The 72,089-nt window shown below is 43.5% G+C and overlaps 2 protein-coding genes and 1 long non-coding RNA gene across 3 annotated transcripts; 2 read left to right on the forward strand and 1 right to left on the reverse strand.

Moving 5' to 3' along the window:
• The first annotated feature begins 5,157 nt into the window (after nucleotides 1-5,157).
• LOC120670413 (polygalacturonase At1g48100-like) lies at nucleotides 5,158-6,979 on the forward strand. The gene is made up of 6 exons (XM_039950498.1): nucleotides 5,158-5,298; nucleotides 5,537-5,713; nucleotides 5,791-5,835; nucleotides 5,928-6,135; nucleotides 6,216-6,406; nucleotides 6,479-6,979. Exons 1-6 carry the CDS (start codon nucleotides 5,158-5,160, stop codon nucleotides 6,836-6,838), a joined length of 1,122 nt encoding a protein of 373 aa, XP_039806432.1. The 3' UTR covers nucleotides 6,839-6,979.
• A 20,043-nt stretch (nucleotides 6,980-27,022) lies between these two features.
• Nucleotides 27,023-55,184, forward strand: LOC120669159 (achilleol B synthase-like). Its single transcript, XM_039948957.1, has 18 exons — nucleotides 27,023-27,220; nucleotides 27,345-27,530; nucleotides 28,258-28,347; nucleotides 28,448-28,636; nucleotides 28,904-28,988; nucleotides 29,353-29,519; nucleotides 36,493-36,681; nucleotides 37,537-37,650; nucleotides 39,928-40,050; nucleotides 40,131-40,250; nucleotides 43,441-43,539; nucleotides 44,237-44,293; nucleotides 45,687-45,733; nucleotides 45,826-45,969; nucleotides 46,044-46,221; nucleotides 54,253-54,327; nucleotides 54,416-54,499; nucleotides 55,056-55,184. Exons 1-18 carry the CDS (start codon nucleotides 27,023-27,025, stop codon nucleotides 55,182-55,184), a joined length of 2,274 nt encoding a protein of 757 aa, XP_039804891.1.
• A 7,595-nt stretch (nucleotides 55,185-62,779) lies between these two features.
• On the reverse strand, nucleotides 62,780-63,814 carry LOC120670712. The gene is made up of 2 exons (XR_005673337.1): nucleotides 63,601-63,814; nucleotides 62,780-63,107 (listed from the first exon to the last, which is right to left on the reverse strand). It is a non-coding gene; the product is annotated as an uncharacterized LOC120670712 (long non-coding RNA).
• Nucleotides 63,815-72,089: the final 8,275 nt, after the last annotated feature.

Below are 72,089 nucleotides of genomic sequence, written 5' to 3' on the forward strand. Positions count from 1 at the left end.
ATACCTCTTTATCTTCATCGTCCGATGAATCGGAATCATATTCAACAATATGCGTGTTTGAACGATGGGACTTGTAGGTATCTTTTTCTTTTTAAATTTTATCTCTTGGCCTAAAGCTCTTACCTAAAGCTGATTTATTGAATAAAAACTCGAACCATCAATTTTTTTCTCTCTATAACTAGAACGTAAACCCGCAAGAGCCAAATCGATCAAATCCTTTTCAGAAAGCGACAAATTAAAGCATCGGTTTTTGATATCTTTAAGTCTCTTAAAGTACTCATGGATAGATTCATCTCTACCCTGTCTAACTGATGTCAAATCCATTAATTTAGTTTCGTTATCCCCGCTATAAAAGTGATCATGAAATCTCTGTTCTAATTCATCCCAAGAACGAATCGAGTTAGGGGCTAACAAAGAAAACCAAGAGAAAACCGTTCCAGTCAAAGAAAAAAAACATGCGAACGCGCAAAGACTTGCTAGAACCAGCTTCCCCAAGTTGAGCGATATATTGGCTGATATGCTCCCAAGTGGATCGGTTATCATCACCGCTAAACTTGATAAAATCGAAAACACGCCAACCAGCAGGATAGAGAATCAAATCAAAAGCATCAGCATATGGCCTACGATATAGCAAACTCCTATGCATAACAAAACAAGTTTATCTTTAAGCATATCGGCCAGATCTTCCTTCATCTTAGCAAAATCGGCCTCATAGTTGCCTGTAGATGTTTGGCCAAAACGATGTGTCGCAGGATCAGTAGTGGACATCGTTTGTGCGGCATATTGTGGATTGGCCTTAAGCCAATCATCCCAAACATCCTTGGGTAATGGTGGAGGAAACGGAGGTTCGCCATATCATTTCGTAGTATACAGCAGCACAAACTCCGCCAATTCTTCTTCCAGGCTAGGGCTAGCCGAAGTAGGAAGAGGCGCGAGCTGTGGCTGTGACGTAGAACCGAGCACCATGGCACTGGTTTGACTGGTCTGAGCGACCGATCTGACCGGTCGGCTGGACCGGTCTGACCGGTTCGGCTCTGGATGGCCGAACTGCGTGGGGGTGTCTGTCCCACGAAGAAATTCGGCAGCATACCATACTGATAATTCTCTGTTGGTGCGGCCGAAAGACTAGGACTAGGGGTAAAATTAGAATAATCATTAATAGGTTTCTTACCCTTATTTTGTAGACTCAAATCCATAAGTAAATCTTGTTTAAGCTTTTGCGACTGTTTGAATCTACCCAAAAAGCTCTCAGCAAACTGCTTAATGGAATCGAATGTAAAACTTACATCGCTTGGAGTGGAAGTAGATGAAGCAGCAGCTGTAGCCGTAGTAGATGGGTTCGGCGGTGGTGGTGCGAATGTGGGCATGACGAACTTATCCTTCTCGAACACGCCTTGCCGAGTCTTCCCAAAACATGCAAGCAGTCTCTTCTTGGCTTCCTCCTGCTCCTGTTGGAGCGCAGCCTCGAATTGCTTGCGGCTCTCCTCAGGTATGTCTTCATAGTTGATGTCAACGGGAGTGGAATCTACCTTGGTAGGGTTAATCTTTTCACCGGTCATTGCGTTCGATGAATTCAGATCTGTCCCCAGCGGAGTCACCAAAAAGTATGTTGACGCTGAATTGGCCAACACACAAGTGTTAGAACGCGCAGGATCGCAACGATCGCAACCGGACGAAGCACACCGGCGACCGGTCAGACCAGTCGCGCCAACCGGTCAGACCGGTTGAGCGCAGAGAGCTCTGCGAAGACCTAGGGCCACGAGCTCGGGAGGGACCCCGTCGGAGCTCACAGATCTAGGGTTGTCTTGGAGTCGGCAGGACACCCAAGACGCCCTTGAACGCCGTCGAGACGAGCAAAGAATAGCACGAGATTGGAAAAGCTAGGGTTTGGAGAAAAATAGGATAATTGTAATTTGTTTGATTCGATTGGGTAGAAGTACCATCAATCGGCCATGGCCTTTATATTTATAGACCGGGGAGGACGTACCCCTTCCAAATCGGGTTACAAACGGACTCTACAAAGCAATTCCAACCAGATTCGGATTACACAAAACCAGACCGGTCTGACCAGTCAGCCCGGGTCGGCTGCACACTTGGCCAATTTTGGCTGCCAAACAATTCTTACAACATTCTCAGTTCAAGGGTTCAATATAAATAAAAGGAAAATGAGCACACATGTTCCAGGGATAAAATAAAAAGCCAAATCTATTATTCTTCTCCATAAATTTTTAGTGAATAACTCAAAACGAAGACCTCGAATGCTTTGCTTTCCAAACGGACGGTCTTCCTTGTGCTTTCAGTAGAGGTCAAAACCATGGCTGATATGCTCCCTTGAAAACAGACTAGATTGTTACATGTATACCAAACAGCCCACATATATAGGACCTGCCACTCCCACGAAGATTAAATTTTTATCTTTCTTTTCTATGCCCAACAACCAATTTCCAATCATAATTGTTAGTCTATATCACCCCCTCACCTATGGGAGGTGGACTACATAACCCCCCAACCTATAAAACAGTCTATATCACCCCCTGAACTTTTCAAAACCGGTCAAATTATCCCCCTAAAGCAGTTTTAAAAAATCATAGTAAATCACAAAAAAATTATAAAATGAAAAATCTAATTGTGTTGGACTCCAAATGAGTAGATCTACACAGTCAACATATAATATGGTATCCTTTAGTATATTTTTTGTTTTGCTGTATCTTTAGATCTATGCTTTTTCTTTTAAAACTGCTTTAGGGGGTGATATACTAATATTATATGTTCAGGGGTATTATAAAACTGCTTTAGAATCTAAAACTGCTATTATATGTTCAGGGGGTATTGTACTAATATTATATGTTCAGGGGTGATATACTAATATTATAAAACTGCTTTAAAAAATATACTATAGCATACCATATTATATGTTCACTGTGTAGAACTACTCATTTAGAGTCTAACACAATTGGATTTTCTATTTTATAATTTTTCTGTGATTTACTATGATTTTTCGAAACTACTTTATGGGGGTAATTTGACCGATTTTGGAAAGTTCAGGGGGTGATATAAACCGTTTCATAGGTTGGGGGATTATGTAGTCCACCCCCCATAGGTGAGGGGGTGATATAGACTTTTTCCTAATTGTTATTGATCTAGACTGGGTTAATCCGGTAGCTATCTCAGCAATTCTCCAATGTCTCTGCAATGTTGACAGTTGGATAAGAGATGCTTGATTGCTTCCGATCCTTTCCATCATAAAAACAACATTATTTTTGGCTGCCAATCAATTTCCTCTTAGCTAAATTATGCTTTTGTTAAAATTTCATCCCGTTGAAAGGACTAAAGGAAAGTCTTTATTCTACTGTTTAGAGATGCTTAACTTCCAAATGAATTTATTGTTCCCAAATAAATGGTACATAGACCGAACTGAGAATCGTCCATGTCGATGCAGATCCCAGGTAAAATTATTATATTCTTCCCATTTCGAAGCTAGTGATTGACAATAAATATTAGCTATATATTAGGTTGTGCCATGCATTCAATCCCTGAAATTACCGGAGTCTAATTAGATCTATCTCGAATTTTTGAGATCCTCCAATGTCATAGTTACATGGTAATAGCACGGCTGGACTTTTTACACTATCAGTATGACATTGTATACGGTCTACTCCCTCCGCCCCTAAAGTCATCCTGGCATTTAAAATTTGTACCACAAAACAAATCACCCCACCTTTTGGACAATGCTATGGGCCCACAAACAATGCAAAATCCATCTACACAGCCCCATGATTTCCGTCGCACCCCTTCCCCTTTCCAACTACCATAATGGCGGCAACTAACATCCTACATGCAGCCATGCAGATATCCTTAACTGATTGATTATGGTGATTAGGGCGTGTGAGATCTGCTTCTACATTCTACACGTAGGGACTGCATGTTCATTACATTCCCTCGCTAATCTTTTTGAAATTTTTCAGGATAACTTATTTTTTTTGAGACGGAGTGAGCATGTATTTATCCCAGCTAATGCCCCCAATCCTCTCATACTCACCAGAGTCTGTTAGGTGTCCTAGTTTCCACATTGTTTATTTTGGCCCACATTTAACTGCACACAAGTGATTTTGGCCCATTCACTACACACAAGTGAGGCTAAGCGAAAATCCAACAGTGTGATCAGAGAATTAAGTGTTAGATGGCCAGGCAGGTCACGTAGTTACAATTAAGAAACAAAAAAAAGGCCTGCCTCGTTTTAGGTCCTGCTAAGCTCGATTGGTCTTGATCACACGCACTTCTTTCCTAATCTTCTATCAATCAAGCAAGGTCACGAGCCAGACCATGGATCCCATCAGATGCAAGCACAGAGAGCTTTCAGCTGAATTCCAGGGACACAATGAAACTAATCGATCCACTGACATACATGGCTCGGAAACTTCTATACCATTCCATTTTTTGCTCTGAGAAGAACTAGTTTCGAAAGATAGTAAGATACTATCAAATCTTTGTCGGGAAAATAAAAACGCCATCAAATCTAAGCAAATGGAAATCATTCGAGGACGAGACGCAAGGTCAGATGATCGATCAGGTCGGTGCAACGCCCCTGTTCGACAAAGGAATTCCTTGCAATCAACGCCCATTTCCTGTGACGACGACATGATCCATCCAGCGTGTAGTAGATCAGTACATATACACTACCATTCAGAACCACCACCAACATGCATTTGCGTCCGTGCGTGGTGGTAACCTAAGTGATCGAAGTGCCGCCTTTACCACGCGCACGATCAGGGAGATGAAGCGGCGGAGCATCCCAAACGCCTCCTGTGCCAATGCCACCATCCACCTCGCCGCCCTGCTTCTTCTCGTTACTGCCTCCCCGTCGTCCTTCCTCCAACATGGCCTCGCGAGGAGAGAATCCCATCATCGGCCACCGCCCGGCGGCCGGTCACACCACCCGCCACCGCCAGCTCCGGTCATGCCGCCGCTGCCGCCGCTACCGTCGGCGGCGACCTTCAGCGTGCTGGACCACGGCGCCGTGGGCGATGGCGCCACGGACGACAGCAAGGCAAGCGCCGACAAAGCTGCCAATGATTGATCTCTGAATCTCGTTTGGTTGTCTAGAATGAGAAATGTTTGTTTTGATCTGTATGTGCTGATGCCCCTGCTTCTTTTCGTATGCAGGCGTTCGCCGACGCCTGGTCGGCGGCGTGCGCCGCCGGTGGGGCGTCGACGGTGCTGGTGCCGGCGAGCTACGTGTTCCTCGTCGGCCCCATCACGTTCACGGGCGATTCTTGCGAGCCCAACATGGACTTTCAGGTGATTGCTTGATGATCGGTCATCACGTACAGGCGACCACCGGTGGTTAGCATAACACCGACAATTTGCCAAAAGTTTGGATGTTATTTAATCTACACAAGAGCCAAACATTCCCTTAATACCAGTGATGTCATTGTCATCGCCCGCCCGTGGTTACCGGAGAGTTCCATAGACTGAAGCTATCAGGCAAGTTAGTATCTGACGATCATGGCGTGGATGTTTGCATTTTTTTTTCCAGGTGGATGGCACGATTCTCGCCCACACAGGGTCACCTGCATGGCGCTCCGGGGTTTTGACGCAGTGGCTAGAGTTCAAGAACGTCCGGGGGCTCGCCATCCAAGGAAGCGGCACCGTCGACGGCCAGGGCAGCCACTGGTGGAGCGGCGGCGGTTCTGCCGCCGGCGACGCCGAGATGGTAACCGAAGAAAAATCGTTTGGTCATCCATCGCACGCCACGCATGCTGAACTTCCTGTCGTCGTTAGCTTCTGCAGGAGCTGGACTCCGATCGTGCCGGAACAAGCAACAACAGACCAACAGTAAGATGGTTCAAATAGTTTGTTGTTAGTAATCGTGGCGTGTAATTGGCGACTAATGACTCGTTTAATTGTTGCAAACTTGCTGCTGGTAGGCTGTGAGGGTGTTCCAGGGCGCCAACGTAACCGTGTCGGGGATAACGATCCGGAACAGCCCCAGGTTCCACCTCACCGTCGACACCTGCCGTGCCGTCCAGGTGCACGACGTCACCGTGTCCTCGCCCGGTGACAGCCCCAACACCGACGGCATCCACCTCGCCGGCTCCGTCGGCGTCTCCATCCACCGCTCCACCATCGCCTGTGGTAAGTCTGGTTCTGCGAACACCTCCCTTCAGATCGATGAAACAAATTAAGTACCTCTAACTCTTGGGATTCGCATGCAGGTGATGACTGCATCTCCATTCAGGACGGCTGCTCCGACGTGTTCATCCGTGGCGTGCACTGCGGCCCGGGCCACGGCATCAGCATCGGCGGGCTCGGCAAGGGCGGCGCGTCGGCGGCCGTCTCCGACGTCACCGTGCAGGACGTCACGCTGAACCAGACGATGACCGGCGTCCGGATCAAGACCTGGCAGGTAAAAACGAAACAGCAGTTGCATTATATTTGCAGCAAAAGCTGTAACCTCAATGCGTTCGGCGCGGAGCAGGGCGGGTCGGGGTCGGTGAAGAACGTGCGGTTCTCCGGCGTGACGGTGTCGGCGGTGAAGACGCCGGTGGTGATCGACCAGTACTACTGCGACCACGCGACGTGCAGCAACCAGACGGCGGCGGTGGCCGTGGCGGGCGTGGCGTACCAGGGCGTCGCGGGCACGTACACGGAGCGGCCGGTGTACCTGGCGTGCAGCGACGCCGCGCCGTGCTCGGGGATCCACCTCGCTGACATCCAGCTCACGCCGGTGAGGGACGGCGGCCACCACCTCGACGGGCCCTTCTGCTGGAAGGCGTACGGCGACCAAGTGGAGCCCGTCGAGCCGCCGGTCGACTGCCTACTGGCCGAAGCTCCATGACCACGCCGGCTGGCATGCGTCACCGTTTGACATATAGAAATGGACAGCTTTGTATAGAAAATGAGTTTTGGTTGTGTTGAAAAGTGCGGTCGCCGCGAGTACGCCGGCCCGCTTTTGTAACGTGGCTACAGTAGTTTTCTACGCAAGCTCTTATATTTAAAGTATTTGGGTCGTGGACAAAGACGGCCAGCGGGTGGTGACATCCTAGAGGCTCGCGGTGGCGGCGGCCTCCGGCTCTCCGTTGCAGCGTGCGTGGAGGAGGCTGGGACGGCGGTTGCTGTTGGGCCTTGGGGCCGGTAGTAGCTTGCTTTTTGATTTGCTGGCATGGGGCTGGTTGTAGCTCGTTTAGCTCACCGAGCGGTTCGAGTTGGCTCGTTAATTCCAATACGCTAAAATGTTAGCTTGGCTTGTCAGGAAATTATAACGAGCAGAGCCAAGCCAATTCGAGCTAACATCGAGCCGAGCAAGCTACTAAGCCACCAATTTTTTTAGGTAGCTTTATATCCGATAGAATACCGATGTGAGGAAGGATAAATAAGAATAAGGTAACGCCTTGATTCCAGCTTACCGTGTGTTTGCGTGATCGTCCGGCCGCTGCATCTACTGTGCTATTCCCTCTCCTTGTCACTCTGACTCATCTCCCTCTCAACTTATCTTTTCTCCATCGAACCCCCCCTTCCCTCCTCTCCCTAAGCATCCCCTTTCCTCATCCCCTCCCGCCGCCAGTTCCCCTCCCTCTCCCCACCACTGCTTACACCTTCTATCTTGTCCGGGTGCCGCGACCTCCCTTCATCCCCAACCCCATGGCCATCTTCCCTGCACGGGCAAAGCAGCTTGGCTCGCGCGGCTCGGCGTGGAGCAGGAGCAGCGCGGGCAGAATGTCGCAGTGCCAGTGGCGTAGGCGGAGCAGCGCGGGGCAAAGCGACTCAGGCAGAGCGGCGCGACACAACAGGGGCGAAGCAACGCGGCACGACTAGAGCAGTACAGGCGGGGTGGGGTGGAGCGGGGTGCAGGCGGAGCACGGCGCGCAGTGGCGCGGAGCAGCCGCACCGCGTATCTAGAATCAAGGCGAGGCATTTCAGTACTTCCCAGTAGGCAATTTAGTGCATTTATTCAGGTAATAATGTGTTAAGAATATGGCAAAACTCAGCATATTTATCTAGGCAATTCTTCTAACTTTTTAGATATGTAACTCAATATATGTATATATTTAGGTAACAATATGTGATAACAATTAGGTAGAATACATGCGACACTGCTTTTTCTACTGATACAAGTTATCTAATCAACTCATTATTTTGTCGGTATCTAGCAGGAAAGGAAGAAGGGCGGGTTGGGGGGGGGGTGCGATGTGCAGATTTGAAGCAGATCACGTAGATAAAGTAGGCAAAGTAAATACTCATGTGCAGTTATATTATGTGGTGAATTTTATATGTACATACATACTTTGTGAATTGCATTGATCTATTTTTGTTCTTGCTGAAGAATTTTGCATATGCAATTTTGTTTTGTGTTTGCCTCTGGTGTTAAATCTGTGCAGCTAGTGGAGGGGGTGGGGGATTTTTTATTTTGGTTTTCACCCTGTCTAGGCAATTTGGCGGAGATGAGTCCTGGAGGGGAGTGGTGGGTCCGCCTAGGCCAGCGAGCCAGAAACAGGAGGGGCGGTGGGCCGTACTGAAGATGTGAGATGTGCTGGTTGCTACTACTTGTTAGATTTATTAGGACCTCCTAGGATTATATCGATGGGTTCAAACTTTACATAGGGTAAAAACCTCGTCGACTTCCATGCCGCCGCCGTGAAGGTAGTAGTTCACCGGAGTAGTGGAAGCAGTGATTGCAGCGATAATCGGTGAGTGATTGCCGCATGGTGCCAGAGTCATAGAGGATGACGGCGCCAGCGTGATGTAGGGGTGGCAGAGGCGCGGTGCAGTGACAGCCAGGTGGTGGAAATGGTGGAGCTTCCCGCCACTGCGCCCACCCTCTATGATCGAACTAGGGTTTGAGGTGGGGACTGAAATGGCAGTTGTGGCTAACCTCATCTTTTGTGGCAGTAGTCCCCACCTCCTTTTTATATGCTGCACGACAGGGGCCCACCGGCCTCATCTTGGGGTAGGTGTTCCTGATCAGAACGCGAGAAAGGGTCCGGCCCAGTCATTGGACTGGACCAGATGAAGATCAACACTAACGTTCTCTCCCTTAATCTCATCTTATACTTTTAACTTTATACCTTTTGCTTCTTTTCTTATTTTGTCACAAATTAATGCATAGAGCAGCTTCATCGCCACTGTCAGTTGCCGATAAATTCAACAGCTGACGGGGGTGAAAGTAACAGATACCCTCTAAACCATCGTTAAGCAATAAAGCCTCGAGAGGTTTAAGTTAGGCACAATCTAAGACAAGCCAGGGATGACCCACCAGCAGCCGCCTCTGCTTCACCTGACCCCTAAGGGGACATCCCCCGCAGGGAGGTTTCTGCCTCGCCTGACCCCCTACGGGCGGGTTCCGCCTCACCCGTCCCCCGCTGGAAAATATCGCCCCGCCTGACCCATGCGGAGGGGAAGGGACGAAACAAGTGGCGGCCCGACTGCTTCACAGTACAACGACCATCATTAGTCAAAGGGAGGCCCACGTGGGCCAACATGACAACTCGCCCATACCTCAGCACGAGCCCGGGCAGTCGCGACAGGACCTCGATGCGACAGCACCTCACCGATGGGATGGCACACAACCACTCCTCCCTGAAGTCAGCTCTAAGGATGGGAAGACTGTCCTCGGGGATAGGGGGAAGGACGACCATCTCCGCAGACGTCAGCACAATAAGTGAAGCGCTTGTTGACACCTGTCCTGGTGATGGGACGACAGCTACGGCACACCAAGACTTCTCCCATCCGCCATGATCGCCCGGGGCAGAAAACGGGGAAGGATAACTAACACCGAAGAAATTAGAGGACAAGGAGTTGTACCCAGATTGAAGGGATAAGGGAAAAGGGGGCCAGATTACATCCGACCCCCTCGGCCCTCTCATTTTTACTTTTCCATCCTTTTTGTATCTGACCCCCCGGTTCACCCTAGACGATAAAGGGACGGGGGTACCCCATGCAAAGGGGATCTGATCGACCACACACACACACACACACACACACACACACACACACACACACACACACACACACACACACACACAAGCTCACAGAGGCTTGGGAAGCCCTCTCCCTTTCTTGCCCGTTTGTAACCCCTACTGCAAACTTGAGTGCACCAGTATAAACCCTCGTGTCGAATCCTTGCATTACCATCCGGAGTAGTAACGCGCACACAAATTTACTAGCTGGTGATACGGAACACCGACAACAGCTATAATACACGCCTCTGTTCTGAAATAGATTCTTTAGCTTTGGGTCCTATATTGCTTGAAAAACATAGGCTATACCATAAACCCATGTTGATTGTGTGTTTTCTGTACACACTGGGCGGTAAGCTTTTAATAAGTGGATCCGCAAACACTTGTTTATTATTTATATTCACAATGCATTTCAATCATGATTCCGGACTTTCTCCTTTACAACATATAACTTTGTGTCAATGTGTTTGGCACCATACTTGACTCGTTGTCATAGAAGCAAACTACTTAAATGGTTATCACTGTTGTCAACCATTATCAACTCCTGGTACAGGTTCCCTTAACTATTTTGCCTGTCCCTCGGCCTCGTATCATGCTATACCATGTCTTTGCATCATATTGATGATAATTGTTTCATTTTGGAGCTTTTCCACACAAAAACTCTAAGTGTGAAAGTTAGCGACAATTGTGGATTTTACTACATATTTCACAAGTTCTACCTTTGTAATCACAACCTTTTGAGAGCACTGATTATTTCCTTCTTAGCATGAGGCCGATATTCTCAAGTTCATTCTAGTGATCCATATCTGGATTGAGCTTTTGCCAAAATAACCCGGATACATGAACTATGTCAAGGTAAATTCTTTACTTGCGCGCTTATAAAGCTTCCAACAGTTGAGGCAGAACTATTTCCATCTCATATTGGTTCCTGGAACACTAAGGTTCCCAAAACTGTTACCCTTGATGATAGGTGTAGGCGTAGGTTTACTCGTATGCATACTTCATTTCTTTAGAATCTTTTCTCAGTATGACTTTGTGGTAACCATAATACCCTTTTTTTATCTCGACGAGTCTCAATTATTAGAATGAAAACCCATCACTGAGATCAAAACTTGAGGACAAAAATTCTTTATAAAAAATAGCATATTAACACCACCACTAGTAAGTAGGGTGTTATCTTCATTTAGTTGTGGAAATCAAATTTCCCATTCTTTGACTCTGCATAAAAGCTATTGTTCTGCTCAATCTCTTTTAAACCCAAGCTTTCTTACTATTTCAATAAGCTTTAGATACCACCATCTCGAGGCTCACTTCAATCCATAAATGGATTTGTTGTTGTGGTATCCCACATGTTCTTTCTTCTCTTTGACTAAAACTTTTGTCACAAGTTTTGCTTTATATCTTTCAACATTCCCTCTGGAGTCACATTTCGTTTTGTAGGTCCATCATAACCTATTGTGATGTCTCTTTCAGAAATTACTTATTCTTCCATGGACTTAATCCATGGAATTCTCGTGACTTCTTCAAATGGGGTGGAATCAACATCTATTTGATTTTCTTTACTTTGTATAGGGTTGTTGTTGCTCCTTTTGCCAAATGGCAATGGACTAACAAGATCCTGCATAACAAGATCCTTCTTCACATCATTCATTTTCTTTGAGAGCTAACAACAGGTGTTGTATACAATATCGACAGGTATGAGAAACTTGTTGCTCTTGAATCATCGAACTGGACACACATTCCTACTTCTCTTCAAGTCTTGGGTCTCTACATACCATGCTCCCCTAGATTTTGCCATCTTTTGTAAAGATGGCATATCAGTAAATCTCTTTGTTTGGGTTCCATCTGTTAAAGACTTTATTTGTGCTTTGTAAGCACCATCTTACTATCTTTGACGGCCGTCCATCATAAATACTAGAATTTAGATATTTCTTTACATAGGGGTATCAATATAGTGACCGTTGTACTCCCCCAGATGGCCACATTCATCTTTAATAGATCATCTCTTGCTTTCAATGCACATTACATGGGAGTATCTTTCTTAACTATCTCACATTTCTCCAATCCCCCTCGAAATGTGGCATGAACTATTCTGTCACAATTTGGAAAACTATTCATAACTTTTGTGAATGAGGAAACTTTGATTACTTACTTTATCCACATGATTACGTCATGCAGGACAAAGTAATTTCTTAATTCGTATGGGAGTACCTTTTACTCATTTCACTTTGAGAATTCAACAGAGTCCTTTGTTTCATATGGCTGTATTTTTTCCTCATTTCACTTCAAGAACTCAACATAGTCCTTTATTTTTAGTACTTTTGCAAGTCACGCTCACATATCATTCTTATTATCAGTACTTTTGTAAGTTACGCTCGCATATCATTCTTATCTTGAGGTTCGTATGTAACTTTTCATTCTTCTTAAACTCATTGAGTGCTTAATCACTATGACACAATAGAAATACCTAGTGTAAGAGCTATTCAAAAGTTCTCTCCCAGTATGGGATGCACCAAAAGCACATGAGACATCACAACTTTCTCCCGCCATGCAGGATAAGCACTATGCCAACTTTATCCCGCCATGTGGGTATTATCTCATACTTTTTCCCGGACATGAATGCCAGGATTGGCTCACAAACAGTCATCAAATTCGGAAATGAATCCGAATATTTCATGACACACATGCTTAATCCGACATTGGTCAAATTAAACATACATTACTTATCACAACTTTGACTGAACTCAAAATTAATTCTACATGATAGAGAGTACATAAGAGACGTTTCTCAAACTGAGCTCTTATTGCTCTATCTTCTTTTCTTGGATCAATATCCGTAAGTACTTTTCTTTTCAAACCATTCTTAACAGAGAATACATTCTCTCATGCAGTGGCATTCTTTCTTTTTGAGTCACAAGTACCCAGTTCATTTTCTTTTATGCTTTCAAGAATCAAGGCATGGAAAACTATGTCTGAAAAACAATAATCAACACTTTAAGTGCTATTCTATATCATCATTGGGCAAAAATAGAATAAAAACATCTTAATTCCACTTCACCGTTTGGCAGAAATGGAACTAATGTATGGAAAACTCAATTAACTTTAAAACTATATATCTGCTTCTCAAAATTAAATCCTCTCGTTGGTTCAAATTTAATTAGGGATAATCAACTTTATTGCAGTGGAAACAGGAAAAATACATTTCTCTAGTTTAAGAGCATTTCTTTATCTATTCTCTAAAAATTGGTCACTTTGACAAAATTTACCAGAGACTTAAACTTTAATCAATGATTCATTAAATTATAATATTGTTATCATTAATGTTTGTCAGAAAATAACAACACCATAATTAACTTTAAATTTCTCTTCTTTGAGAATTTTCTTTTATGGTTCCAGTTGTATGGATAAAACAATGCTCAACTTTGAGACTTCAAATGGCCGAATAATGTCAAAACTTAACTTTGATTTGAAATAGCGAAAGCTTTTCTGAAGCTTAGACTTTAAACGTGGCTTTTACCCTTAGGAAAAAACTCATTTAAAACTATTAAACTATTCTTCCAATTAAATCTTTTCATTGGTTCCGACTTAATTGAATGATAACATCATTATAGTAGCGGAAAAATTTTCTTCCTTTTCACAAACAGTACTTCGTACTTATTTTCTCTCTAAACAATTTATCCCGTTGGTTCAAAATTGACTAGAGATAAAACTTTACAAAAGCTTACTCAAAATAAGCTTTTAAATCATGGTCTTAAAATTAATTTTCCCGTTGGTTTGAATTAAAAATAATTCTATTTTTCAGAAGCATTATTGTTCTCATTTTTCTCTCTAAACAAAATACACGTTGGTGCAAACTTGAATAGAGATCAAATTCATCAAAACTAGTATTCAAAATTGCTTTTGAAAAATAAAAAACAATTAAAAACTCTCACTATTCATTGGACCGGTCCAGCAGCACCACAGCGGCCCAAAGAAGCACTTTGGCTCGACCTGCTCGCGGCTTGGCACGCTAGTGGCTCGGCCGCCTCCTTTTGGGCCTGGAGCCCAACAGCCAACGGCCGGGCCGTTGAAACGGCCCGCCACAGCTTCCCCCTTCCCCCGCCTACCTGGGTCTCCAGTGGGCCCGAAAAACGCGGCGAGAGCTTGGCCGTTGATCTCCACAGATCGGCATCTAACGGTCGTCTGGTTCTTTCAACGGTTCAAAATCGCACCCCGGCGACCAACTCCCTAAAAACCCTAGCTTCATTCAACTTTTCTCCTCCCGAGCTCTTGTCCGGTTCGGCCACCACGCCGTGGCAGGCCGGCCGCCACGCCATGGCCCTTGCCATGGCCGCGCGCAAGGCCGGACCTTCCTGTCTTCTTTCTTTGGACCTCCATCCCCTTTCTTTCTCCCAAAATGGAGCATCAGCGGCCGGAGCGGCTCGCTAGAGGTGTCTTGCGCCACCGTCAACCCCTTCACTATCGCGCGCGCGCACCCTTGCGACAGCGCGCCTCCGTCGAATGGCCTGGCGGCGGTGCCCTTTGCCCCGAGTGTGCCCGCACAGAGGCGGTGTTCCATCGGCGAACTGGTGACTCGGGGTGACAAATCTACCGGCCGACGGCCCATGGTGGTGGCACAGCAGGTGAGACCCACGGCCTTTTCTTTCTAGGGTTAGGGTTTCATGAGTGTGTGAGTTCGATCTTCCTTTGCATCTCTCGATACGCATCGAAATGATGTTCTCTGTCGAATCCTCCATGCCAACTAGGGTTTGGAGTTTGTTTGCTTTGTTGATCCGAGATTGATTTTGGTTTCTTTCTTTCGATTTGCATCGAAACTTTCTTTCCCAATCTCGATCTACTCTCTAGAGTAGGCTAACTAATACCATTGTTAGATCTATTAGGACCTCCTAGAAGTAGATCGATGGGTTCAAACTTTATAGAGGGAAAAAACCTCATCGACTTCCATGACGCTGCCGTGGAGGTAGTAGTCCGCCGAAGTAGTGGAAGCAGTGGCTGCGGCGATGATCGGTGTAGTGATTGCCGCATGGCGCTGGAGTCATAGAGGATGATGGTGCCAGCATGACGCAGGGGCGGTGGAGGCGTGGTGCAGTGATGGCCAGGTGGTGGCAATGGTGGAGCTTCCTGCCGCGGTGCATTCTGTATTCTTACTTATGGAGTTCCAGCTGATGCCACGGATGAGTATGTTCGGATTGGAGAAAGTATGGTACTTGAGAGCCCATAGAGGTTTGTTGGTGCAGTAGTTGATATCTTTGAAGATGAATATCTGATGTCGCCTAATGAGGCTGACACAGCTCGCTTACTTGCGCTCGGGGAGCAAAGAGGATTTCCAGGTATGCTAGGGTCCATTGACTGTATGCATTGGGCATGGAAGAATTGTCCAGTGGCATTGCAGGGTCAGTACAAAGGGCATGTGGAGAAGCTCACTATTATTTTAGAGGCTGTTGCTTCTCAAGATATATGGATATGGCATGCCTTTTTTGGTATGCCTGGTACGCATAATGATATCAATGTCCTCCATCGATCTCATCTATTTGCAAAGCTCGCAGAATGTACAACTCCTGAGGTGAACTATAGTATTAATGGGCACGATTAAACAATGGGATATTACCTAGCTGATGGTATATACCCATCATGGGTTACTTTCATCAAGTCTATCTCACAGCCTATGGGGATCAAGAACAAATATTTTGCAAAAGCACAGGAAGTTGCAAGGAAGGATGTAGAAAGAGCTTTTGGAGTGCTTCAATCAAGGTTCGCCATTGTCCGAGGGCCAAGTCGTGTGTGGGACACAGAGACTCTAGAAAATATCATGAAGATTTGTGTCATTATGCACAATATGATTATCGAGGATGAGGAGCCATTGATCCCAATGAGCGCTTCGAGTATGGTGGACAAAATGTGGAGCCTTCACATGAGAATAATCGAACCATTGATGAACTTATTGATGCACATAAAAGGATAAGAGACAACGAAACACATCACCAATTAAAAGAATACCTCATCAAGCACCTATGGTAGCATTTTCCGGAAACATATTAGTATCATACATGCAACTTAACTATTTTATTTGGTTGGTTTGTAATGAGTGATCAAGCACTATTTTATTTGGTTGGTTTGTAATTAGTGATCAAGCACTATTTTATTTGGTTTGTTTGTAATTAGTGATCAAGCACTATTTTATTTGGTGGATTTGTAATCAGTGATCAAGCACTATTTTGTTTGGTTGATTAAGTCAGTTATCACATACACAGAGTGGCAACAATGTTCGGATAGGATAGATATATAGATAGGGGAGCAAGAGTACATTAACACACTAAATGGTTCTACCAAATGCAACTACACTTTTGTGTTCAAATAAATATGACATTAAGCTATTTCTAATTGGATAGGCGATGAGCAACGATCTTCGCTTGCATAATCTGATAGTATTGCAGTTGCATTGTGGTCAAAGAGTATAAGATTATGTCAGTTGACATGATCTTGTCTTCCTTCTCCATGAGGTCTGCCTCCACCTTTTTCTCCTCTACTGTTAGACGTTTGTTCTCTAGCTCTAGTGCAGCCAAGTATCTTTGCTCTTTATTATTTTTATTTTCCCTATCAAAAGCCTCCTTTTTTGCCCACATCTTGTCAAAAGCCTCCATACAAGCCTCGCCACTTCCTTGCTTAAGAGATTCTTTTGCCTTCTTCTGATTGGGGGGCCTCTTTTCTCCTTCTTTTACATTTCCTATCTCATTGACAGAGTCATTTGATTGTGCGTCCACCTATTGCCTCGGAGTTGATTGTGCATGCAACTTCTGTTTCTTGTTTTTGTCCCTGTTGTCTTGCTCGGCCATCTGCCTCCTCTTTGCCTTCCACTTGTCTTCATCCTTGAGCTTGTTCCAACTGTGGATTAGAGTGCAAGCTTTGTTCTCTTGGTCTAATCCCTTGTACATCTCTGCTGCATCAGATATTTGAAAAAGTATTTAAATACTTGTCAATGTTGTTGTCTTAACATATGAAGGAAATGGGAAAAATAATATAAATACAATTACTTTGTCCTGAATGGTTGCACCACTTTGATGTCTACGCTCTATTGCTTCATAGCATCCACAGAACATGTTGACTTGACTCAAGATAGTCATCCACTGATGCATAATGGAACTCTCTGATCTTGAAAAAGGAGTGGTCTTGTTCTTCCCAAAGTAAGCGTGAATCCTACTCCAAAAGATTCCTTTAGATTGATTAGCTCCATGCACAGAATCTTTGTTCACATTAAGCCAAGCTGAGACCACTACTAAATCCTCCTTTGGGTCAAGATTTTTTGACCTCTTCGAGTTTGGCCTTGAACTGCGAGGGCGTGGAGCAACAACACTGCCTTCCACATCAATTCATTGAATTTCAGTAGCCGTCTCATCAATTTGCTAGGTCTCATTTGTCAAAGGAAAATTTAGATCTTCCAAACCAGAAACTGAATTATCTCCCTGAACCATGCTTGTCCAAAACATTTCATTGGACATTTGATCCTTCCTACAAATAATCCTGAAATTAGCAATGTCCAAAACATCATCATGTATTGTAAAAAAAAAGAACAGGGGCGGCCAGTGAAATGAACCGGGTTTCCGGAAGGATAACCCAACTCCCTGTATCGTCATGATAGTTCCTGGATTAATAGCTATCACATACAGAACTCATTTCAACTGCTTATCTGAGACATGCATCGTAAAGGATTCATCACACGGGTTTAATTTATACAATATCCTGAGGATTTGTAGTACGGAATTCAGAGTACAAGCCCCTTGGGCTAAGGAAAAACAAGTAGAACTCTGAAGCATAGCTAGTCTTCTGGGCGTCTCCTTCTCTTCGTTTTTTCTCCATAGGCAACTTGGAGCGTAGCTCGGACCACCCTGGATTACTCCTTTCTTCGTCTCCTCGGATCTCTTCTTCTGGGTCCTGCATCTACAAACTATCCCCCAAGGATGGGATAGGTCCATGTCACCATCCGTATGCAGCTATTTGTGGATGCATCGGGATTAATTAAACTCAAGGAATAAGGCTAGTGTTTCCCTATGCGAGCAGCAAGCGAGTATACATACATATATTCCAACCAAACACCTCGACACGGGCTGTTCCGGCATCCTGGACTCCCAGTCAACTCTCTCCTTCAGAAACTCCTGGTCTCGGTACGAGAACTCGCTCTCCTTGTACCTCAGCTGCTATCCAAGTAGGAATAAAGACTAGAGGAAGGTAGAACTCTCTCTTTGGGGAAAACTACTCTATGAAAGTGAAGCCGGATAAAGAAGTATACTTGACTGTGTACGCAGCTATACGTATAGTTTTTAACTCTACAAAGCTTGTACACCTGTCCCCACTCGCCCCGAGGCTATCCGGGGATCAGCCGGGTAACACCGAGACACCAGTCTAGTGCCACGAAACCAATGACTACGGCAACCATCCTGCTTTCCCGGTTTGGTGTGCATTCTCCCGCGAGAGGTCGCCCGGGACTGCGAAGCTTTCTATAGTCAGATTCCGTCGAACCCTGCTAATCTGGGGCAATAGGGTAAACCCCTTTGCCCCTAACACTGATACCCTATCCTCCTACAGGTATGGTGCCGTGCGTAGCTAGCTCGGACCGGGTCCATCATCATAATGGATAAGTGGTGTGCACGTTTATCATAGTTCCGTCTCTAGGTCTACTAACTCAGTCCTTAAGTTGCTGAAGTGAGTATCTCCGTCCTAGTGCGCATCCGATGACTCGATCCACGATTGGCATCTATTACAGGTATTGCCCCCCTAACTCCTCTGTGGTTCCCGAAGGAACGCTTCCCTGAAGGGATCCTGCACCCGCCACAGGTGTTTCGTAGGATTGTGCCCAACACACAATACCCAGCCCCTGGTCCGAGGACTAGGTTAAATCACTCGCTCCGCTAGGTTCCTAGACACCAGCTCCTTATATGGTGGATCTCCATCCTCGCCAAGACTAATCATCACAAGGGTTTCCCCTCACTATCTCTCTCCACCTCGTGGTAGCAAAAGCACCCAGTAACAATCAATATATAGGTGAGCAAGGAACTCGATACTAAAAGTGGCTATGCAAGCTCATCTCATGTGAAAACCAAAGCGTAGCGTTTCTAGCAAGCAATGCCTAATAGGTATTTCAATCGCAGATGGGCGTGAACCTGGCGAGTCTTTGCGGTCTTCTCGGGTCCTCTTGAGCTTCGGGATGTCTGGGTAGTCCTTCTAGGTCTTTTGGTTGTCGACGAAGTCCTTCGGAGTCTCCTGATTGCTTGGGTCGTTGGTCAACTCTTCCTTGTATTGACCTAACCGTGAATTCATATAAATATAGGGGCCAATGTGCAAATGTACAAACATAGCTCAACTAAGTCCCAAATCACAGCAAACATATACTATCGGGTAGTTCATGTTTTTAGAAAAAAATATGAAATTGGTTTCATAATTTGTGGAGTTGAAATGGATTTATTATGAATTTTTGAAGTTTAAATCTATTTCTGAAAATAATAAATGAATTTCAGAAAAAGATAAACATACAGTGCGCCATGTGGCAGCCTTTGGGCGTGCCACGTGTCGTGCTGATGTGAGTGTTGACCAAGTTAACATTGAACATTGACCAGTCAATGGGTCAGGGACGGGGTCCACGTGTTAGTGGGGTTTGCTTGTCGGTGACTCTGTGTCACCGATAGGTGGGACTCGCATGTCAGCTGGGTTAGAGAAAAAGAAAAGAAGAGAGAATCAGGGTTACTGGGCCCAAGGTGGACGGTCGGCTCGGCTTGGCCCAAAAGGCCCGGCTCGGTCTCATTCGCGGCTTATAGGCCGGCTTGGTGGCCTAGCTCGTGTTAGTAGGCCGGCTTCATGTGTCGGCTCAGGGTCTACAGGCTCGGCTTGGGTCGGCTCACAGGCTTGGCGATTCTGGCCCAAGAAGAGATCGGGATGGCTTGGTCAGGGTTGCGGGCCATGGCCCAACTTTCGGGGCTCTCCTTCACCTCCCCTCGCTCCTACCGAGCAGTGGTCCTGAGGTGTCGGCTCCCGCCTGTCCACTGACGGGTGGGGCCTGGGGGTCGGTGTCTATGGGATCCGGTGTGGCCGGGCGGATCCTGTGCGGCTAGGCAGGCGTGCGGGTGTGCGTGTGGCTGAGCGCGGTGGCAGGTCGCCATGGCGGGGCACCGGTGGCGAGGTTTGGCCGGGGCTCGGTGAAGCGGGACAGCGAGGCAGGCGTGACTCGGGTTCCGCTCCTGGGTCGATTCTGGCAGCCTCCACTTCTCTTCGCAGATGGCGGCGAGTTCCTCCAGCGGCGGGGCAGTTCAGCGGTCTTCTTTTCGCAGTGTCCTTCGATGTGGCGGCGTCAATTCCTTCCCTCCCAGGGTCCTGAGGCCTCCTAGGGTGTGGCGGAGACGGCCGGCAGTAGGTTTGTCTAGTGGCGGGGTCGTTCGCCGCGTGTGGGGCTCGCTAGGGGCGATAGATCGCCGGCGTCACTGCCCCGATGCTCGGTGAGTGTGTGTGAGGGCCAAAGGCTCTGCCTTGCCCGGTGGCGTGGCCCTCCCTGTGTGCACGAAGTTTGGCACGGTGGAGCACAGCGGCGGCGGCTTGAACGGGCGCCAGGGCTGCCAAGAAGGTCGGTGGAGTGGCTTAGCAAGTCCGGCAAGGGGAGTGTGGGGGCCAGATTAGGCTAAAAGCCTAGGCCTTGGCTTGGGCGTGGTTTTCTCACGTGACGGCTGCGAGCTCACCCGCGGTGGCACCGGCTCGGAGGGCGGCGGTGCTAGGGTGGTTTTTGGGCCTTTGGTTCAGGCTCTGGCAGGGCCGGAGCGCCTGAACGGCAGTGGGGTACCGACAGCAAGCGGCGGCGACAGGCTCGTCCCACACACAGGAAGGTGCGGCGGTAACTGTGAGCACGACGTCGCATCGCGGTGCATGGTGATTGCGCACAGTAAGGTCGTGGTGTGTTTGCTCTGCTTGTGTACGATGGCGAGCTTAGCTCGGCCGAAACGTGGGCACGCGCATGTGGTCGCCTTCGCTCTGAGGTTGACAGCGTGGCTGATGGCGAGCAAGGGCATGGCAGGCGCTCGCGGGAACAGCGGCGCTTGGTAGAGCACCCCTAGGCGGCCAAAGGCTCGGCCATTGGGGCTAGTCCGGCCAGCACACGGCCGCGTGTGCACGTGTCCCTGGGAAGCCATGGCCGTGGCACGGCCAGTGTGGTCTACACGCACGACAAGGCAGAAAAAGAGAGAGGGAGCAGGGGGGTAGTTAGGATCTCACTGGCAGGCCTGGGGTGGTCAGGGCGGCGCAGTGGCGAGCTGGAGCAGAGGCGGGGCGAGGCCGTGCAGGCAAAGCGGCAACAACGACGTAGAGGACTGGGGTGACGGCTCGGCAGAGCTCCGGTGATGGTGGCGCACTCCGGCGGCGTTCCTGCCCTTCACCTCCCCGGCTTCCTCTACTCCCTGGTGGTGGCGGATGTGCGGGAAGGATCTCCCAGCGCCCTCTAGGGTTTGGGGTGTGGCTCCTGGGGTTTTATAGGCGGCTAGCTAGGGTTTGGAGGGCTGGGTGTGTGTGGGAATGGCGGTGATCATCGGCGTCCGTGCCACAGACGCACGACGCTCATCAACTGGGGCGGCGCCGAGGGTTCTGTCGCGAAGCACTCGAGGCAGGAGCGTCTCGCGGTGACCGACAGGGCTGGGGCTGCTGCAGGTGTGATGCGGGCGGCGTAGAGCAGGGCCGGCGCGGGCAACAGGTGGAGTGGTGGTGCGAGCGCGGGAGCGGGTGAGGTGGCGTGCCAGTCCGCGGTAAAGCGGAGAAAGGGAGCGGGGTAGATGGGCCAGGCGGCGTCTTCCTCGGTTTGGCGTGGAGTGGGGAAGGCGGGGCACAACGCGCGCGGGTGGAGCAGAGCAGGCGTTCTTTTGCCTCGCTGTGGAGAAGAACATGAGAGGAAAGGGAAAGCTGCGAGCGGGCTCGGGGCGTCAGTGGCACATGGGAAAAAGGCCGGGCGGCGAGCGGAGTTGGGCCGCGCAGGCCGCGCAAGCGTGGTCCGGGCCGTGCAGAGCAGGCCGATGTCGGGCCGGCGTCCAGGCGGGCTGGGGCACGGGCGAGTAGCTTGACGGGCCGGTGCCTGCGGGTTCGGCTAGGGAGTCGGCCCGGGTCGGGGGAGTGCGCGCGGGTTGGTTGGGCCGGCGGTGCTCGGGTCGTTACAGGTCGGGGTCGGCGCGGAGCTGGGCCGGGGCGCAATGCGCGGGTCGGGCTGGCTGCGCGCGGTTCGGTCTGAGTTTTGGAAAAATGGCCCACTGGCCAGTTTTGGGTGCAGGCCGGAGTTTATGATCTCGGGCCGGTTCGGGTTGCTGTTCTAGGTTGGACTCAGGCTAGGCCTAGGTTAGGGCCAGGGTCTTGCTTTGGGTATGGGTCGATCCCGGGTAGGGTTAGTTTAGAGTTTGGGTTTGAGCGCGAGGTTTGTGTTAGCATTTGGAATTTATTTGAATGTCCCAATTCAAATAAATTCCCATACAATTTCAAGCAAGCGAAAATAAACCCAAAACAATTTTGAATAAACAAGATGGAGCGAAAAGATGCAATTAAATCCAATATTTTCACACTAGCAATTTATTTCTTCTTAATTTAAACCAAAAGTTTATTTACTAGGAGTTTTAGAAGGGAGAATTTCTACTTAAGTGGATTTATTATAACACAACCACGAAATTTTTTTGAAATTTATATTTTTCGACTTTTTAACATTCCAGAAAAATTCGAGATGTTACAGCCAGCCAAGGCCACAACACCCTGATTGCTAGCCCACCTCCCTGATCGCCACCCCACCACCCTGATCGCCACCCCCTGGTGATCGCCACCTCCTTGATCGCCCTTCCCTTTGCCAACTCCGTGATCGTCACCCTGATCGCCACCTGATCGCCACCCCTGATCGCGGCGAACAGGACAGGACGGGCAGGTGCAGGCCAACAACGGTAGCGATGGAAACAGAAGCTAAACCCTAAATCCTAGATTCGATCCATGGTATACCTGAATGCGACATCACAGCTTGCTCTCGAGGACGATGGTAATGACGTGAAGGAGGAGGGGCGGGGCAGGGAAGAAGCGCGCGAGATGAAAAAAACCGTAGGGGAGGGGCGATCGGGAGGGGAGAAGCAGTGCGTATTTTTACGCACAATGGAGATCAATTTGCCAATTGTTAGGAGATGGAAAATTAGGATAGAGAATTATTGGAGAGTAATTTTTTGACCTTTTTAAAAAACAAGGATGAGGAAGAGAGATTGGAAGATTTGGTTCTATCCAATTCTCAAATTCAACCGCCCAAATTTTGGCTCTGAATATCGATGCTACCTAAATGTTCCACTGGCTGCAGCTGCTTTCCGACTGCAGCTGCACAGCTCAGCCGTTCAGCTGCGGCCAATGAAGTGGCTGAATGCTATTGCTACAGCAGTTGGCTGCCTGGCTTCTTCCGTTGCCCGTTGCAGCTATAGCACAGCCACGATGAGCTGATGTGGTACTGGTACCTCATTTAATAGGATTAAAATTCCTATAAAACTCTCGCTGGGAATGACGTTATCAGGCCTCCTCCAAAGGGAGGCGACCTCGCCAGCTGAGTCAGTGTTTTGTCTAGGTGGCAGAGTGAGAAACATCGAAAACAGCTTCGCTAGCCACTAGTATAGATGGCCAAATAGGCTGGGTCACATGGGCCGCACTAGGCACGACCCGAAAAAAACCCTATCCTAACCTAGCCCAGCCCACGACCTATAGGGTCAGGGTCAACCCGACACGATACATACGATAGTGCCTGGGCCTGGACTTCGACCCATAGTGCTGACTCTGACCCGACACGACTAATGGGCCCGACCCGATCAGACACGACTAAATTTGTTTCTAGCACAATGTGGCCCATTAGTAGCCCATACTTCCTACTCAAATCTAAATCCCTAATCCCCGATTCCCCATCCATCTCTCCCTCACTCCCTCGGCTCCACGCATCCACCCAGCCGCAACACTCTTTCTCTCCATGGGTGCTGGATGGGCTGGCGGGTTAGCGTGTCGATGGGTTAGATGGGCCGGCCCGGCACAGTCCAGTGACCTTCGGGTCGTGCCTGGGCTGCTGGCTCGGCCCATGAACCAGCACGACACGACACAGTTAACTTAGCGTGCCTATGTGGCCCGTGCCTAAGCGGGCCGTGCCTAAAGCGGGTTAGTGTCATGTTGGGTTGGGCCACCCATTTGGCCATCTATAGCCACTAGCATTGTGTTCGTTTGACTTGTCAGCCAACCAGCCAGCAATACTATTCTCTCATACTAAATTAGCACCAGCCACCAGCTACCAGCTAGTTAGCAGTACTGTTCTCTCATAACAAATCAGCATCAGCCATCAGCCACAGCCAAATGAACACAGAGTAAACTCATCTGACACAATTACCTAATTTCCAGTCTTGGTAACTCACGCAGCTAGCAGGTAGCATGGCGTCCAAGTAAAAGGTGAATTCACGCAGCTACCGAGGCGGAGCTCCTCCAAACCTGAGAAAGGAGATGAGTAAATAATTAATGTAGCTGGATCCCACATGTGATAAGGCCAACATGTGATCAGGCCAGTCTCAATGAGAGTTTCATAGAGGATTTTATAGCATTAAGTATCATCGATTTTGCTGACATGGCAAGGAGAGAGAAGGCTGGAGTTTCATGAGATGTGAGGATAGTTTCATCACCATGAAACCCATCTGGCACAGTTACCTAATTTCCAGTCTTGGTAACTATGCCCATGAAACTCCCATTGAGACTGGCCTAATAAAAGATAAAATTGCTGTATGAATTTTTTTTTGCTGCTTACGTTTACTAGCTTAGAGCTAGAACTGACTTCTACCTTTAGTGGAGGCCTCACTGAATCAAACATTGAATGAAATAAATGTCATGATGACCAGACTTTGCCCAAGCCTTAAAGCAGGTCAAAAAATATGGTTGAGGAACACCGTAGTGGAGGCCACCCTTCCCGATGGTGGGTCGACATGGGCGTGGGATGCATGGAGCGTCGAAGCGTTCCATAAGAAATAATCTCTTGTATTTTTACACACTCTTCTCCTTAGCTTTTTTTTTCTCCCTGCAATGGCACTCTATTAAATACCATGAAAACTAGTTTAGGTGAAGAGTTGGTGCTAAGTCTCCTAGTGTAAAGTTTCGGTGCACGGTTTACAAGAGTGTCATGCCATCTTTAGATATTTGTATTGATGTGCAAAATTTAATTTCACAATTTTATTGACTTCTAAATCATTTAAATGTTGTATCTTTTTTTGCCATAAAGAGAGAGGTTTATTAATTACTCAGACACAAAGTTACAAACATGAGCAACTAGGTCGAAGCTCGGTTGCGCTATGCATACTGCACTATGAAACAACCGTTTAGCGAGCTGTGCAAGCTCATGTGCTACTACATTCTCCTCTCTCTTTACATAACGAAAGCGGCGGAGTGAAGACATACCTCGCGTCAAATCGTAGATCTCCTTTACTAGAAACATCGATGGAGATCGCTGTTCTCCTTGCTTGCTCAGAAGCTGTATTGCAGATAAACAGTCCGATTCCAAGTTGTATTGACTACTATATCATTTAAATGTTGTATCTAAGTGACCAGTGGGAGTTTATGAAACATGTAGAGATGAAACACATACCCTCTCAATTGTAGTTTCACACGACACGGTGAGCGCCAGTTTCATCACGATAGTGATGAACATTCTCCCCTCTCTTCATAACTTTTTTGTTATCATATCACCATATGGATACCATATTTAATTGGAACGAAATTTCTAAAAATAACTCCTACTTGGATATGCTTATTAATGAATAAAAAAGTGAATGAAATAAATTTCATGATGACCACCAGGCTTTGGCCATGCATGCCTTATTGCAGGACACCAAAATATGGTTGAGCAGCACCTAGCTGTGGGTCGTATGCGGGACAACATATATAATATAATTGCGTAGAGCGTGGTCGAGACTTCGAGGAGTAGGTTTGGCACCAGCGAGCGGCAGCTCCATACGGCGGAAGTCGGCGTAGGCAGTGGATCAGCAGACTCGTGAAGCGTCATCAGAAGCGTCATATGGTGGCCTTGGCATATGAGATGGACTTGCCTTTTTTTGTTTGATTGTTTTCAAGCAAAGATTGAGCAATGAGTGAATAAAATGTCTGATTTGTATTCCTTAGAGCTAATTAATGCACAGTTACAAATTACCTTCAGCTAACAGACCAACCACCCAAATATTTCCTCCGTTCCAAAGTATAATTGGTTTGATTTTTTATCCCAAATTTAGTCACTCATTTTATTCAAAAAAATTATACAGATATAGTTAATAAATTTAAGATTTTTTTGAAGAACTTTTATTAATAAAGCAAGTCATGACAAAAAGGAGTGATATTTTGCATAAATTTTGAATAAATAAGTGATCAAACTTGGATTTAAAAAAATCAAAAGAATTATAGTTTTTGGAATGAAGTAACTATTACTAGTAGGATCCAGCTAATAGATGATAGAATAGGACTCTCAGCAAAGTTGGCTGGGCTCGTTGTTGGCTAGGCGCAGGCCTGCTGGGACGTAGAAGAGCGGTGAGGCTGAAGCCAACGGACATGTCGACTTCGTGTCTTTCCTTTAAATCGATGGTTTCTCTTGTTTCAGATGTAATCTATATATATTTTTAAAGCACGTAATATTTTTATCTAAATTTTAGTTTGATCCGTCTTATATCATTAACAGGTGGACTCTAGTAGTAGTCTATCCTCTACGTGATTTGGATCAGCCTTCCGTCCACGACTTGATCACATAAATCCTTACAAATTAACGCACGGACAACTATATATATCCAATATTTGTACCAACTTATTTATCCGTAGCAACGGACGGGAACCAGATGCGGATTGGTCCGGGTATTTCTTTTTTTGTTCAAACTATTTAATCCACGAACAGAAATCATTCTTGGGACCCATATTATCCGTGAACAGAAATCATACATGCTCCTATAAAAGGGATCCAGCGTGCTACCCATATTTGTGCTAGTACAAGTACCTGGTCGTTCCCGCACAAGGAACGGGAGTACGGTTTGGCCATCATGTGGAAGCTCAAGAACTCCGAGGGGGGCGGCCCATGGCTAAGCTCCAGGAATAACTTCCTCGGCAGGGCTGTCTGGGAGTTTGATGCTCAGCTCGGTACGGCGGCGGAGCGCGCTGAGGTCGAGAGGGTGCGCCGGGAGTTCACTGAGCACCGCTTCGAGAGGAGGGAATCTCAAGACCTCCTCATGCAGATGCAGGTAAACAAAACTTCTCGTGGAAAGCACCAAATCGGTTATATTACTGTGCACATATTGAAGCTCCAATCAGCTATATATGTTTACCATGGAATTTCAATAGTGTATTATCATGTGTGTTGTACAGTATGCAAAACAACATCGGCTTCAAGTGCAGCTTCCAGTCCCCAAGCTTGATGAGGGTGATGAGGTCACAGAAGAGATTTTGTTGACTTCTTTGAAGCATGTTGTTAGCCAGCATTCTGCACTGCAGGCACAAAATGGCCACTGGCCTGGTGATTTCAGTGGGCTTATGTTCATCATGCCTATCTTGGTATATTATTGTAATCTCAAACTAACTGTGTTTCCATTCATTTACATAGATAGATTTATTGTCAAACATGAGACACAATTTAATCAGATAACATCTTAAAGGAAAAAATCACTGGCATATATATGAACACTATAACCACTCTACAAGCAGACTGGAAAGTAAATCTGGGTCATGTTAATACGTATAGTATATGGCTCCAAGTAGGAGTAAGTTTTATTGCTGGACCGGAAAATAAAACAAATGCATCATGTATAGCTACTAGTATTTATTTGGGTTCTTTACACTCAGGGTAACTGCTGTAAGCTAGTTCTAGCTAGTTGCCTCTTTATGGTAGCCGCGTGGCCAATTTGGGTGTAGGTGTGTCCTGAGGATAGTCCCACGGCAGGATCCGGAATATAAATTAAACTATATGTATTCTAAGCATACAGCTCATGACCAATCTTTTTTCGAAAAAATAACAAAAATCTAAGAACAAGCATGCATGGAAATTGCTTGCGAGCTGTGCGTATTGGCTCCTTTTCATCAGTTCTTGTTGTGACTCCAATGTGATCTTCATACATATCATGCTTTGTTTTGTAAGATTCATGATCTAGCTCCTATATAATGATGGGTTTTGTTTTGTAAGATTCATGATCTATATATAGCTCCTATATAATAATGGGTTTTGTTTTGTAAGATTCATGATCTATAGCTCCTATATAATAATGGGTTTTTGTATCTCTTGTAGATATTCGCTTTATATGTCACCAAGTCACTCAATGCTGTCCTATCATCAGAACATCGCCGAGAGATATGTCGCTATATTTACAACCATCAGGCATGTTAACTTTCTTCCAATAATCGGACCAAAAGTAAAATCATACTTATTTGCATCTTGGAAAGATCTACAAAATTCATCTTTACTATAACCAATTTAGAACGAAGATGGTGGTTGGGGTACACAAGTGTTGGGCCCAAGCACCATGTTTGGCTCATGCTTGAATTATATCACCTTAAGGCTTCTTGGTGAGACGGCTGAGCATGAAGCAGTGGCCAAAGGACGCTCTTGGGTTTTGTTGCATGGAAGTGCAACTGCAATGCCACAGTGGGGAAAGATATGGATCTCGGTATGCCCCTGAACCTACATAATCAGACCCATTTCAAACTAATATTGTAAGAGAAGAACCAGTACACCATTTGGATATACTATATACTTTATCCTAGTACCAAGACATTATTTCTACTTGAACTTTGGTGAATTATTGGCTCAGGAATTAGTTCTTAGTTTCTGGGGAAAATGATTTATTCCACACTCATAGTTCTTATTGAGTTACATCTATATATAGTTAATCTAAAGTTACATTAATCCTAGTTATTCATCTCTTTAAATGAAGGTAATTGGTTTGTATGATTGGTCTGGAAACTATCCCGTTATTCCTGAATTGTGGCTTGTTCCACATTTTCTACCATTTCATCCAGGTACTTGCCTTCTAATCCTATATTCAATAATATTTTTTTTTGACTATTTACATACTGCAAAAACATTCAGTTCTTTATGTATTCGGAGTGTTTACTACATGGATGTATTAAATGCAATTTTAAGCCACCTTTTGTTTTTTATGATGGTATCAAAGTTGGTAACAGTCATTTATTTTGAATTTATTCAAATTTTACCTATGTTGTTTGTCTAATTGACATTTGGCGGGCAAATTGGTCGATTTTCACATGTAATCATTGTAAAACTAAATAATGAAATGAAACTTTCAAGATCAGCAATTCATATGTGCAGTTCAGATTTATAATTCCTCTATTATTGGAGTGAAGAAATTTCTACCTTTTTCAGGGCGATTTTGGTGCTTCTGTCGGTTGGTTTATATGCCAATGGCTTATCTTTATGGACAGAAATTTGTTGGGCCAATTACGCATACAATATTATCAATAAGAGAGGAGATATATTCTGTACCATACAATAAAGTTGATTGGAGTAAGGCTCGCACTTCTTGTGCAAAGGTTAGTGTCTCTAACTTTTTAAGATTAATAGCTCCATGAATGAGCTTGTATTTTCTCACCACGAAAGCAAAACTTATTTAACATATGGATAGTCTAATGTTGTAAAATTTTAGTTGACATAACTATTTAAATATGACGGTTTTATCCACATAGAGTATGAATCAAATCTCTCTCTCTCTCTCTGAAAGACCGGGTGCTCTAACCTAAGAGGGGGAGGGAGTGAATTAGGCAACTAAAAACTTAGACCTATAGCTCCAACTAAATTGCACAATATTAAACTAAAACATGCTATCTATATATGCAACTAAGATTGTTCTAGTGTGAAACCCCTATCTCAAAAGAGTTTAGCAACCTATAGTCTTTCCTATTAAGATACTACTCTACAAAAGTAAAGGCACACAAGTAGCTAGTATGAAATGCAGAAGCTTAAAGAGTGGGAAAGGAGAAGCAAACTCTCGACACGGGTGTTTATCCCGTGGTTCAGTTAGCCACAAAGGCACACCTATATCCACGTTGTTGAACCACTCACTAAGAGTATCGCTTCTCGGCAATCAAGTCTCTTCCACGGACTCAACCACGGTCACCTTGATCCCGGGTTCCACTAAGGAGCTTCTCCACAAAGGATGGGGGTCTCCACGTCCCCCGCACAAGGTTGTCGTCGTTGCTCCACACTACGCTACACCGTCGATGACATGCCGGCGAGCTTCCAATGCTCCAAGAGGCCGGCGCACCGAATCTTCTTTTGGTTCACAAGAGAACCACAGCACAAGGGCTCAAGACCTTTCTATCTCACTCACTAAGAGCTAACCTTTACACAACACTCTCAAAGTGTGCTAAGGACTAAGGATATGAACACTAAGCTCTTGGATGGCTTGGAGATGTTCTTAGGTGTGGGTGTGATGTCCTTGAACTCCAGTAATCTTTAAATGGCCGGGGGAACCCATATATATAGGCCACCAAGTGAATAGAGCCATTGGGAGCCGTTATCCTACTTTTCTGCGTAGCGTCGGATAGATGGACGGGGTAGCACCGGTTCATCCGGCCACTCTGTGCCCTGGGGTAGCCGTTGGAGCTTCTGACATGTAACGCAGGAGGCACCGGATAAACCGATGGCGTGGCGTCAGTTCATCCGGTGCGCATCGGATCATCCGGTGTAGAAGGATTCTTCAGCTGACTGCTGACGTCATTACTTCGACGCGTTGCTCCGGTGCTCCTTCGGATCATCCGGTGCTGAAGAGTTGGCTTGACCACGCTTGACATGCTATCTGAGTAATCCTCCGGTGATTACTCCGACGTTTCCTTTTTGATACCGTCGGATCATCCGGTGCAACTGGGCCTTCCACGTGGCCTTTCTACAGTGCACCAAAATTGCACCGACGCTACACCGTCGGTTTATCCGGTGCCGACCAGATACACCGGTGCCATGGCGTCGGATCATCTAGTGCCACTATGAATTGCAGAACTCGTCCATTTTATCCTATCTTTGAGTTCTTTCTTCGTGTTTTGCTTTGCTTGGCCTTTTTACTTCATCCCTGGGATCTATTAATGTTCACTTGACAAACTCATTAGTCCCATTGATTGTGTTGTTACTCAATCACCAAAATCACAAAACTATGTCCTAATGGGGCCATTTTCCTTACAATCTCTCCCTTTTTGGTGATTGATGACAACACAATCAAAGCAAGCATAAATTTTGTAAGAATTGAAAAATTAAAACTAATTGAAACCACTTACACTTGCTTGGATGCTTACCATCATCCAATGTTGACTTGGCCTCCCCCTAAAACCATCATCCCCCCTTTGTTTCTCCCCATGTTCGCTACTTCTTCTTCTTTTTCTCCTCCTTTGGAATCAAAGTTGCTCCCCCTTTGGAAGATACCTAGATACTTATTTTCACCTTGCTTGGATCCAAACTTCTCCCCCTTTGGAATCAAACCACCTAAAAAGGCTTGGCAAACCAAAATAGCTCAAAGAGAAAAGTTAGTAGCCTAGGGAGTTAGTCCCATGATTCATGATCCAAATGTATGATATCAATGAAGATACCAATTTGAGTGATTACTAAGGTGGATCACAAAATCACGAAACTAGCATGACATGAGCTAAGCTTTCCATAAAGTGTGTGCACAAAATGATAATGTGAAAATCAAGTGCACAACTAGACATTTGAATTAGAAAATTTAGATCATATCATGCACGGAGGTAGCCCTAAAATAATAAAGAATTGACAAAGATACCAATTAAAGGGGTTATAGACCATGCGTACCTCCGGGGGTCACTTAGTTACCTTGGTTGTACCATTTGAAAGAAGATGAGTGAGAGGCACTTGGGTACTCCAAGGTGGGCAAATGTATGAGCACATAGGCTATGAACTTAGATATGGAAATTTAAGTTCGATAGAGCATGGCTCAATATGCATGAAAGCATACTTCTTTTATTTAATCACACTTATAGAGTTGTTAATTCACATTGAGAATGAACAACATTCTCTTAGAGTGTTAACTCCGGAAAGAGACTACAAAAGATAAACATGCAATCACGTTAGTCTCCAAAATCACAAACCATAGGATGAACTCCCCCTAAATGTGTGCATTTAGTGTTTGAATCATCAAGTAAATGAATGCACATTGTTTATGACAACAATGGGAAGTTTACCCTATAGCTTGTGTTCAAGGTACAAAATGAAATACATACCTCATGAAGTCCATGTACCATGAAGAGTGATCTTGTGTAGCTTTCTACACACTTATCAAACCACGTAGGTTGCTCATAGATTAGAGCAAGACATAAGCAACCCACCATATATAACACTAGGAAAATGCAATGCATACAATCATCCTAGCAAGAGTAATGGAGCTACATGATGTTTGAAATGAAAACCAGCTACCATTACCTTATGGGGGACTTGGGCAACAAATATTCAAGATGCGAGCTTGGCTTCTTTAGTTTGAATCCTTCATCTTTTAGGTAGCCACGCCTCCAAATCCCCCGAAGCCGTTCTAGGGCTTCAAGTCACCTTTGGAACCCACACCATTTGAGGCCCCTTCATATTGGTGATGACATCCTTGGGCACCCAAATGGAGTGATTCCAACTCCTTTCTTGCTTCCCAACCTTGTGAGCAACCACCTTTCCATTAGTTTTCTTTTTTGATCACATAGGAGGTGCTATGGCTTTTGTTTCTCCGGTTGGGCTTGGTGTAGATGAGAGAACTCTTGATTGTGAGTTTCTTCTTGTTCTTCTCATCTGAAAGCTTCTTCTTTGGTTGATGGCACTTGTTGGACTTGTGGCCTCTTTTATGGCATTTTGAGCAAGTCATGGTGGACCCCTTCTCAAGCTTCTTCACCATATCATCACGGTTATCTTGAGAAGGTTGGACATTCCTCTCTATGTCCTTTCCTTTTAGTCTAGACAAGTTCTTCATGAGCCTTTGTACTCTTACTTGAGTTCATCATTTTTCTTGTCAATAAGATCATCACATGATTCTACAACAACATCATCATGGCATTTCTCATTACAAGGGTTAGATTTATCAATTGAATCAAAGCAATAAGTTGAAGCACTATTAGTATCATTAAAGCTCTCAATTTTCAACTTGAGCTCTTCATGCTCTTCGCTAAGCAATTTGAATTTGCATAATAAATTTTCATATTTTGTAGCGAAGATAGCATTAAGATCATTAAGAGCATTTAGATTTTCAATGTCATTTATTTGCTTTTTAATTACTTTTTGATGCTCATGAACTAGTTCAAGAAGTTCTTCATATGAAGGAGAGTCGGAGCCATCATCACTTACATCGCTTTCCATACCTTTGGCCATAAAGCAAGTGTTTGATGATGATCCCATGTGAATGCGGGTGGTGAATTTCTTGCTTGATTCATCACTTGAGCTTGTACTTGATTCTTCACCAACACTAACCCATTCACCAAAAATGGCAAATGACTCATGCTTGGGCTTCTTCTCCTTCTTTTGTTGCTTTTTCTTCTTGAACCTTTTCTCAACCTTCATAAGTTGGTGATAAGGCCCATCTTTGAGGAAGGCCATATACCCATTAAGTTGATTTCTTGCAAGCATTTGTTTATATTTTTGACTTGCATGTAGAGATTGGGGTCCATTGGCTCTTTTTCATCATTTGAGGAGCTTTGGCATGCCTCCCCTTCTTCCTCTTCACTTGAGCTACCTTTGATGGCCATCTTCTTCAACTTTTTGACTTGTTTGCATGCAAGTGCGCTATGAGTTGGTGAAGAAGGTGGCACTCTTGGCTTGATGTCATGGCATAGCTCGTGAGCGATCACCTTGTTGAGGACTTGATTTGGTGTCAAGGTGTTGATTTCCTTCTCATAAAGAATTGTGATCACCAAATCATATTCCGGCCTTCGTTGAGAGTGAAGGATCTTGCGAATGAGCTCCAAATCATCAATTTTCTTCACATCTAAAGAGTTAATCTCATTCACAAGAATATTCAACTGTGAGTACATAGATTCGGCATTTTCATGATCAAGTTGCTTGAAGCTATTGAGTTTATCAATGAGAACATGATGTTTTTGATTTGCAACATCTTTAGTTTCTTCATGGTTCTCACTAATAGTTTTCCATAAATCCTTAGTATTTTCACAAGCAAACATACAGTTGAAGACATTGTCATCAAGAGAGTTTAAAATAGCACATTTGGCTATAACATCATATTGTCTCTCTTGTTGACTTTTACCCTTCATCCCCTCACTAGTTACCTTCCAAACATTTAGACCCTTTGCTTGGAGGTGAGCTTCCATTAAAACTTTCCAACGTTGGAAGCTCGTGCCGCCGAAATGTGGAGGAGGTCCTAGAGAATTCATCCCTTCCCCAAAGAGCTAACTCACTAGGCAGTGAAGCCTAACCGATCAAGTGAGCCGGTAAACACAAAATGCCAATGGAATTGGCTTTCTTTGTGAGAGGAGTGAGTCCCGACTCTGATACCAATTGAAAGACCGGATCAGGTGCTCTAGAATAAGAGGGGGAGGGGGTGAATTAGGCAACTAAAAACTTAGACCTATAGCTCCAACTAAATTGCACAATATTAATCTAAAATATGCTATCTAGATGTGCAACTAAGGTTGTTCTAGTGTGAAACCCCTATCCCAAAAGAGTTTAGCAATCTATAGCCTTTCCTATCAAGATACTACTCTATGAAAGTAAAGGCACACAAGTAGCTAGTATGAAATGCGGAAGCTTAAAGAGAGGGATAGGAGAAGCAAACTCTCGACGCGGGTGTTTATCCCGTGGTTCAGTTAGCCACAAAGGCACACCTACATCCACGTTGTTGAAGCACTCACTAAGAGTATCGCTTCTCGGCAATCAAGTCTTTTCCGCGGACTCAACCACGGTCACCTTGATCCCGGGTTCCACTAAGGAGCTTCTCCACAAAGGATGGGGGTCTCCACGTCCCCCGCATAAGGTTGTCGCCGCCGCTCCACACCAAGTCGGAAGGTCGATGACGTGCCGGCGAGCTTCCAATGCTCCAAGGGGCCGGTGCGCCGAATCTTCTTTTAGTTCACAAGAGAACCATAGCACATGGGCTCAAGGCCTTGCTATCTCACTCACTAAGAGCTAACCTTTACACAACATTCTCAAAGTGTGCTAAGGACTAAGGATATGAACACTAAGCTCTTGGATGGCTTGGAGATGTTCTTGGGTGTGGGTGTGATGTCCTTGAACTCCAGTAATCTTCAAATGGCCGGGGGAACCCATATATATAGGCCACCAAGTGAATAGAGCCGTTGGGAGCCATTATCCAACTTTTCTGCGTAGCGTCGGATAGACGGACGGGGTAGCACCGGTTCATCTGGTCACTCTGTACCCTGGGTAGCCATTGGGGCTTCTGACACGTGACGCAGGAGGCACCGGATAAACCGATGGCTTGGTGTCGGTTTCATCCGGTGCGCGTCAGATCATCCGGTGCTGAAGGATTCTTCAGCTGACTGCTGACATCATTACTCCGACGCATTGCCCCAGTGCTCCTTCGGATCATCTGGTGCTGAAGAGTTGGCTTGACCACGCTTGACATGCTCTCTGAGTAATCCTCCGGTGATTACTCCGACGTTTCCTTTTTGACACCGTCGGATCATCAAGTGCAACTGGGCCTTCCACGTGGCCTTTCTTCAGTGCACCAAAATTGCACCGACGCTACACCGTCGGTTTGTCTGATGCCGACCGGATACACCGGTGCCATGGCGTTGGATCATCCGGTGCCACTATGAATTGCAGAACTCGTCCATTTTATCCTATCTTTGAGTTCTTTCTTCGTGTTTTGCTTTGCTTGGCCTTTTTACTTCATCTCTGGGATCTATTAATGTTCACTTGACAAACTCATTAGTTCCATTGATTGCGTTGTTACTCAATCACCAAAATTACAAAACTATGGCCTAATGGAGCCATTTTCCTTACTCTCTCTCTCTCTCTCTCTCTCTCTCTCTCTCTCTCTCTCTCTCTCTCTCGGAAAGTTCAGTTTGTGATGCTTCACTTGTATCTATGTGGTCATAAATCTGTTTGAACTCCATGGAGACGGCTTATATCAATAAATACTTGCACAGTTTCATGTATATATTCTAGTAGTTGTGTTTAACTTATGTTCCTGGAACGACATGGTACTTGAGCTTTTCCATTTACGTCTGAACTAGTGTTCTTACTATATATATTACCTTGATGAAAATTTTATGGATTCTTGGCCCATAATTTAACATTTTTTAATAATTAGTACGGTTTGATGCTCCATATACGTACCTATTGCTCGTGGCCAAAGCTAGAGTTCTGGAAAAGCACGTAGGAAAGACTTCTACACTGAACCAGATTATTTGATCTTACATGATACAGTATAGCTAGGAACCTAATAATTCTACTAGCTTGCAAATATTCTCTTGGGTATGCATAAGAATAATAAAGTGGAGCTATGCAGCTTCTGAGGTGGCTATGCTTAATTTCCATTTTTTCTATATGTTGCAGGAAGATCTTCACTATCCACGGTCAAAGCTGCAGAATGCTATTTGGGCTAGTGTCAACATGTTTGTGGAGCCAATTTTAAATTGTTGGCCACTTAATATGTTAAGAGAGAGAGCTTTGAAAAACTTAATGGATCATATACATTATGAAGATGAAAGTACTAAATATATTGGCATTTGCCCAATCAACAAGGTAATATGTAAGATGCGGGCGAGCTGTAATTTACCACAAACAAAGAATAGATATTTTGCGGAAAAATAGAAGTTTGCGTCCCTCAACTTTACACTAAGTGTCAAGTTCGTCCCTCAACTTAGAATTGACCAGTCTAGTTCCTTAACTTCCACTTTTGGTCAAAATCATCTTTATCCTGATGTGCCTCCCCATTTTATAGCATGAAAATAATGTGAAATGTCCCTTTCATCCCTGACTCCTTCCTACCCTCCACAATTTTCACCGACGTGCCATTTTATAATTTACTAGACCTGTAATTCCCCGGTTAATGGAGTAACTTAGGCCACCCATTTGTAGAACTTAAATTCTAGTATTCAAATTAGACAATCTAATTTTAAATTTTAGTACTTTGAGTAGGGTAGTTTGTGTTACTGTTTCTAAGGAATTGAAGGGAAGAATGAGCCAAGGGCAAAAAATGACTTTTTTTTAGTTTCATGCTAATTTGGAGAGCTACACAGTACAAAGGACGAGCTTGATCGAAAAATAAAAGTTGAGAAACTAGATTGGTCAATCAAATAATTTAGGGACGACATTAACCCGTGGAACTAAATTGAGCAACCAAAATGCTAATTTTACCATCTTTTGCTAACTTGGTAAATCCAATTTAACATAGCACCCCTCAGCAGGGAAAAATATTATTCTTGGGAACTCGACATCTGACACATGTAGGGTTGGTTTCATTAATTGATGTTGATGGCTGAAAGTAATTACAATTTGATGAAATGTTCCCTTGAAAAGATCAAGTCATTTACTAGTTCACTAGCTTTTTGTTCAAAAGCTCAGTTAGTCTGGAACTCATTCGTTTGTTATTATTAGGCACTAGATATGATTTGTTGTTGGATAGATAACCCAAACTCAAAAGCATTTCAGCAACACCTTCCAAGAATCTATGATTATTTATGGGTTGCAGAAGATGGCATGAAGGCACAGGTACTCTTTTTCTAACAGTTGTTCATTTGTCACTCTTTTTTGGTATTGCTTTCTATATTTCAGTTCATTTTCTTAGCTAGAGAGTTTTTTTTCTTTTTTTTTCAAAATACAGTACAGACGCATATGCTCACATACAAACATGCACACTCACCCCTATGAATATATACATAAATGAAATGCTACCCCTATGACCACAATCAAGAGACTAAGCTTGCAGATTTTGAGATTGACGAGTTATTAGAAGGTGACTCGTCTAAAATATTCATACAGTCACCAAGAGCAATGCCTATCTAATATTTCTTTTAATTGTGCTTAGTAATCCAATTGTTAACATTCACCTTATTCTTTTGAAAAACATTCTCCTTACTCAGCCAACTACTAGCTTTCAATTCTATGTGAAATAGATATCCATTAATATCTTGCATTGAAATCATAAGTAGTACTATAGAATGATCCATCACAAACGCCTTATCACTGCCGGTTCAAACTAAACCAGTTGTGATAGTGGGTGTCATTGCCGGGTCGTATTACGACCCACTGGTCTTGCCCATCCCACCTTCTTATATTATTTTCCACACCCTCTCATTATCCCATGTCCTCCCTCCCCCCACCGCTCCTATTGTCCTCTGCCTCTACCCCTTCCGTACCGTGCCATTCCCTGCCGCCACCTCCCCTAACCCCCATCCCCTCCCCCGTTGACCTTCCCTTCACCCACCGCCACTCCCTCGCCGCCACCTCCCCTTTCCTCCCTTGCCACGTAGAGCTGCGGTGGCGCCATGGGGTCATCCATCCCCTCCCCCTCCCTCTACTACCACATGAAGCTGCGAGGAGGCTGTGGTGTAGCGGATCGAGTTGTCCTCCCATCTCCCCCTCCCTCACCCACTACACGGAGCTGTGGTGGTGCAGATTGAGCTGTCCCTCCCCTCCCCCACAAGCCCCTCACCTCCCCTTCTCCCGACTGAGGGGTTGCGCGTGGCGACGGCAGCATGAGGGGCCACGATGGGGTGAAGCCGTGGTGCGGGGCTAGCGGCGGCAGCATAGGGCCGCAACGGCAAGGGGCCGCCGCTGCAGGATGGAGCCGTGGCGTGAGCGCCACCAGCGGTGACGAGGTGGTGGCGTCGAACCGGGTTCGGTGCACTTTTTTTTCTAAAAGGCATCACCGCTTACTTAAATTCAATGGGGATCCAAACCGATGGTGATGGGCAACCAAACGTCTCCTATTCTCCCACCCCTTCCCGTGCTCCCACTTCCAGAAAAACATAAAAGTATGTATGAAACAAATCAACCAAAATTACGAATGCATAGAAGATGTAAAGAGCTGCTCATCCAAAAGAGATGCCCATGAAAAATTTAGGGACAAAAAGTAGTGCAAGAAGAAACAAAAAAAAAGATAAATCAGCCTGTCAAGAGGCACTGGTTGTGGTTTTACATAAACAGTAGAAAACTGACACAATAAACATGCTGTTTTTCTCTTTTTCTCCTTACACAATTTTTTATTTATTTATTTTGTCAAATTTTGCATGAGCATGCATGTTTGCATCATCTACCCATTTATATTTTTGGATGATTTTTTCATGCACATTTTGATATGTCTTTTGAAAGTGAGAGTATGGGAGCATGGGAGATGTTCTCCCATAAATGGGCCACATGGATGAACTACTACTACTACTATATGAGATGTTGGGATGGGGTGTTACACATGTGGGCCCAACTCATCAATTTCTTTGAGATATTAATAGATCTTGATAACCTTCCAAATATCCTACTCTCTTCATCTTGATCACATGGTTAACTTGCCAAACTACTGGATACTTACCTCATCCTCAATAATGCATATACATCGAATTTGGTGAAGAAAAGAGCCAGATGGATCGGCCTACCCTTCTTGGGCCATTCAACCTAATGTGTTTCTGGCCCTTTTTTGTTGCCATGTCTTTTTATGACCTCTCATCCTTGATTCTAGGTCTTATTCATTTGTACTTCAATTTAGGCTTTTTAAAAAAAACATAGAACATTCTCCAAAACACAAGGTATATGCAAATATGACCTGATTATTAAGTGTTTTAGCGTTAAGCTGAAGTAAATAAACTATACAATAATCTACCCCACTGTAGTTTTATGAGTTATTTCATTATATTTATTTATCTTCAGAAGTTGCTGGTATAATTCTGAATGTATATTTTTACTTTAATTATATTAAGATAACATTAGCATGTTTAATTATGCTCCTTTTATTAAAATGAAAAGTTTATGCAGTTAAAAATATCATTTTCATAGGTGTATGATGGTTGCCAAAGCTGGGAAACTGCATTTATAATTCAAGCTTATTGCGAAACTGGACTTGTTGCAGAGCTTGGTCCATCCCTTCATAGAGCCTATGACTTTATAAATAAATCTCAGGTTCAACATCCTTCTATATTTTCTATTATTGTACTTCACAATATTTTCTGTAATGTTGACTTCAATTTTCTTTCTTGAAGATTCTTGAAAATCATCCTAATAGTGAAAGTTATTATCGCCATAGATCAAAAGGTTCATGGACACTGTCGACAGCTGACAATGGCTGGTCGGTATCCGATTGTACTGCCGAAGCACTTCAGGTGCAATCAAGCTATTATATTTTCTTTTCTTTAGCTTTGATAAGTTACTTGGTGTATTTATAGATGCTCACCGGAAACATATTTCGAAGAGGTGTTGGCATATGTCTAGTTTAAATTAAAATCAATAGCTCATAAAAATATATTTTTCTCCATGAAAAGAAAAATCTGAAAGGCACCTTCCATACGACTATTTCTTTGCATATAATTGATTAAATGTCAGTTTCTACCATTTGTTTGGGATAATTCATATTATATATACTAGGGATGGTTCACAACATTATCTAGAAAAAATTTGAAACTACCCTTGAAAAGAAAACCGATGTTCTAAGTCAAGTTTGTAATTAGAAAATACTACACAACTGTTGACAACAATTGATCGAAATGGGTGAGACAACTGCTACATCATAAATTTTAGAGTAAATTGTACTCCAGGTCCCCAAACTTGTACCGAAGTTTCACCTAGATTCCTAAACTCTCAAATCATCCATCTGGGTCCCTAAACCGTGTTAAGTGGTTCATTCGAGGTCCCAAACACGCCACGTGAGCATCCAAAGCTGACGTGGCATGCCACGTGATGCCTCATTGGCAAACATATGCAAAAATACCCCTGCATAATCACATCTTCTAGAATTTGCTCCTCCTGTGTTTCCTTCCCTCACACACACACTCTCTCTCTCCCTCCCCATCTCTCGTGAGCCATAGATGGCGAGGGGCGGCGTCCAGCAGCAGCAATTGGGAGCGGGCGCGCGGCATCCAAGCTGCAGCCGGTCCTCCCCGTGATGCTCCTCCATCCCAATTTCTTGAGCACAGGCCAATCGAGCACACACGTAGATTAGCAGCTAGCTCCAAACTGGACTCGAGCAATACTACCTCCATTCCGCTCCCTTGCTGCCCATCCTCCACCCCATGAGAGCGACCAGCTATCCAATTTGACCCAGCGGGAGGCTCGGCTAGGCCGGCGCTGAGCTCGTGGCGTCCATCGGCGGGGCCATGCAGCACGCTGTCCTCACTTTCGTGGCTGCTGGACGAGGGCTCGCACCTGCGTCCTCGGCTTGCCCCTGACCACGCTCCACCCCTCCCCGTCTGCTGCTCGCCTATAAAGGCCAAGCTCGGCCTCCATTGCCACCGCACGCTCCTCCACATTCGAGCTCGAGTGCCGGCCAAATTCGAGCAACACGGGCCTTCACTCTTCGATTCCCCTCGTTCACAGCATCCCCTACCTTTCCTCTCCATTTCCTCTCCACCAATTGCACGATTCCACCACCGCAGTGCTGCCCCACCGTTTGCCATTGCTGCCGTGCTCGAATTGCTCTGCCTCGCGCCGCCGGGGCCGTCCAGGCTGAGCTGCACCTGCGCCAGGGCCATCTAGGCCGAGCTGCACCTGCATCGGGACAGGACGGTGCCCAAGGCGGTGGTTCCGCCATGGGAGCATGGATAGGTGAGGTTGAGGACCACATTGTAATGTATGTTTTAGTTCTAGGGTTCTATGTGCTAAAAATCAGGAGCCTGTTTGTAAGGTGGAAAGAAAGGCTAGTCTTTTTACAAATACTTGCCACCATGGCGCTACGTGGCATGTCATGTCGGCTTCGGATGCTCGTGTGGCATGTTTGGGATCTTGATTGAACCCCTTAATACGGTTTAGGGATCCAGATGGATGATTTGAGGGTTTAGGGATCCAGATGGATGATTTGAGAGTTTAGGGACCTAGGTGAAACTTCAGTACAAGTTTGGAGACCTAGGGTGCAATTTACTCTAAATTTTACATCAATATATTTTTATTTAAAGTGGTTTTGACATTTCGTATTGAGTCTACTGCTATTATATTATATTGTAAAAGAAATTATGGATCAAAATCTACTATGTAAGAATTTTCCAGATCAAAATGTCTCACATTCCTGATTTGATGGAGTATAAAATAGAAGGAAGGTGTAATGCCCAGTCCCAAATATGACTCAGTCCTACTCGCACGCTAAGTAAAAACATACTCGCACCAACCCTGCTTATGCTTTCATCCTCACTTCACGTAAAAGGGTTAGCCAGGGGTTGGAATGTATTTGACACTTGGGTTTATATGTTGGTGAACCTCACCCTCAACTAGCAAGGTGAGACAACCTCCAACACAAACCATGCCACTCAAACATAGGACTAGTGGGCTCAAATTCATCATGGGCCGTGATGTCACATACACCCTCTAAAGGACTCGACATCCTCGTTGTCAACATACCCACACACTAGAGCAATTGACTAGGAACTTCCCCTCGTAACACACATCGTCCATGTTTCTAGTACCGCCACATATGTCATGTCGTGTGACCACACCGAGCCCACAGACACCATGCACCATATATATGTCCGTGTTCCTAGCATGCACATGCCAGTCCTCCTCGCACATTGAGTAAAACATGAATGCACACAAATTCTGCTTAAGCTTTTGTCCTCACTTCACGTAAAAGGGTTAACCCGGGGTTGGAATGTATTGACACTTGGGTTTATATGTTGGCGAACCTCACCCTCATCTAGCAAGATGGGACAACTTCCCACACATGCCATGCCACTAAAACATAGGCCACTAGTGGTCTCAAATTCATCCTGGGTCACAACGACTTCATGCCAACCCCTTCAACATATTATCACAAAACTTTTAGTTCTCAAGATGTTTATTTCCCTGTTCCATTACAACTCATGAGAAAATTGGCTGGACACTAGTTCACCAGAAAAAACAGGGATGGGTAGTTCAGTTAGTTCAGTTTCATTAAAAGATCAGTGATAGAAAAAGCCTACTAGATCTAAGGCAATATTCCGTGCACAATATTTGGCTGGGGCGGAGCTGCAGCTGGGTCCGTTGACTCCGATGACCATTGGCAGAGCCCTTTAAAATAACTGTTATTTTATATGAAATGACCCCATAGAAAATCAAGATTATCACACATTGACCCAGGTGCCTTAAGTTTCTAGCTTCGCCCCTGGTATTTGGGCTGCAACTTGCCCAATATAACACAACTAAAGGGCCAAAGCTTGAAAATACACGAAAAGAGTTGTCCATATTCTGAACTCTATGGTCAAAGAGTTGTTCCGCGGCAAAGCAGTGAATATTTAACTTTTCCATGTTTGAATATTGAATAGTAATTAGCTTTGTGGTACATCAACTTCTTGCTAATCTGATAAGTCTTATGCACTTTGACCATTTTAGGCATTACTATGTGTATCAAAGGCTTCCCCTAATTTGGTCAGCGAGCAACTGCAAGCTCAGAATTTGTATGATGCGGTTGACTGTCTTCTTTCATACATGGTAATAATCCAGAAAAAAATTATTTATCCTAAAGATTTTACATTTGGAAGCTTTTCAGCTATATTATCTCATGAGTAAATGCACCAGGGTTTGATACTGGGGACATATGTAGTGATATGTAGTGAGTTTCAATAGAAAATTTTTTAAACTGAGAATCTGTGTGGCAGAGACCCCCTGCACAGTTAATTTTGCACATCTTTATGTATGAAAGAAAGCAGGTTAATAAAAGGCCAAAAGCCACACGTGAACTAGAACAAATCTATACATAAAACTAAGCCAGACTAGGAAACAAAGATAGAACAACTGGTCTACACTAGTGATCCATACTCTAAGGAGATGGGGAAGTGACCTTTCATTTTGAAGGATGAAGCCAAATATCTGTTTTAATTTGTGCCATGTTTTATGATGATGAAAACATCCAGAACCAACTTAATAATCTTGTCATATTTCTGTTACAATCTTGAAAAATGTGTTTGTTGAATTCTATGGTATTCCATTGAAGTAGAAATGATAATAAATAGAACAAGGAAAACAAATGTAGATTGTTTGCATTTTCTAGAGCAACTAATTTAATCTATCACTTTTTATTTTATCATTTCGCTCAATAGTTTGTGGCATTATGTCAGTATTTCTTTTGTTATGCTATGTAACAACATGGTTCAGTTGTTGCTGATAACCGGTTGTCCTCTCTTTGAAGAACAAAGATGGCACCTTTTCTACATATGAATGCAAGAGAGCTCCATTTTGGCTAGAGGTAAAGTTAACAGTAGAAATACTCCCATTTATTTCTAGCATAAATGTTATAAGAATTTCTCATATTGTGAACTGGAACAAATTTGTAGAGCAATTACATTGAAACTACTTTACTAAGTTTATTGTGCAATATTATTTAAAAGTATAATATACAATGGGTTGTTACACGATATGCCCATGTTTATCATGCCAACACTAAAATCCAACAACAAACATCATCAAGATCGGACAAGACAAAGGCATATGTTGTACATGAAGATAATATTTGTCAAATAAGGCTTGATAGCTTGACGTCAGTAGTTTACAGAGTCCTCTTCATTTTTTTAGTGCAAACCACATATGTGCTATTCAGTTCTCTATTCATATCTACTTTTATGTTGACATCCGTATAGACTATAGAGGGATCTATATATACAAGGGCCCGCTTTACAAAATTTTAAATGGAATGGTACTGAGCGTGAAAAAGGGTAATTAGTCATCTATTCCACCTGATTACATTGGTACATTAATAACCAGATTCACAAATAATAGTTTCAAATTCCTTTTACTATTATGATACTTGAAGTACATCCATATGAGCCTATTCCATCTTGAGCATTAAAATTTCTCCAGATTTCACAGCATAGTCGAACACTACCTTCAGGAATCTTTGATCTATGAAATTTTACACTGTAACAGCATAATGACCAAAGCATAACCTAAAACTGAATTTTAGATAGTGGAATTGAGCAACAACTCCGCATCTACAACACATGAGTTCACATGGTCCTTATTTAAAGATGAATTAGATGCAACATGAGCATTATGTACCAAAGCGTACCATTTTCTCCATATTGATACTGATAAGTAACTGAAAATTCTAATCATAAGATGGAATACGAAACTATTTAACAATTGTAACGATAGGCCAGGTAACTATGCCTAGTAGTGACAAAACTGCAGCTAACACTGTTGTTTCCATTTGTGCATATGTGTAACCAATAACCATGGCATACATATAGTTAGTAGGGGTGCAAACAACACTCCACTCTCTCAAGACTATCTGCTAGGGCTTGAATCCAGTGCTAAGGCGTTGCAAATCAGCAGCTTTACTAATCTATGAACATTGCAGTGGAAATTTTTGGTCTAATGTTAGTGAACATGAGTACAATGAACCAAGTTAAGGTTAACACAAATATAACATCCTTAGAATAAATATATTTCGGAAACTATTTCTCTCTTCTAAACAATATTGCCAACAATTTAAGCATATACCTACTAAAAAAAGCATATACAATCCTAAGGCTTTTATGTGTCCTATTTCTTCGTTGATCTTTTTATGCTTGCATGCATACCTTTCAAAGTATTGTACCTGAATATCACACTAACTTGGAGATATTGATTTTGTAATCTAGGTTCTTAATCCTTCTGAGAGTTTCCGGAACATAGTTGTTGACTATCCGTAAGATGCATATATTATTTATCTAAAGAAAATATAGTGTTTATATTTTTTTTTCTTTGAGGATTAACTAATGATATTTCACCAATTGATAGATCTGTTGAATGTACATCTTCGGTGCTTCAAGCTCTGATTATGTTTGGAAGGTTGCATCATGGGTACCGCACAAGTGAAATAGAATTTTGTATAAGAAATGCAGCTAACTTTATTGAGAGTAAACAAAACAAGGATGGCTCATGGTATGTAAATTAGTGTTGTAAGTTCAATGTCATAGACAAACATTAAATTACTAATTTTATTATTTTTCTTACAGGTTTGGCACTTGGGGAATATGCTTTACTTATGGGACCTTTTTCGCTGTAAGTGGATTGGTTGCTGCTGGAAGAACCTATGAAAATAGTTCTTCAATCAAGAAAGCATGCAAGTTTCTTTTATCAAAGCAACGTAGTACTGGTGGATGGTCAGAGAGTTATCTTGCATGTGAAACTGAGGTATAAATATTTATTTTTTTCTGTTTCAGGTATACAACCATTAGATCTTCTGTGTAATGGTTTGTCTTATCATCCAGTTGGTTATCATTGTGGTTTCTTGTAGGAAGGCAACTAAGAAAAATTCTTTTGAGGGTTTGAGAAATGAATTGAAGAATTTAGAATACCTTCTTTCTTCGTGGTTAGAGTTTTAGAAATCGGCCTGGCCCGATTGCCTTGCATCGAGTTCATCAAAATAAACTTCTGCTTTAGACACCTACAGCTATCTAGCAGTCACACCTTAATAAATTTAATAGGCCTTTTCAAAAAGAAATTCAGAGGCCTGTGGCAGGAGCCTGGTAGAACTAGTTTGTCACACCCTGAAATTTTTGGATTTCAGGATGTGATTAAAATTAAAAATAAAACAACAATTTTCTCATTTTCGCAAACATTTTATTTACAGGGAATTTAGTAAAAATAAAATAAAAAAATTGGTTGTTTTTTTCTAAATCTAAATGAGGTTGTTTGTTTGCATTCATACCGCTTTGCATTGTTTTATTGCTTGTGGTTCGAATTGAATTTGAATTCGTGGAGTTTAAATTCAAATCAAATTTGTTGAATCTTTTTGCAAAAAGAAAAAAAATAGGAAAACCTTTTCGGCCCAAACCAGCAGCCCGGCCCGTTTTTCTTTTATCTACAGCCCGATCCGCCACGGGTCTTCCCTTGACGCACAAGCCGAGGACTCTCGATCGCTTCTATATAAGCACCGCCCCCCTCTTATTTTCTCTGCGCCCAGAAATCAGTGCCGCCGGCCCATGGTCCTTTGTTTCTTTTCTGCCCAGACGTCGCCCCCCCCCCCCCCCCCCCCCCCCCTGCGCCGCTTTCCCTCTATCTCCTGCATGCCATGCATGCACTGCTGCCGCCCGTGTCCGGTCGCCCCTGCGCCCTGCGCTGCCTGCCGTGCATGCCTGCGCTGCCTGCCGCCCTGTGCTGCATGCTGCGTTGCCCTCTGCTTGCTCTGCCTCTCTGCTGCCGCCATGAGTTTTTTTTGTTTCCCTCAAATTGAGGATCTTTGCTACGAGCACAAGACAACGCACCAGAGGAGTTCCAGGCTGATCACCGATCTGATCTGCTGTTCCTTCCGGTTTCGATTCCCATCACCACGATTCATCTCTGCCATGGGTAAGCGGTAAAACGGTTTCCCCTAGATCTCACCGTTTTAGATTCGTTTTCATTCGTTCTTGTTGCGTTAGTTTTAACGTAATCTATCATTTAGTAGTACTTTTATATCGTAGTTCTTGTTTTAAAAATAAATATAGAATTAATTTGATTAATTTTCTCTTATCTAGTGTTTTCAATTAAAATTCAATTAAGTTTTTACTCCAATTTTTATAATTGGTGTTAACTTGATTAATATCAACTCAAATGTGTTTATAATATAATTTGTTAGTTCCACACAAATTATATAAAGTTGTGCGTTTAGATGTTTTCACATGTTTCATTCAAAATAATTGTTTAATTAGTAAATTGTACATTGAATAAAATTGGACTAAGTTCTATTTTGCTTTGCAAATGAAAACATAATATGAGTTACTTATAACCAAAGATATTTTCTTTTAAAATATCTTTTGCATATGGTTTCTAATTAAAATAAATGAAGTTAATAGTTCTTTTGTTCAATAATAATACAAATCTTCTAATAGCTGTTTCTTTTCCAATCGTAGCTTCGTTTTCCGCGTTTCTTGCGCTTTCGTAACCGTAGCATCGAGCACAATCCTTTAGTGTGTTCTTTTAAATCTTTTATATTGTTTGGTGTATTGTTCTTAGATGTATCTTATTGTTTGCTTTGTATGTTTGCCCGATGATTGTTCCGAGTAGACGGATCATTGTTCAAAAATTGAAGATCAAGAGTTCCAAGTGAGCAAAAGCTGAAGAGCAGTAAGAGTAGTTTTTCGTTGGAGAAAGGCAAGTGACCCTAACCATCTTTCTGTCTATGCTTATTTACAAGAGTATTATGATGATTTAATTGGAACATGGAGAACCACCCAAGAAAACCGTACAACCACAATACTATATGGCTCTGGTCTTGGCTAAGTAACTAGATGATCTATATGTCGTGCTGGGGCGGTGATTGGTGGATTTTTCGGGTTATCGTGCTTTGAGGAGCGGGTGAAGGAAGCTTCGTCTTCTGAGGCACCGCAGAAAAAGGGACCAGTGCGTACATATAGTGATTCTTTGGAAAGGCCTCGTAGCGTCCCTATGCAATCACACCTCGGAAGTGTGGTATTGTGCCTGATCAGCACATATGCGTGGTTGGGTTCAAAGTTCTTCGAAACTTTTACGCGAATTGTGGTGAAAGTGTACAACCTCTGCAGAGTTAAAACTAACCGGTTAGCCGTGCTCACGGTCAAGAGCGGCTTGGACCCTCACATGATTAATTTACCTTAAAGATGAACTCAAATCATATTCTGGTTATTTCTTGTGGCCTTGCTGAGTACCAACCATAAGTGTACTCACCCTTGCTTACTGCTGCTCAGAAGGAGAAAGTTGTCGTGAAGTCTTTTGAAGATGTTGCTGAGTTCTAGGCGTGCGCAACCCCCAGTCGATTGCCTGTGAAGTTGAAGCCATCGTTTCCAGGATAAGCTGTATAACTCTGATAGTCTTTTATTTGTTTTAGTTCTCTTTTTCGTGATACTGTACTGATTATTCACTTATAATGTCTCTATATGTATGAAACTTGATCCTGACATACATATAGATATGCATTCGGTTTTGTCCTTAAAACCGGGTGTGACAGAAGTGGTATCAGAGCTGTATCGACTGTAGGACGTAAGCCTAGGTAGCAATAATTGTTTTCTAAGGTTTCTTTTGATATAAAATCCATTCATACTTATTCCTTGACCCCTTTCCATTGAATATTCTCACTCCTTAGCTTTTTCTTCTCTCAATCCGCTTTGATAACTCACCTTTCTCATCTGACCCCTTCTCATTTGCACCTTATTATTTTGCAAATGTTAGACCCTCAATTCCGGTCGGTCTAATTTCCCCTTCTGGATCACTCCTTGATTTTAATCCTCTTTGATGTATGATTATACAAATTCCATCCTTGCATTTCTTTTAACTTATCTTTCTTGAGCCTATTTTCTTTTAATTTGTTTACAATGTGCTCAGTTTTCACATTGTGCCTCTTCTTTCCAAAATAATAATAATAATAACAATACCACTATGGAATCATCCCTTGATTTTTGATTCCAAAGTATCTTTCCTGATTCAAGAAAATTAGATGATTCGTGCCACGTACCCTAATGCCTGTGCAAGCCATATGAAGAATGAAGCTACTAGTTCATCATGAGGAGTCAAGTCGAACCAATTGGAATAATACCACCTGCTCACCTTCCTGCTCATGTTGGATGGAAAATTTAAAGCACTACCAAAGAATCAAGCTTGAGCCACATGGTGACACTATCACTACCACTACAATCACGAAGGTGGAGTCAACATTGGATAAGTTGAAGGAGGCACGTGTCATCCATGACGAAGCTGGAAGATATAATCAAGCTTAGGAGTACCCCTTCTAACTCTATTAACAACGTTTAGCATCGTTTCTTGACCGTGTTGACTGGTGGAATTCAGTGTTTGCATGATGATGCCTGTCTTTATGACCTTGTTTGATTTCCTTCTTTGTAATGATTGTTGGTGTATTGTGGGTCTTCTACCTACAATGACATCAGTTGTCTAGATGGGTTCTTATGTACCTCCCACCTCCTTGTTATCTTCTATCTTTCTACCTAATCTTTTAAAGGATGTCAAGAAAGAAGTTCATGGCAACACTCGTCTACAATGATCAACAAATGAAAGAAACTGAAGACAAGAATGCTCTCTTTTCCTTTTTGTTACCCCCATGTCTTTCTCCCCTCCACCTTATTTCTTTAAGTTGCGACCACCAAGAGTTGAAGAGGGTATCGTGGATTTTGCCTTGTTAATTCGATCTTTCTTTTTCATTCTCTCTACTGACCTTATCCTTACCACGCAACTAGATGGTGAGTCCCAGCAGAAAGGAGAAAGAAGACCTCAACATCTCAGCACAAACTCAGGGAGTACAAGCAATGGTTCCAACCAGGGTCAATATCCAACAACATGTTATAGAGCAAGCCTCATTTCCTAGGAGCCACAACCCTGTTAGCAGTGATAATCAAGTCCCAACTGGTCTGCCACCGTTTGATAAAGAGAAGCTGTTAGCTATGCAAGCTCGTGCTTTACAAGGAAGGTTGCAGCCTAATATAGCATCACCTCATAGCATGGAGTTGACCAAATCAAAGATTCGTACCGGACCAGTGAAGAGGCAAGTAGCTGAAGCATGGAACAATGAAAAGCGTAAGAGAAACTATGAAGCACCAAAGCTACAGATAGAGGGACAACATAAGATTAGTAAGACTTCAGAAAAGTGCCAATGTTGTGAGCATTATGGCCGTCGATGTCTACAAGAAGATAGCTTAATGACAGCAGAAGCAAGACAACATTAACATTCAGATATCAAGAGAAAGTTATCCACCCAAGATTCAGTCCTAGAAGAAGTCGCCCAAGATGAAGACAGTACTCAGACTATAAACCTCGAGGATTGGAGTACCTCTTTCAAAGAGTTTCAGCCTAAAAGAAGCAAGCGGCCTAAGAAATAAATTGGTAAAGCAAGCCAAGAGAAGGGCCAACGAAGCCGATGAAAGAATGGATGGTTAAAGTAGGAGTTAGACTGAGTATCCATAAAGTGTTTGATGTGAGTTGCAGAGAATAAAGAAGCATATCTCCAGAGGTATTGTAAGAGGAAAAGACCAAGAAGAAAATTTAATATGTGTTGGATGCTATCCACCGAAACCTTTGTCTCTTGCTAGACTTGTGAATCTCGGGACGAGATTCCTTTTAAGGGGGTAGTTCTGTCACACCCTGAAATTTTTGGATTTCAGGATGTGATTAAAATTAAAAATAAAACAACAATTTTCTCATTTTCGCAAACATTTTATTTACAGGGAATTTAGTAAAAATAAAATAAAAAAATTGGTTGTTTTTTCTAAATCTAAATGAGGTTGTTTGTTTGCATTCATACCGCTTTGCATTGTTTTATTGCTTGTGGTTCGAATTGAATTTGAATTCGTGGAGTTTAAATTCAAATCAAATTTGTTGAATCTTTTTGCAAAAAGAAAAAAAATAGGAAAACCTTTTCGGCCCAAACCAGCAGCCCGGCCCGTTTTTCTTTTATCTACAGCCCGATCCGCCACGGGTCTTCCCTTGACGCACAAGCCGAGGACTCTCGATCGCTTCTATATAAGCACCGCCCCCCTCTTATTTTCTCTGCGCCCAGAAATCAGTGCCGCCGGCCCATGGTCCTTTTTTTCTTTTCTGCCCAGACGTCGCCCCCCCCCCCCCCCTGCGCCGCTTTCCCTCTATCTCCTGCATGCCATGCATGCACTGCTGCCGCCCGTGTCCGGTCGCCCCTGCGCCCTGCGCTGCCTGCCGTGCATGCCTGCGCTGCCTGCCGCCCTGTGCTGCATGCTGCGTTGCCCTCTGCTTGCTCTGCCTCTCTGCTGCCGCCATGAGTTTTTTTTGTTTCCCTCAAATTGAGGATCTTTGCTACGAGCACAAGACAACGCACCAGAGGAGTTCCAGGCTGATCACCGATCTGATCTGCTGTTCCTTCCGGTTTCGATTCCCATCACCACGATTCATCTCTGCCATGGGTAAGCGGTAAAACGGTTTCCCCTAGATCTCACCGTTTTAGATTCGTTTTCATTCGTTCTTGTTGCGTTAGTTTTAACGTAATCTATCATTTAGTAGTACTTTTATATCGTAGTTCTTGTTTTAAAAATAAATATAGAATTAATTTGATTAATTTTCTCTTATCTAGTGTTTTCAATTAAAATTCAATTAAGTTTTTACTCCAATTTTTATAATTGGTGTTAACTTGATTAATATCAACTCAAATGTGTTTATAATATAATTTGTTAGTTCCACACAAATTATATAAAGTTGTGCGTTTAGATGTTTTCACATGTTTCATTCAAAATAATTGTTTAATTAGTAAATTGTACATTGAATAAAATTGGACTAAGTTCTATTTTGCTTTGCAAATGAAAACATAATATGAGTTACTTATAACCAAAGATATTTTCTTTTAAAATATCTTTTGCATATGGTTTCTAATTAAAATAAATGAAGTTAATAGTTCTTTTGTTCAATAATAATACAAATCTTCTAATAGCTGTTTCTTTTCCAATCGTAGCTTCGTTTTCCGCGTTTCTTGCGCTTTCGTAACCGTAGCATCGAGCACAATCCTTTAGTGTGTTCTTTTAAATCTTTTATATTGTTTGGTGTATTGTTCTTAGATGTATCTTATTGTTTGCTTTGTATGTTTGCCCGATGATTGTTCCGAGTAGACGGATCATTGTTCAAAAATTGAAGATCAAGAGTTCCAAGTGAGCAAAAGCTGAAGAGCAGTAAGAGTAGTTTTTCGTTGGAGAAAGGCAAGTGACCCTAACCATCTTTCTGTCTATGCTTATTTACAAGAGTATTATGATGATTTAATTGGAACATGGAGAACCACCCAAGAAAACCGTACAACCACAATACTATATGGCTCTGGTCTTGGCTAAGTAACTAGATGATCTATATGTCGTGCTGGGGCGGTGATTGGTGGATTTTTCGGGTTATCGTGCTTTGAGGAGCGGGTGAAGGAAGCTTCGTCTTCTGAGGCACCGCAGAAAAAGGGACCAGTGCGTACATATAGTGATTCTTTGGAAAGGCCTCGTAGCGTCCCTATGCAATCACACCTCGGAAGTGTGGTATTGTGCCTGATCAGCACATATGCGTGGTTGGGTTCAAAGTTCTTCGAAACTTTTACGCGAATTGTGGTGAAAGTGTACAACCTCTGCAGAGTTAAAACTAACCGGTTAGCCGTGCTCACGGTCAAGAGCGGCTTGGACCCTCACATGATTAATTTACCTTAAAGATGAACTCAAATCATATTCTGGTTATTTCTTGTGGCCTTGCTGAGTACCAACCATAAGTGTACTCACCCTTGCTTACTGCTGCTCAGAAGGAGAAAGTTGTCGTGAAGTCTTTTGAAGATGTTGCTGAGTTCTAGGCGTGCGCAACCCCCAGTCGATTGCCTGTGAAGTTGAAGCCATCGTTTCCAGGATAAGCTGTATAACTCTGATAGTCTTTTATTTGTTTTAGTTCTCTTTTTCGTGATACTGTACTGATTATTCACTTATAATGTCTCTATATGTATGAAACTTGATCCTGACATACATATAGATATGCATTCGGTTTTGTCCTTAAAACCGGGTGTGACATAGTTGCGCAATACAAAAAGCACCACTCAGAGTAAGACCCTTTTTTAATCTGATATGAGCAATCTAATTGGTATACTTAAATTTCTAACTTTGACTGATGATATGAATACTATTAATGCGAATCAGTATAGAAAGCCCGACAAAGGAGTAGCAAATATTTTGCTTGACTGGGAGCTCAATCATGAACAACATATTTCAAGTATTAACAATTGGTGCCTTTTTTGTGTAAAATACAAGCACAAAAAATTTCTAGGATTCGAACAAGTACCTCTTCCTCATCTGATTTCTCCTTACTACCTGTTTTGGTCCATAATTCAACAATCTCAAATAATCGAGGAGGTATCCATTGTGGTTATATCAGTGGCAATACAAGCCAACATGGATAGCTGAAAGGTATCTATACCATTGGATAACACTTGGTCTTACCCATGCACGACTCGTATTGCAAGCTGCTATAGTTGCCTTCTCCAAGGGGTTCCAATTTATAAATATGGCCGAGTGTTTGGATAATAGAGAATTTAATTTATTGTTAGATATCATAGTTAGAAGTACTCTATAGTAGCCAACAATTAGTCAGCAATAATTGTATAAAATTGGAGATAATGTAAACCTTTTATATTACTGCTTCAATATTGTATATTGGACTACTTATACTATCAACACCATTTTTTTAGTTTGATATTTTATTATTTTTTTACTTTTACATCAACAGGTATATGTTGAGGGTAATAGTCCTCATGTAGTGAACACATCTTGGGCCATGCTAGCTTTAATTTATGCAGGGCAGGTAATGTTTGTACATTATTAATTTTATTTTATGTGGCAAAGCATAATTGTAAGCATTTATTTTTTTTACTTTTTGACCTGCTAAGTAGGTTGAACGGGATCCAACACCATTATACCGTGCTGCAAAAGAACTGATTAATATGCAATTGGACACAGGCGAGTTTCCTCAACAAGTAAGTTTCCATTTTGATGTGTCTATTCCTTATTTTTTACAAATATTAAGTTGGTATTATAAAGTAACCTCATCGTGAAAATTTTGAAGTTAATAAAAAATCAAAATGGTAAATCAAGTTACTCTTTTTGACCGTAAGACAAGTATCCCTGGGATAAAGTTGATTTTTGAGTGGATTCATGCAATGGCAATCTTCCTGGTTTTTATATCCCATCTTGATCAATATTAATGTCTTCTTTGTGCCCACATTCTGCATATACAAACATTATTTCACCTCTTTTGATCTCTGCTTGAACTTTTACTGAATCTAAATTGTTCATTATCTTTATTTCAAAGAATGTTGAAATCTTAAAAAGAAAATGTGCTTCATATTGAACATTTCAACTGGTTTTCTACCTAAATCACAGTAAAACTACCAACCATCACTTTGTTTTACAAACATAGATTCCAAACTCCAAATATATCACCTGACCCTTGTGGTGTGATTGTTGTTATGTTGTTATTAGTGCTTAAGAACCTGAACTCCGGTCATCTTTTTTCTTTCCCTCAAATGACAGGAACACATTGGATGCTCCAACCGCTCCATATATTTCAATTATGCAAATTACCGCTACTTATTCCCCATTTGGGCACTTGGTGCATTGCGCAATCGACTGGCAAGCAACAACAGTAATGGAGGCTCATGATTCGTGGTTGAGTGATGATGGTTTGTATTTGAAATCATGCAGGGATCATATGTTTACATGTCTTTAGTGTAATACATATATATATATATATATATATATATATATATATATATATATATATATATATATATATATATATGAAGACTTATGTCTCTCCATATTAGCATCTCTTAGTTCCACGAAGAAATCTAAGAAATAGGAAGAGTATCTAAACAAACAGTGTTTTATTTACCAAATTTGTGAGGGTATAGGTTTTCTGATAGTGCTACTGCAAAGTGATATGGATAATCATACTATTTTTGGTATTTCTTATTATCCAAAAAATTAATACAAGGTTAACTCTGCAAGCGCACAAAATATTCATTGTAGTAGTTAACCTGGGAGTATTCTGTAGCATCATATATATATATATATATATATATATATATATATATATATATATATATATATATATATATATATATATATATATATCCAGGTGATGGATAAATAAATCTTAACAATATATTATGACTTTGTGAATAGCAACATAATGGGTAATGATAGGATAAATGTGATAAATATAACGCACTAGGAAAGCAGGGATAGATTATAAACTAAGCGTCCAAGCTAGTGGGAGAACAGCGAGCTGAGATGATTCTTAAATACTTCCAAAATACTTGAGCTAACTCTAGTGAAGAACTAATTGTTAAAGTGTGCAGCGGAATCCGGCTCAACCCGCTATACCCACGAGCTGGCGCTCTACCAGGACTCAAGTCTAACTCAACCCAAAAGACTAGTCTGATGGTGGTAACGTTATATATGGGGCTCCCTCACCATCAATTTTCGATGTGAGACTAAATCTAACAATCTTTCCTATCAAACATGGACCCAAGTCCAAATCTCCAGCCAGACACAAACTGTGTGACCATCTAGAGATGTTCACGGGCTCCCCCGACTCCATGTGACCCCGAAGATATTCCAGATTTTTCAACATTCGGCTCTGATACCAATTGTTAGAGTGCGTAGTGGAATCCGACCCAACTCGCTATACTCACGAGCCAGCACCTTACCTGGCATCAGGTCCACCAGAGCCCAACCAATCAAGGCATCAGACCTAACTCAACCCAAAAGACTAGTCCGATGGGTGAGGACTGTCCCACCTTATATATTGGGCTCTCCCACCATCAATTTTCGATATGAAACTCAATTTAACACTAATGCCATACAACATATAGACTAAAAGAAACCCTATTGCAGCAAGCTATCAGGCATCCAATCCACAAAAGGTTCTCATACATGGATGAGAAGTGGAACCAGTGAAACCACTCCTAAGTCCTACAGCACCAAGTTGGAATATTAGGCCGAACAGGGTTGTGTTAGTGTGTCACCACCAAACAGAGCTCTCTATGTCCTATGTTTGCTTTTTCTCTTGTGGGCCCATGGTTCCAAAGTTGATACACACTACTGGAATCCACAAGTTACCCTAGAGTTATTTTTAGATTGAATCAACTTAGGATGAATGCTCAAGATTGCTCCTAAGGGTGTTAGTTTGATTGGAGAAAAGCTGGACGGGAGAGAGGCTAGGCCCATTTCAGCCGAACCAGTTGGGTTCGACCAATACCTCTTTGGTCAATTTTGGTCCACAATGCAGTCTACCTATTATCTACATCAAATAAACATCTATGCTCATGGAACTTTATCAGTTTAAATAAAATTCACTACTACAAAAATAATTTATAGAATTTTTAGGGGCGGGTAATGCCATCACCCACCTCTACAATGAGCCCTATTTTTAGGGGCAGCTGATGGCATCACCCGCCCGAAAAAAGAGCATTTCTGGGGCGGGTGATGCCATCACCCACCCCTAAAAATAGTGGAATTTCTAGAGGTGGGTGATAGCCTCACCCGTCCCAAAAAAACATTTATTTTAGGGGCAGATGATAGCATGACCCACCCCAATAACTGGTACCGCGTAAAAAAAATTCATAACTTTTTGATATCATCTCGGATGAAGTCAAATTTTATATCAAAATTGTAGATAATGATAAGATCTACAATTTTGTAGTTGACAAATTTTTTATTGAAGATCATTTAATGGTTCAAAAAATTATTATAAGTTATCTAATAGCTATAACAATATAGTATCTAATATAACTCAAGTCATACTTTGAGGTTTCCACAACCTAACCTTCATATATACTAAAATATACTTGGCATATTTTTTTCTTCTACAGTTCACAATAACCTAGAAGTTTCACTTTTTTATTTGTTTTGCTACATGTAAAGATTTAAATGAATTTTTGGATAAAATAAAAAAAATTGTTTTTAGAGGCCGGTGGTGGCATCACCCGCCTCTAGAAATAGATTTGTAAGGGTGGGTGAGGGCGTCACCCACCCCTACAAATCAATTTCAGAGTTAATATAAAAGAATGTCATACCCATAGAGATACATGTGACTATATAATGTTGTGGTAAGAAAGGTACGCGCAAGGCTTAAGGTAGTTCGAACCCCCATGATGCAAGTGTGTACATTTTATCAAAAAATCATAGCTCGACACTACATGGCTAGTGGTTGGTTGGCTGGAATATGTTTTCCTTTTTATTTTGTTGTTTTCAAATTTTTTTTAGATTTTTTACTTTTTAGACATGGATTTTTAGGGGCGGGACACGCCATGTCATGACCCGCCTAAAATAATTTTTAAAGGCAGGCACGTTACCCGCCCATAAAAAAGTATTTTTAGCTGCAAAAATTAGAAGCGGGTACTGCACCCGTCCCTAAAAATACATTTTTACCCATGCCTAAAAAACTTTTATATAGTAGTGTAGGCATGATTCTTAGTATATAGTCAATTTTATTCCCATGAAATCAGTGATCGATTATCAAAATAACATCTGCCAACAAATCCCCCAAACTTAAGTATTTGCTCATCCCTAAGCAAAGCTTAATGTTTAGACTGTGGATCAGGAGTTGGATCAATGTCAACAATCTGGAGGAACATGTCGAACAAACCTACCCTTGGCCTAACGACTCATTGATACACTGCCTTTGCGACATGGACATATTGGATCGTCTCCCCAAGTCGGTTGGTACTAGGTAAGTACGGTGGGTTCATGGATCCATATAAGTTACACCCCAACCCTTGGATGAAACCATCTTAATATCAACACTGTAGAGTTGTCCTAAGTGTGTTTCTCTACATGCGAGCAAAGATAGGATGGAAAGGGGCTGGGCCAAGGTGGTGTGTTCAATCGAACTTGCACCTAGTTCAAGTTGACCAAGGGTTTGTTCACTAGTTATCTACATTTAAATCTACACCAAATCTTGTGAAACTTTATTAGAAAAATAATATAAGTATAAAACTTAGTAACTACCCATTTAATCTAAGAAATTGGTAGCCCAATATTGCGATAACGATTGCCAACATGCAGTGGAAGATGGCCAGAGCTAGATCTATCCTTACTCCAACCAGGCTAGAGCTCGTCGAGAGCCCAAGACCAGCAGGAGAGGAGATGTGCAAATCTGTATGTCGTCCGCTCCCTTCCTCCATGCACTATTATAAAATGATTTATAACAACACCCAATTTGTTTTGCACGGGCTGGTCAAAGTGTGACCCAATCCTATAAAATAATTGAGATTACTGTAGCTGTTGACCCACCCCTAAAATATATTTTTAGGGACGGGTGATGCCATCATCTACCCCTGAAATTAGGTCATTTTTAGGGACGGAGTGATGGTGTTACCCGTCCCTAAAAAATCAAAAAACAATGGTGCGGGCGGTGGAGCACATGCACGGGCCTATCTCTTCCTTATCTTTTTAGTCTTTCCTCCATCTCTTCCTCTCCCACACGCCACCTCCTCTCCCCTCTGTCGTGCAATGTTGATCACGCCCCTACGTCGTCGCCTTCGGCACGCTGGCGCTGGTCCTCCTCACCTTCACTTGGACCTCGCAGCGCCACCTCCTACGCCGTCCGCGGGATGTCCCTTGCCGCGGCAGTGGGACAGGGCTGCGCGAGTGGTAGCGGATGGGCGCGGATCTACAGAGGTGCGGGGCTGCGGGAGCAGCGCCGCGAGAGAAGTTGGGGCTCGGCATGGAGCTGCGGTAGTGTGGGGCCGCACGCACGGCGGCACGTAGCCGCGGGAGCAGCAGTGTGTGAACAGGGACGGCTCGGTGTGGAGCTACGGCGGCATTGGGCCGCGGGAGTAGCAGCATGGGAGCGGCGACGGCTCTGCGCGGGAACAGCTACGGTAGTGCTAGTTGCTTAGTACCGGTTGAAAACCAGCTTTGGTCCCGGTGCTCCGACCGATACTCCTAAGCAACCTCGGGGACCCAAAGACTACTAATTTCAGACTAAACTCCACTAGCTTAAGAGCTAAACAAGAAAGGAAGATTGAGCTTGCAACTTGAGGTGTGTCTAATTTCTTACCCCCCCCCTCATTTTATAGAAGCTATCCTTTGCTCGTTCCGAGCAAAATAGTACAAATCATGTTGTTGATTAGAAAATCACTCTCAGTCTTACCTACCTATTATGTCATAGTCTATAGCAAAGTAGTTCGTCTAGAAATTTGAATAAGTTGGCCTACGTACCTCTGCCGTATTCCCATACTCATCCATGGGGCTTTTAGCCTTCTCTTTATCTTGAGCTGTTGAGAGTTAGAATAGTTCATAGAGCAAAACTCACTTATTTCTAGATTAGCAATCTATCTGGAGGTTTTTTTTAAATAATGACTAAGTTCCTCGAATGATTCTCTCGAATTCCTCAATGTGTATGATTCCTTACCAGGGCAATTTCTGCCTCTTTTCTTTACCTACTAAAGATAAGGCGTTTGTGGAGCTCAAGTTAGGATAAAGAACAAGACATACTTGCATTTCACATGTTGTAAAGTCAAAGAGTAGATCCATGGAGAAACAAATCATACAATCAAGATCAAGATGTGCATGTGTGTGGAATGAGATAGATAATGGTATGACTTACTCCTGACTGCATTGACTCCTTCCCTCTTTTTATCCCCCCCTTTTTTTAGACATTGCTATTCCCTTTTCTCTCTCTTTTTTTGGACATGTTTCTTGGCATGCCTTGTTTTCTCTTTTTCTGGGGATAACCATGACATGAATAATTTAGGGGTATTTATTTTGGAGAGAGAGAGATTGCCAATACAAGGAGTATTTATTTTGTGGATGGTGATGGATCCTCGGCTGTTAGGCTGTGAATTTCCCAATCCTCTCATGCTAGCTCAGTGGGAGATTGTCTTTCCAGCCAGGTTCAGCATACAACCCCTGTCCTTTGTTATCCTCATGAATCAGGAACAATTCTTTTTTCTTGTCTTGAAATCTAAATTTTATGTTCTTTCCCATGATGCGGAGACTTATTTTTCCTATTCCAACATCGATTCTGGCATTGACATCGCTCAAGAATGGTCCCCCAAATATGAGAGACATTCCCAGATCGCCTTCCATGTCGAGAACCACAAAGTTCACAAGTATGAAGGTATCATTGACTCATACCAATAGATTTTCAACGATTTCCTCGAGATACCGTACAATAGAGTCGGCCAGCTGCACACACATCATGATAGGGGAAAGAGCAGGATAACTTAATTTTTCAAATATTACCTTGGGCATGATGTTGACACTTGCTTCAAGGTCACATAGAGCCTGCTCGAAGTGGCAGTCAAATATCGGGCAGCTGATAATTGGGGTCCCAGGATCCTCTCTGATTGATGCTGCAAGCTCACCCCACGATCCTCTTCTTGGCCATGTAAACTTCTATGCACAGCTAGTGTAGGGTGATTTCCATGATGGCTTACCCCATCTTGTGGTTACTGCATTGACACTTTCTAGGGTAGATTCAGGTTGCCTCGGGATCATCCCTGTGTTAACCGCAGGAGTAGCAGCAGCCAGCTGAGCTAATTGAGTTTCAAGCATTTTGTTGAAGCTCAGCTGATTCTTGAAGGCGGTCGAGAATCCATCCAGCTTGGTGTGAATGGTCTCCAGGGACTTGTCGTAGGCGGCCATCTTCTTCTAGATAGTCTCGTTAACCTTTCGCTTGGCCATAGACGAGATTCGTCAAGGTAGGTTGGTTAGGATTAAATGAATTTGTATTTCCATTACCTCCTTGATAGTATGGGCGTGGTTGATTCCACCCCTGACCTCATTGTGGATGAAACCCGTTGTTATTGTTCAGAAACATTTCCTCTTCGTGGGTTTTCGGACAATTATTGCCCGAGTGTCCAGTATTTCCGCAGACCTCGCACGTCATGCGAGCATCCAAGACTTGAAGTGTCTGTGTTTGAGCCTTGTCTTGGTAATAATCCTTAATTTTTTTAAGGAGGAGATCAATCTTCACAACGAGCATATCGGTCTCCTTGAAGGTGTGCATGCCCCACTAACGTGGTTGGAGTCAGTCATCGCTCCACCCTTGGTTGGATACCATCTTCTCAATTGAAGATGTCGCTCATTCATTAGTCAATGAGAAGAAAGCTTCACTAGCAGCAGCGTCTACATGATCACGGGCAGTTTGGTTCAGCCTGTTGTAGAAACTCTAAAGTGTTAGCCAATCGTCCATGCCATGGTGCAGACACACTAGGATGTACTCCTGAAGGTCGCTTCCAAGCTTCATGAATGGTCTCATTGGATACCAACTAAAAGCTCAAAATCCTCCCACGAAGAGCATTAGTTTTGCCCGTCAGGAAGAACTTCATGAGGAATGCCTTGGTGCAATTATCCCAAGTATTAACTGCACTCTTGTTAGCATAGAACCACTACTTCGCTCTCCCCAAAAGATAAAACAGAAACAGACGAAGCCGGATCGCGTCTTGCGACACTCCCTTGATCACAAAAGTACTGCAAAGCTCTAGGAATTACTGGAGGTGAGCGCTGGCATCCTCATTGGCCTTGCCGCAGAAAGGGCTGGCCTGCACCATCATAATTAGATCCGTCTTGATCTCGAAATTCTCTCCTCCAGTGCTGACCTTGAGCCCAACAGGGACATTGGTAGCAGAAGGAGCAGAGTATTCATAGAGCTTCTTCTGGGCCATGGAGTTGGAAGTGGATGGCGCAATAATGACTGGTTTGGTTGTCGAGATTGTATGTTGAGGATGTACGACAGAAGGTCGAACTCTTTCTCAAAAGTGACTCTGGATTATAAGTAAAATTTTGCAGCAGATCAAAACCGGTCATACACTACCCTTTTTGCACCACGAAGAGAGAAAACAAGCCAAGTTAGCTTGTTTAGACAATGAATATCCATTTTGATTCTGTTCATAACTTTGCCTACTTATTTAACCTATGCCTTTCCCGGCAACGGCGCCAAAAATGTTTGTTGGTATTTCATAACGTCATCTCTAGATACAAGGTTATTATATCCATCTCCGGCAGTGGTGCCAGAAATGCTTGTTGGCGTCTACCAGTGCCACTGCTAGGTTAAGTACTCCTAGTCAGCAACACTTATAGGTTCCAAACAAGGTACAAGTATTTCATGAACCATGGATCATTTCACAAGCGCACGAAATATTGCTATAGAATTTTACCTGGGAGTATTCCGGGGTTTTATTTATATTTCCACAGGGAATACGACAGCTAAGTTGTGTAGGCGGGTTATAATGAAACTAATCTCGATGGAATATTCAATTGCATAAATAGAAGTAAGATAAATAATGGATAGAGGTAGTGTGACAAACAAGTTCAAACTCAGCTCAAAACAGGATAAAGGCAGGGAGATAGGAAGAAGTTAGCAGCTCGAATTTTAATGTACTCAAGTTAATTATACAACTTACATTGTACTTTATACTTTACTGAAGGACCGAACAGGCGACCAGAGGGGGGGTGAATGGGAGCCTTTAAAAATTCCTCAAGAGAACAAGGTCTATGTCCTGAATTCAACCCGATGCACCTCTCTTCGAATCGCCAAGGTGAAACAAGCCAACACGTGATGAGTTCACCCTAGGAACGGTTAAGAAAAGATCAACGCAAAGCGGAAGCTAAGATTAATCAACGTCGAAAGCTCGACACAAAATGGAAGCGGATATAAAGCAATCTTCTCGAACAGAGCTACCAACAAATCCACTTAACAAAACATGCGATGATTCAACAACGATTAGTGCAGCTCAAAACTAAATGGAAGTAAATCTTGTCCAAAAGGCCGATCATGAGTCTCACTAAAAGATTAGAACTAAACAGGACAAAAGAGTCCTCTTAGCTAAGCATGCAAAGGTCTAGAAGAAATTAGCAAGATCAAGTATAAATACCATAAAATAATTAACATGCAAGGGTTAATAAAGATTTAACAGAAGGGCTCAACGTGATTTAATAATCAAGCTAATCCATTACTCAAAAGGGTGCCTATAGCAAACATTCAGCAATTAAATAAATGAACAAACATTGCATCCTGTACCATGAAAGGGACACGACATGAGAATTAGCTGTAGCCAATAACCTTTGCCTTGTTGCTGTGGACCGAAGTTTCCCCCCGCGTGGGGCCAAGCTAGCTCCCTGCTGGCGTCGCCCCTTGATGCCAGCCCGTGTGCTGCTGCAGCCTGCAGGCCGCTGTCCTTTGTTTGGCCTGCCTGCCGAACGGCAGCCCAGCTGTCCCGTGTAGCTGCTGTGAGCCGCAAGCCCGAGCTGCTGGCCTAACAGAAATGGGCCGTTGCGACCCCCCCCCCCCCCCCCCGCCCCCCCCCCCCCCAAGGCCCAGGAGCCGCGCCTCACGCGTGCAGCGTGTGTGCGCCCGCACGCACTGGTCGCGCTCGGGCCGCCGCCGCCGGAACGTCTGCTCACCCTGTCGGCTACACGGGCCTGCTGCTGGTCGCGTGCGCCTCCGCCGGCCGCGCGTCCCCCGTTGCCTGCTGCTCACCGAGCGCCTCAAGTCGAGTTCGAGCCCCCTGCGCAAGAACAGAAGGAAGAAAAGGGGAAAGAAAAATCCAACAATTCCAATCGGCAAACAAAAACAGCACAGAATAGTTGAATCAAAAATCTGGGAGAGCACTAGAAGGGAAGGGCCTTCTTTCCCATCAAATTCATAGCGTCAATCTCTCAAAAATCCATCTCCTAAGTAGAGAAGGGGAAAAAAAGAAAAACGAGAGGGGAGAAGGAGGGGGTCAACCGTGGTCTGTTTGTGTTCAACTAGAGAGGATGACTGTCCACCCCGTCTTCTTATCCTCTAATTCCTCCACGAGAAAGACAAAAATATCTCTACGCCAATGTTTAAAATTGCGGGTTATAGAATTTAGCGGGAGCTTGGCCAAAACACTATTTTACTGCTATAATGGCGCTATTCAGCGCTATAGCGCGCTAATGAGCATCGCGATAGCTACTTCTGGCCTCCATAGCAGCGGTATTTTGGCGCTATAGCGCACTATTTTTTACACTGCCCTACGCTAATAAATAAGGTACACACCCACGCAGGGGCAAAACAGTCCATCTTTTTGTAGAAGCCTCGGACGGACACGCCGCCTTCACAACTTCGTTTCGCCTCGACGCAAACTCCGCGATGGCGCCACGGGCCCTCCGCTCGGACCCTGACCGCGCCAAGTCCGCCCCCGGTTTCGAGGCCCAAACCGGTCAAACCTGTCTCCCCCAATTTTGAGGTCAAACCGGTCAAACCCTCTCGCACGCCGCCGCACGACGTGACTGACACCCCGGTTTTGAGGCCAAACCGGTCAAACCGCCGATGTCGGCGCGTGTCCGACCTCCCGGCGAGCCTTGAGGCCTTCGACTTGGCCAACGTCGTCTTCATCACCATGTACTCTTGCTCTTCTGTGCACCATGTGAACCGCCCATGACTTCGCCCGGCCTCCTCGGATCCCTCGATCGAGGCCTACTCGCATTCACCCTTCACCGTCTTGGTCCCTTGGCATGAACCTTTCGCTTCACCGAGCCTACTCGCGTTCATCCTTCACAATGGTCCTTCAGCATGAATCTTTCGCAAGACCTTCACCTCTCGCCATCGACCGTTATGCCGCATCCTACACCTGCACATCACAAGCTAAGAGACACATCAAATACACAATGTTGTCAATCACTCATCATCCAAGGGTGACCACCATTGGTCCTCATTTACACATGATTAAACTAACTTTAGTACTACCGGAAGACCGCTCATGACTGGCAGATAAATTTGATCGAGCCATCACGGTACTTTATGGACCTCTTAAATCCCCCCACCTAAACCGAACGTGGAGGATTAGAATGGCACAAAATAGGGTTGCCACCACCTACATGCTACCTCTACAAACTATGGGAAAGGGCGACATTCAGCAACTCTTAACTAACCCAGACACCATGTCTACATTAGTAAGTGATACTCTAGTATCCCGCATGGAGTCCCCCACGCTTCCGATGGACAGACATCATACTATAGCAAACTTTTGAATACTGGAATAGGTATCAATATACTAAAGCTAATTGCCTAGTCATGCAAAGCATATAATAACATTGCAAACTATCATGAAGTATATGTTTGACACTGCAGGATATAAGTTATGCGAATATAAATAACTATAAGATAAGTCTATTACAAATGACCGAGAATTACAAAGGAGAACTAGAGACGAACTCATACTGGAACTCCTGAGCAACCTTAGGGACCCAAAGACTACTAATTTTAGCCTAAACTCCACTAGCCTAAGAGCTAAACAAGAGAGGAAGCTTGAGCTTGCAACTTGAGGTGTGTCTCGTTACTAACCCCCCCCCCCCTCTCATAGTTATAGAAGGGAACTAGGGGGTGCACGGGTGCGAGCAGCAGCTCTGGCTCTTGGAACCACCATTGTGAGCCAATCAGGAAGCCACACATCAAATCTTGAGGTGGTGGAGCCCATGGTTCGGTCGGTCAACCGACCTAGTCGGCTGACCAGGTCTAGGCGCCAACCGACCTCAGTTTTGGCTGAGGAGCTGCCACGTGTCTCATGACTCCTTTTGCACGTGCCTTAACGTCTGCATATGTCAGTAACTGCTACAGTGGGTCCTTTGATTCGTGTGACCCTGATTCTTGTGCCCTGATTGGTCAATGATTTTTCCCTTGGATTAATAGGTGCTTATAACCTGCATAGTGGGGTTTGATATTATTTTAGATAAATATGCATGTAAGATATGTAACTCATGATTTTCTAATCAAATTGACATTTGAAAAAGGTCTCCAGCAAGCATCAACACTTGCCAGACAAACCGTTTGATGCCTTCCATTGCTACAATTCCAATGTGGTACCCAACCATTTGTGTCCTTGTTTACAATCTGGGTACAACAATATTCTAAAGACCTCCAACATACACTTTAGATCCCTCGATTCCTTTTTAGTTTCGCAGACTTCCTCTGCTTCGCGCAGAATATGACCAAAATCATCTTCCGCAACATGTCCTTCAGCTTCTTCAGGCTCACCTGTTGTAGTATCTTTAAAGATGGCACCGTACTCGTCTGTAAAATCAGGAAACCTCTCCTCTCTTTCATCATCATTCTCTAGCATAATTCCTGCTTGGTCCAAACATTGTACTTGACCATGAAACTATTTTCGAATAAGTGACCATGGATGGTTCTTGTTGAGGAGTAATCCTTCTCATTCTTACATATTCGGCATGGGTACCGAAAGAAACTTTCATGCTTGTGCTTCTTGGCCGCATCGATGAATTCGTGCATGCCATCAATAAATTCCATTGAACATCGGTCGGTGTTGTACATCTATTGCCAACTCATCTTGAAAAATAAAGAATAAATCTACTAGCTTGAATCATGAAAAGGTAAGAAATATCCATCACACAACATGAATTAATTAAAAGGTCCAAATATCCATCACACACCATGAATTAATTAAAAGGTCTAAATTATCCATTACGCAACATGATTAATTGTAAGGTCTACAATACAGAATAAGCTACATGCTAATACAAACTATTCATGAAACCTATTAACCAATGCCTCATGAACCGCCTTGCGAAGTCTTGAACCGAAACGGTCAAATTCTACCATCCCCGACGCTTCGTGCCATGCATTATATCGAGCCATCAAATCGCGATCATCATCCATACCATGCAACTCGACATCAAATTCACCCTGAAATTTGCAACATGCTTTCCCAAATGTGAGGCAGTGAAATGCCTTCTTAATCCAACGATGAATACGACCACTAACATGCCCAAGACGCTCTTCAAGGCAGAACTCAAGGGAATGTCCGGTGCGCTTCTACTGATTATGTACCGATGCCCTAGTAGGCTCACGACACTCTAAGGCATCATGTTGCAAAGGCATTTCCACTGATTAAAAATTAATTACTCATAGATTAATTACTTATCATGCCTGGTGAAGAACTAAACTGCACTATTTTAAAAAATAAAACTAATTTCACTACACTTATCAAATAAAGTAAAAAACTGAAAAAAAATTCATAGAATTACAATGAAAATATACTCGTACTCACTGGCTGTATTCAAATTACATCTTTGCATTCACACTCAACTTCATATTTCACATTCACTATTTCTAAACCTTATTTATTTTGACACTTTTCAGTTTGAGGCAAACACTCGTCGTCCCATGCCATATGGGATGCAATCAAGGTTCAAAATTTTATTTCAGGCTCGCTGTCCCTAAAACCATTGAGAAGTAAAAAAAATCTTTGTTTCGGAACATGTACCTATGTTAACCTTGATCTTGCGGTACGGTGATGATATTGCCATTCGAGGCCAACATTGATATCCACATCACGGTGTAATACAAGGACGTGATGAAGGAGTTCAGCCTTGGTTCGGATGGTGCCATCCTCACCTCGCTCAAAGGTGAGGATTTCTTCATTGGGACCAAGACCGTACACCTTCATCACGTCTTTATACCACACCATGTCACAGATATCATGTTGGCCCCGGCCCGAATGACAGTTACATCACTATAGGGTCAAGGTTAACGATAGATACATGTTCTAAAACAAAGTCTTTTTTGCTTCTCGATGGTTTCAATGTGAGCCTGATTAAATACATCATTTGAGTGTCAAAATAGTCCATTCATAATACAAAATAAATACCAAGTATACATATCTTTCACTTTCAATAATTATTCAATTTGACATTTCACATTTCATATAAACATGCACTTTAATAAATAACAAATTATCTAAATAAATAATTATCACATGTATAACTATTAATATATCAATAAATATAAAAATTATAACCTAATTCATTTGATAACTACATCTAAAACAAATTATCACGTATAAACCAATAACAAACTAGCTCAATTTCTAACTACACAAATATACATAATTATCACATGGATAATAGTTAATATAATAATTATAAACTAAATCAAGAGGTAACTGCATCTAAATAATTAATTGATAAGTCAGAAAGAAAATTGCTAACCTTTTTGAGCAAACAAATTGCAAAAATTCCCTTCCTTCACCTCACTGCCTCACTGGGCTACCATGAACAATCCTAAGTTCATGGCAGCTGGGGGGTGGGGCTAATATTTATAGGCGAAGGCAAAAGACACCAATTGGTGGCACAACCAGGTGCTAATTCTTGTTCATTAGCACCGGGCCATGGCATATGACCCTGTACTAATTTTGGCACTAATAGCATCAGGTCGTGCAACCATCTAGTATCTATGTCCCTAAGAACATTTGGTACCGGGTCTTGGGAGCACCCAGTGCCTATGCTGTAGCACCCGGTTACCACATGCCCACCCGACCCTCAGCTCTCGGGCCATTGGTCCAAGCCAAAAGTACCGGGCCTGGTTAGATGACCCGTTTTCTAGTTGTGTGAAGATTTCCCGATTAAAGTTCAGATTCTCCGATGAGAAGAGTAGTTGTTGTTAGGGCTGGATAGTAGGCCTAACTGGGGATGTTTGGGCTATTGTAGTTTGGTTTACTGGGCTATGTAGGGATATGAAGCCCATTTGCAACAGCAACTGGTACCTTTGGCCATCGACCGATCTAGTGGAGGGCAATTGGCACCGGGTGGTGGTTCCAACTGGTTCAATGCATGACCATAGGAACCGGTCTGAACCACCACCCGGTACCAAATGAAGGCGGCGATAAAGGCACCGGTTTATAGGAATAACCGGTTCCTATGGAAATGAAACGTGGCAGCTGCCAGGAGCTCAGGCCTAAGGCACCGGTTGGTGCCTTGACCCTGTGCTATTGAATTAATTTTAGCACCGGGTCATTGAAATCAACCGGTGCCTTTGGCCCGAGCCTATAAATACCCCAACCCCTCCCCCTCTCAAGCTGCTGCGAACTCACTGTTCATGGCAGCTGAGTGGGGTGAGTGGAGGCGAATTTTTGCTTTTTTTTTGAAAAAAGGTTAGTTATTTTTCTTTATAAGTTAGCAATTAATTTTTAGAAACAGTTATTACTTGATTTAGTTTATATATGTGATAATTATTTTTATTTGTAGCATCTTATTGTAGTTATATACGTTATCAATTTATTTGATATTTGAATACTATCAAATTATTGTATTTATATGTTTTTTCAATTTATTTGATAAGTGAATAGAATCTATTTATTATAGTTATATGCATTATCAATTATATAAATATATTATTATAAATTGGTAGTATGAATGAACTATTTGTACAGTACAATGATGTATATAAATGTATTGTGGACCCAGATGAGTCGGCAATGGATGTACATGGCCGACCGGCGTTCAAAGGAGTTCATGGATGGCATGCCTGAATTCATAGAAGCGGCCGAGAAACACAAGTATGGCGGTTTCGTTCGTTGTCCATGCAAATTCTGTAAGAATGAGAAGGATTACTCATCATCAAGAACCATCCATAGTCACTTGTTCAATAGTGGTTTCATGCCGAACTACTATGTTTGGACCAAGCATGGCGAAAGAGGAATTGTGCTGGATAATAATATAGAAGAAAAGGACAAGATTCCTGACTTTGCAGCCAATTATAATTCCTTTTTCAATGACACTGCAATGGGTGAGCCTGAAGAAGATACTGAAGGATACGTTGTAGAAGATGATCTTGGTCAGATGCTGCGCGAAGCTGAGGAAGGTTGCGAAACAGAAAAGGAATCGAGAGATCTGAAGCGTATGTTGGAGGACTACAGAACATTGTTGTACCCTGATTGCAAACAAGACCAAAAGAAGTTGGGTACCACATTAGAATTATTGCAATGGAAGGCATCAAATGGTTTTTCTGACAAGGGATTCGAGGAGTTGCTGAAACTTATAAAAAACTTACTCCCTGAGGGTAACACCTTGCCGGAGACAACATACGAGGCAAAAAAAGTTGTTTGTCCTTTAGGATTAGAGGCACAGAAGATACATGCTTGTCCTAATGACTGCATCATATATCGAGGTGAGTATGAAAATTTGGATTCATGCCCTGTATGCAACGCATGCCAGTATAAGATCCCTCGAGATGATCCAGGCGACGTTGAGGGGATGCGTGTCAAGAAGAGGGTGCCTGCCAAGGTGATGTGGTATTTTCCTCTAATACCACGTCTAAAACGTTTGTTCATGAACAAAACGAATGCTAAATTGATGCGATGGCACAAAGAAGAACGTAAGCAAGACAATATGTTGAGACACCCCGCTGATGGGTCGCTGTAACATCCTGAAAACTCACTAAATTAAATCGTGCGCTAAAACCATTTTTCGTCGTTGAGCTCGACTCCTCCTTAAACCCCGAACCCTAATTCCCAGGGTTTCTCCTGAACAACCCGACACCCGAATTCAATTCACGTCCCATCTTTTTCCCATCCAGCGCGACGTGTCGCGTCCGGCCGCCGCGAATCTCGCCCCCTCTTTTTCCCTCTATCCTTTTTCCTCCCTCCCCTCCTGGCCGCGTGCCCCATCTCCCGTGGCCCGCATATGCGTGACGACACCACGCGTGGCCGACCGCGGCCACGGTCGCCGCTGGCGCGCACTGTGACACCTCAGGTGTCAATACTTTTAAATCCAATCAATACACCTTAGTTAAAGTTAAAAGAAAATTTGGGAAAATAATTCAAGAGAAGGGTTCAAATAAAAGACCAGTTATTGCATAAGAAATGAAAGGAGAAAGAAAAAGGATGAAAAGCTATTCAAAAGTTAATTCAAAAATATGCACAAAAATTTAGATGGCTCATGGGAGGTGTTTCAATTGACATGTGCTCAATTGAACTTCAGCAAAAAATCAATTCAAAAACTGAATAAAACTAAAGTCCTTTTGTGCAAATATGCAAATGTACCAATAGTTCAAAATGTGAGTTTCAAATGAAAATTTGCATAACACAAAAGTTGTAGATCTTGAAAAGTTATGCAAAAGTGGTAGTCAACACTTTTCCATTTGAGCCCTTCAATTAGGAGATAATTTTAGTTTACCGAGAGGTCCTTGGAAATTTCAGAAATCGCAAAAGAGCCCCCATCTCCATCTCTCTCTCCCGGCTGGCTCTGTTTCGCCCGCCGCCCGCCGTACGCCGCCGGTGGACTTCGTCCACCGCGCGCCCGCGGCCAAATGGACCCAGGGAGTCTCTCAGCGCCACCTGGCCCGCCCCTTGGCATCTCCTCGCGCGCACACGCGTCCCAGGCCGCACCCCGTGCCGCCACGACACCCTCCGCCATGCGCCGCGCCGCTGCCGCTCCGCCCGCTCGCCGTCGTGCGCCCCTGACCCAAATCGACCTCCCCCAGTCGCTGCACCCCTCGCCCAGGAGCTCTATGGCCTATAAAGACCCCCTGAGCTCCACCGTCGCGCCCCTTCTCCCCCTTCTTCCTCCTCCCGCCGCTCCGCCATGGCCGCCGAGATCCAGCTCGCGCGGGCCGGCTAGCCCAGCCCCACATTGCCCCCTCCGACCACCGCAGAAGCTTCTCCACCTCCTAGTTACGCTCCACGCGCACGGAATCGAACCCAAACCCCCTCCCGACGCCGTTCCCCTCTTGCGCCGCCGCCGGCGAGCTCGGGCTCACCGCGGACCGGCCAGCTCCGAAGGAGACCGAGC

This window comes from Panicum virgatum, chromosome 4N, assembly GCF_016808335.1.
Source record: "Panicum virgatum strain AP13 chromosome 4N, P.virgatum_v5, whole genome shotgun sequence".
Taxonomy (NCBI): Eukaryota; Viridiplantae; Streptophyta; class Magnoliopsida; order Poales; family Poaceae; genus Panicum; species Panicum virgatum.

Excerpts from the sequence above, each read along its gene's own strand:
- LOC120670413 (XM_039950498.1), top strand. The coding sequence starts at position 5,158 with ATGCAGGCGTTCGCCGACGCCTGGTCGGCGGCGTGCGCCGCCGGTGGG. Across the intron at positions 5,299-5,536 it reads AGCCCAACATGGACTTTCAG|GTGGATGGCACGATTCTCGC; the intron begins GTGATTGCTTGA and ends TTTTTTTTCCAG. Across the intron at positions 6,407-6,478 it reads TCCGGATCAAGACCTGGCAG|GGCGGGTCGGGGTCGGTGAA; the intron begins GTAAAAACGAAA and ends GGCGCGGAGCAG.
- LOC120669159 (XM_039948957.1), top strand. The coding sequence starts at position 27,023 with ATGTGGAAGCTCAAGAACTCCGAGGGGGGCGGCCCATGGCTAAGCTCC. Across the intron at positions 27,221-27,344 it reads ACCTCCTCATGCAGATGCAG|TATGCAAAACAACATCGGCT; the intron begins GTAAACAAAACT and ends TGTGTTGTACAG. Across the intron at positions 54,500-55,055 it reads CAGGCGAGTTTCCTCAACAA|GAACACATTGGATGCTCCAA; the intron begins GTAAGTTTCCAT and ends CTCAAATGACAG.